General features: G+C 51.4%; 2 protein-coding genes across 2 annotated transcripts in view; one reads left to right on the top strand and one right to left on the bottom strand.

Moving 5' to 3' along the window:
* The first annotated feature begins 788 nt into the window (after window positions 1-788).
* Mmp15 (matrix metallopeptidase 15) lies at window positions 789-22,626 on the top strand. Its single transcript, XM_057754206.1, has 10 exons — window positions 789-1,550; window positions 13,470-13,618; window positions 14,390-14,515; window positions 16,038-16,345; window positions 16,666-16,827; window positions 17,587-17,840; window positions 18,235-18,373; window positions 19,441-19,591; window positions 19,746-19,861; window positions 20,941-22,626. Exons 1-10 carry the CDS (start codon window positions 1,401-1,403, stop codon window positions 21,354-21,356), a joined length of 1,971 nt encoding a protein of 656 aa, XP_057610189.1. The 5' UTR covers window positions 789-1,400; the 3' UTR covers window positions 21,357-22,626.
* Window positions 22,627-54,576: 31,950 nt separating this feature from the next.
* Cfap20 (cilia and flagella associated protein 20) overlaps window positions 54,577-54,800 on the bottom strand; it is a 12,677-nt gene continuing 12,453 nt past the window's right edge. Inside the window, exon 6 of the mRNA XM_057753794.1 lies at window positions 54,577-54,800. This exon is cut by the window's right edge and continues 190 nt beyond it. The gene's annotated coding sequence lies outside the window, so the exon portion shown is untranslated.

Raw genomic sequence — 54,800 nt, 5'->3', positions numbered from 1 at the left:
TTCACATAATAGAGACCAAGTAGAGCCGGGAAACAAAATGTGCAACGTATGAACCCTAACCCTCATCCCACCGTGGAGACTCAGAAAGAACTAGTAATTTGTTCATACTCACAGCAGCAAGGGAATGGGGATGCTGATTCCTTGTAAGCCTGAACTCTCAGTTACGCCCTAACCCAAGACTTGGCGACTTAGAAAATTTACTAAAGAGCCTAAGACACTCTGGGCTTGTGTGTGCGTGTGTGTTCGCACGTGCATCACAGTGACATGGGTTCTATAGGTCCACCAAGCGGGTCCTGGGGATCGAACTCTTGTTGCCACGTTTGACAAACTTGGTGGTGGCCAGAGCCTTTACCCACTAAGCCATTTTACCTATCCCTCCAACTTCTTTGTTTTGGAGTTTTATTGTTATCTCTTAAAGTTTAAAACAGGACTTTAGGTTCTTACTCCAGTCCTGTTCTGGGCCTACCTCTATCTGAATGTCCTTATGCCTTCCTCCAAGCGGCTTGAAGAATCTACGTGCATCCCTCGAAGGGAGACCACGCCTTCCTTGCGCCCTGACTCAGAATGGAGTCAAGTTATGGGGATCACCCCTGCTCACCAGAAGCAGAGATGGGAGCAAAGCAGGCTAGGGGAGGTTTGCTGCCATCAGGAAAGATGAGAAGGGTCACCCACTTGCTGGGCAACACAGCCCGCACCTGCTACTGAGAAGCCTCGGGTTAGGAACTGCCCCCAGCCTCCGCCTAGGTTTGCGCACAGGGAGCGCACTGGCCCTTTAAGAGCGGCGGCTCCCGCCGCGCACTGGGAGTAGGGCTGCGGAGCCAAACTCGCGGGGGACGCGGGGCGCTGGCTAGCCGGCTGGCGGGCTCGTCGCTCCCTCTGGCCGGTTCCCTACGTACCTCGGGGGACTGCTTAGAGATCCAGGCCGCGTTGGGCGCGGAGGCCAGAGGAGTCACCGGCGGGAGGCGCGCGCTCTGGGCAGCGCCGGGGCCCTGGGCATGGACACAGAGAGGAGGGCGCACAGGGGGCGCCGCGGGACCGGGCGGCCGGAGCGCTGAGCCAGACAAAGGCTCTGGAGTTGTGCTTGCTCCCGGGGGCCGGGGCCAGTGCGCACCGCGCCAAGCCTGCGAGACTGCGGCGTGCAGCTCGGCCGGTCCCCCTCTTCTGCGGGCGGGTCTCCCGCGTGCCCCGACCTGCCCTGCCTGCTTCTCCTCGGGTTTGGGAATTTGCAGAAGGGACCTGAGCGACTCCTGCACGCACTGGGAGCCGGAGATCCGCCGCGCGCCCGTGGCGCCGGGAGCCAGGGAGTGTCGCAAGTTTCCCAGCCTCGTGCAAGGACCTGGCGCTGGCCAGAGAGCCAGCCCGGCGTGGAGCGCTCAGGACCCGGCTGGCGGGCGACGAGCATGGGCAGCGACCGGAGCGCGTCTAGACGGCCAGGCTGCACTGGCAGCTGCCTCGGCGATCGAGCTTGGCTGCTCCCGCTGCTTCTGGTGCTTCTGGATTGCCTGGGCCGCGGTACAACGTCTGAAGACGCCGAAGTATACGCCGCTGAGGTAAGAACCTGGAGGGACGTGGTGCGAACCACGCCTGCAACGGGAGCCTGCAGGTGGGGGAGACGCACCCCGCCTTGGGGGTGAGGACTGATCCCGACTGGAGAGCTTGGGCAGAAAGCGGAGCTGGCAGGCTGCCACTCCCTGGCTGGAGCTCTGCAGCGCGCCTCTTCCTAAAGCCCTGTGCGCACAGGGCTGACAACTGCTAGGCATCCTGAAGCCGCTCGGGGCACTGAACCGCCCGAGCTGGAGTCCCTACAGCCGCTTCCGCAGCCCCCAGCCCTCGCCTCTAGTCTTTGCTCGCACCGATTCCTCGAGAGCCAAATCCGCGCACTGTGGGCTTTGCAAGTGGGGAGGGGCGTTGCTGCGGGTGGAAAGAGCCCGCAGCTCGCACTTTGACTGACACTCCCTTGGGTGACATCGTGCGTTTCCCGGTGGGCCAGGATGGGGTTGGGGGATGGGTAAGAACCACCCAGGCAAATGACCGGATTGCAGAAGTGCTTCGGCGACTTTCTTGCGATGAAGCGTTCCCACGCCAGGGTGGGGTCTGAGGAACAGACCCTATCTCCCGAAACACTTTTCCCACCAGTGCCCCTATGCCCAGGCCTGGTTGTGGAACAGGGTAGACTCCACGCCTCTTCTTTGGAAGCCGGACTGACGTCCATATGCTGGCGGCTCTCTGGATTGGTCCGGCGGCGGCGAGTGACCACACGCGGTCCGTCTCCCCGCAGAGTCCCAACCAGTACCTCCCGCTCCAGCGTATCCCTCCAGCGCTAGCTCGGTCACCCCAGGATGTCATCGAACTTTTAAAGATCATTCTTTCCAGCCCTGGGAGAAAGGGAGACTAGGTGTGGAGTCTGGAGAGAGGACAAGAGCCTGGGACTGCATCCTTGTAGGCTTGGGGTCTTGGTGCCCTTGGGCTTCCTGTAGCGACGGCCTAAAGGAGTGCTGTTTGTGTTTGCAGACAGTTCAGTCTGCCATTCCAGCCCTGGAGGCTTCCCCCACTTTTCTGGCCTGCCTGAGAGACTTTTCCAATGGAAGTCTAACCCCTCCCCATCCTGCTTTAATAAAAACCTGCAAAGACCAGTTCTGCCTCACAGCCTTCTTCCCCTATCAGGTCAGAGAGTTTCAGGGAGCCTGGCCCAACCCGATTCACAAGGTCTAGGGGGCAGAGGCTTACAGTGGGCTCCTGCGTGAAGGAATTGTGTTTGCCTGTATCCAAGGTACTGCCGCGGAGCAGATGCCAAAGAATTTCAAGTCACAGATTCGCCTTGGAGAGTTTGTGGCCTACTCAGACCAAGCTGGAATTTGATGATTGTGCATTGTGAATGGGCCTCCCGGATGGCCAGGATCTGGGTGCTGGGACCGAGGTTTGCGGGACTTCATGCCATGCAGTTCTCCCATCCGATCTCCCCCACCCGAGGAAGCCCCGCTAAGTGTGCCCACAGTCCTCCACCTCCACAGAAGAGGGTCCTGGTGATCCTGGCTAGGATTATTGACTCAAGATACAATTTGGGCTTTGGCTGGAAGGGACGCTGAAGTGTTGCATGTTGGGATCCACAGTGGATGGAAGGCTGCAGATAGATGTCTTAACCCCTAGAGTTGGCTTTGAAGTACAGGCTGCTCTGGGAGACCCCCTCAGGACCGGCCATAATTGGGCTCAAAGAGTTTTTTGGTCTGCCTACATAGTGTCCACATACCACTTCCTTTGAGAAGGTTCTAGCTCTCACCTAAGGGAGTCCCCAGCTCCAGATCGCTGGCCACCTTATGGCTCTGAGTACCCTGGTCACTGAGCCAAGGCCAACATCCCCCATCCCCCCTCCCGCACTCTCCCAGGTAGCAGCCACAGGAATTCATTAAACTAAGGAACCAGAAAATGCCCTGTGCTGGGAGCTGCCACATACCTGCAGCTAGCTCCCAGTAGCCTTCTTTCCTTGGAAAAGCTCCTCCTTATCTTCTCTGCCCTAGCTGTCCCATCTTGTCCCAGCTCTAGATCCCCACCTGGATGAGTTGCCAGCTTTGCCGTTAGGATCCCGTCCTGCTCTGTGGCTACAATACCTGGCAACTGAGTACCTACGCTCCTTACTAGAGAAACTCTTCCTCCTGCTCTTTCTCGAAGGTTAGCACCCTCAGCCTGTCCCATGGAAATGACTCAGGCTGTCAGAGTTCCCAGGTGTGGTTCCACGGACGCCAAAACTGGGCATTCCCACCTTCCCTGAAGAGTGCCACAAGTCTTCCTGCCCGCATCTGACCACAGGGGAAGGTGTGCAAAAGGAGGCTGGAGTCAACTTCCCTCTCTCTTGTTTTGTTTTTGTTGTTGTTGTTGTAGTTTTTGGTTTCTTAAGGCAAGGTTTCTCTGTGCAGACCAAACTGGCCTCAAATTCAGAGAACCACTTGCCTCTGCCTCCCTAGTACTGCAATTAAAGTCACTTACCGCCACCACCAGGCCTTAGAATTCTCCTTTTGATCTTCAGGTCTGACTGGAGTCACTGTCTGTGAGGTTATCTCCTCTTATATACCAATGATGGTCCCTCTAGGTCCCCCTTCCCATATTAACTATGGGCAGAAACTGTCGAGGCCCCATGTCTTCCTTAAAGAGGAAGGTGTTCATGTTAGGCTCATAGTGTGGATGACTAGGAGACGGTCGCTCCCGGTTCTCAAGCTGGGAGAACGGGTGTGATGAACTTGGATGTGGACCATCTTTAGCCCTTAGCATGTTGCTGTGTTTATGATGTCCTTGGGCCCACCTGTCAATGACCTTCTTGTGTGTCTTCACTGGAATAGCATATGTCTGGCCTGCCACCATAACCCCTGGACACACACACTTTCCATTGCCCCACCCCAAGGAGGAAGGAGACCTCTAAAAGACACTCGTGAATGTGGACAGGAAACCTCACAGAAACATGCCCATACCCTCACCCCTAAAATTTTTCTTCAGAATTCCAGTAACTCGCCACTCAGATCACTCCTCCCAGCTCAGAATGGCATGCTGTAGGCATGGAAAGCCCCGTCCTACCTCCTGTTTGGTTCTGGCTGTCCCTTTGTGCCCCTTTTGTGGCTGGATGCAGACGGTTCTTGCCATTGTTTCCCTGAGGGTGGCCATGATAATTACTGTTCCCTAGACTCCTAGGTCAAAGGTGGCATCCTCAGTATCACCCCAAAGCTTAGGTGGATGCTGACGCAGGAAAAGAACCCCTTGGCCAGTTTTACTTGAGTACAATGTTCTATGAGTCAACAGAAACAAAGAGGGGTTGGGGACACTCAGCTTGGACACTTCTTCATTGCAAAGAGGATCCTGGGAAATCCACAGATAAATGTGAGGCCCTGAGACCCTAAGCATAGCTGAGCATCCCCACATCTGAGCACAATGGCGCATCCTACTGGAAAAACCCCTTTGGAGGGCTTGAGAATTAGGGCTCTTGAGGACATGTGTTCTGAGAATACCTGGAGACTAACAGTTACAGGGCTAGACCCTCTGAGGGAAGTAATAGGTTGTATAGCCCCAGGAAACCTCACAGAAACATGCCCATACCCTCACCCCTAAAATTTTTCTTTAGAACTTTCCCAGGGGTCTGCCCTGGGAAAGAAGGGGTATCTCCCGCTGAATCCCATCATCTCAAAGGGGCAGGAGGAAATCAAGGGAAGATCTGACTTGATCTCTGCTGTCAGGAGAGGGTGGGATAGACAGATGAGGAGCCAGGTCACAGCCATCAGCCAGCTCTGGGTGTCCCATGTTCCACAGCCACCGATGACTGAACCCCCAAAGCTGTGCAGCCTGGAGCAACTCTCTAACAAGTCTAGATGACCCCTAGACTTGGGTACACCTTGGAGAAGTGAGGACACCAAGCTCCATGTCTAGTGCTTTACAACATCACAACCTTTGGTAAAATTAATAGCTGAGAAGCAAGTGGCATTGGGTGTTGGCAAGTTATTGAATCTGTCTGAACTTTAGTTTTCCTGCCTGTAAAATGGGAAGCAGATACTCCCATAGTATCTGCTTGATGGAATTATAGGGAAATTTATTCTTTCCCCATAATTTATTGTTTATAGGCAACACTGTAAATGCTGTATGCACAGCCTGCCCAAGAGGTTCAGGGATTATTTCAGTACCTTCATCAGACTAATTCTGTCCAGGAACATTCTAGAAGCAGTTTTGTATTTCATGTTTCATTTAACTCTTTATGTGTGGAGGAGGAAATTAATACCTTCAGGTGAGAGAAACTTCAGGTTACACAGCCAGGCACTGAAGAACTGAGGTTTCAACCCAGAACCTTCTCTTTTAGAGCCTCAGGTTGGGTTAAAGGTCAAATCCCAAGGTGGAACCCTGTGAGTTTCCACTTTCTGCTATCAGAACTTGCTGAGACTGACCCAGATGGGAAGTCTCAGGGATTCTGCCAAAGCTGCCCGGTTCCCTCTCCACTCCCATCCGCACCCTGCCCTGGGCAGACCTATCTAGGAGCCATCCCTTGCAATGGAAGGTCCAGGTGATACTCAAGGTCTGGTCTCTGGCCAACCTCTAACACTCCTGGCAAACAAAGGCCCCTTCCGCCCCACCCCTCCCTGCCCACAGGCCAAAGGACCCGTTTGTTTTTCCTTCAGGTTAAGGCTTGTGGGGGCGGGTTGGGCGGCTGCCTCCTTCCTGCTTCCCTGGCTTGGAAGTCCCCCAGAGTTATCACCTACAACTTTCTTTAAGAGCCAAAGTGCAGTGGGGGCCTGGTGGTACTGACCTGAAGTCTCAGCTCTTTGGAAAGCTGAAGCAGGAGGATTCCAAGTTTAAGGGCTGCCTGGGCTATAGAGTCAATCCAGGACCAGCCTTGGCAACTTAAGGAAATCCTGTTTCAAAATAAAAAGTAAAAAAAAACCGCCAGAGGTAGAGTACTTGCCTAGCATGTTCTAGGCGTGCAGTCAATTAATCTCAAGTGCTGGGGGCAGGGAGCCTCAAGGGCCAGGAAAGACAAGATGAAGTCTCAGTGAGTGGATAAGTGTGCAAACGCAGAACACCCAGAGTCCAGTTCCCAGCATCCACATCAGGCTGCTCACAACTGCCTCTAAGGCCTCTGGCCTCCAAAACCACCTGAACTCATGTTCACATGCACAGGAACACATATGTGTGTGTGTACATTTTTTTTTTTAAAGACTCATGGTGGCCCAGGTATGATGGTACATGTTTGTAGCCCCAGGATTTGGGAGGCTGAAACAGAGGGATCTCAATTCATAGTGAGAAATACTTTAGGCTCCCTTAATGCACATGTCCTATTACTATTTAAGTGGACCATGGAAGTATCAATTAACAAGAATTGGATAGTCTAGTCAGTCCCTTGTTTGTTTATGAGGTCTCTTAAAGGACCCTCAAAGTCAGCACAGGACCCCCCCAAGACCAAGTTCTCAGCACAAGGATTTGTTTGCCCCAGAGGGATAAAGGGTAGGGAATAAGAGACAGAGACAGGAGATGGAGGGTGAAGGAGAAGGAAGAAGGGGGGTGGTATTTGCTCCAGAGCGACAAAGGGATGCTTCTGGATAGAGGAGACAGATGCACCTACGTTAGGATTTGTTGGCTAATTTTGATTGGGCACGTTTGATTGGGGCTTTCGATTGCTGGACTTAAACATTTTACTAGCTGGACCTTTGCAGTCAGCCTCAGGAGGAGGAAGTGGCCAAATAAGGGACTGGGCCTCGGTGGTCAGCTTTAGGAATGCAATCTAGTGAGTTAGCAAGATAGAGGGGCTGGGGGAGAAGGCCAAAAAGGCAAAACCTGTCAGGTGACTTGTTTGCCATGATCGGGCCTGGGAGAGCCCTTCAACTCTCTGTGTAGGCCTGACTAGCCTAGAATTTACACTGTCGTCCAGGCTGGTCTTGAACTCGGCCTCCCAGGTGCCAGGAGTAAAGGCATGTACCATCATGGCCTGCTAGTTCTCTGTTTCTTTGCTGGCCTGGTGTCTAGTCATTCAAGCTCCTAGCCCTGTTCTGCATGACCCCATTTTGCAGAGGCAGGAACTGAGGTTCAGAGTTATGTTAGCCTTAGTCAGGCTCTCACAGGCCTTTAGTATGGACAAGCAACCAGATCCTGAGCAGAGATGTCACCACAAGGCAAAGGCTAGTTTCTCCTCAGCCTTGAGGGAGCTTCCTAAGGCTCCTTGCTAGCACAAATGGAATGAGCTGCCTAGGGCAGCTCTGAGTTCTCTGTCTGCAGGGGTGCCTGCTGGATCAATCTGCGGCCCTGCCTCAAGGAGGTGGTTGAACTTTTGGTGGCTTTGGAAAGCACCTCCACCATCCCACCACTCCCAATGAGCTAGTAGAGAGTGCGCCCTAGCCTTTGCGAGGTCTCCATCCCGGACCTCATTACTCAGTGCCTGTTCCTTCTGGTATGACAGAGACAGACAGAGCCCTGGTTTGTTCCCAAGAATCCTCAGAGGCGGAGTGTGGAAGAGAGGGAACCTCACCAGATCTGGGAAGGTCTGAGGGCTGAACCATCTTTGATGGTCCTGACAAGCTTCCCTTTGTACCTGGCCGGGCAGAAACAGCCTGGGACTGCTCAGATTACAGAGGGGGCTGAGCTGAGAGTCAAAGCAGAACCCTTGAGATTGCCTTTATCACCTGGGGCCTGATAAGGGCCCTGGGGAGGGAGGGGCTGCCGAGCTCCTGGTCTATCTGCTGGTGTAAACCCCAGGAGCAGGCTATGGTGACAGCAACGACTCTGGCCCCAGCCCCCTCTCCAATAGCTGTTCTAGGCACAGCGTGGACCTGGAATCTGGGGGCTCCCTATCAGACAAGCCCTCCCTCCCTGCAGGCTTGCGCCCCTCCATATTGCTTCAACAGGCTTGGGGGAGGGCGAGTGGCTCAGTGCCCAGACCCAGCTAGAGATGTTGGGTGTGAAGAGGATCAGGTGCCCCGCCCCAGAGCTGTGCTGATCCTGAGAAGGGCCAGAGCTCAGCATACTAGGCTGAGGGACTGGGAACACCACTACAGAAGCCTCCTGTGCCCATCACATATCAGCTTTGTCATTTTGAGCAGGCGACTCACAGGGCACAATGAGGATAGATATTTATCTTCCAGGAGTGGTCGTGAGCATTAAATGGCCCACAGCAGGTTCGTCGAACTCTCCTGAGGATCAGGAATTCCCCTTATGACTGGTCCCTTGTCTTCTTGTCTGAGATCAAGTCACTCACCTGCCACATCAGTAAATACTTAGAGGATGGAGGCTGAAGATCAAAACAATGACAAGGACAGCTGTGACAGTGGGTTTCCAACCTCCCTTAGTGCTCAGGGACACCCCACAAACACACTCCGGTCTAAAGATGGGAGAGGCCTCCTCTGGCCCAGAATTGGCGAGCCTTCATGGAAAGGGTAACAAGCCCTGGGTTAGCGTCCTTCCTTTGCTATACCCAGTACTGACTTCTGTGCCTCAGTTTCCCCATCAGAGAAGCACAGCTTCACCTGCTTGGTTCACCTATGAAACTCTAGGTGACAAAGAAGATTAGGAGGCACCATGTACAGGGGACAGACACCATCAATAAGAACAGTGAGAGCCAGCCGGGCGGTGGTGGCACACACCTTTAATCCCAGCACTCGGGAGGCAGAGGCAGGCGGATCTCTGTGAGTTCGAGACCAGCCTGGTCTACAGAGCTAGATCCAGGACAGGCTCCAAAGCCACAGAGAAACCCTGCCTCGAAAAAAAAAAAAAAGAACAGTGAGAGCCATCTCTCACTTTGGGACCTTGGGCACTGTTTCTACCATTTGTCTGAAAGTGGCAAGTCACCTTAGCTATTCGAGGCTCAGTGGCCTGAGCTGCCTGTCACTCTAAGGCGGGGGTGGCTGCTGTCTTCCCACCTGTGTGGCTAGAATTTGTCATAGTCACTACTGTGCCGGCGTGAAGGTGCACTTACTCCCTCCACTACGGAGGACACAGCCCCATGGCAGTGACTGCTGCCACTTGGCAGTTTTGTGGACACTTGGTGTTCAGCCACCCTGAGCATGCATTTGCCAGAGGCAGGCCGGCCATCAGCTTCACCTCCTAATGGGAGGCTGCAGCTCTGCCCACCAGGCCCTGTCCAGGGGTGTCATCCGTTACCTTTACCCCAGCAGTGGCTGCTGCGAGGCACAGCTGATAAAGCACAGCTGATAAAGAGATGGGAACTCTGCTGCCAGGGCACTTAAAGGCATTTAACTACGTGAAGGAGGGTCACCAGGCTCCCTTGGGACCTGCCTGGCAGCTCCTGAGCTGGCTCTGGGATGAAGCAGGTCTTCTGCCAGACCTCTGCAGATCTCTGGAGCTCTTTGCTGCCGGCAGGCCGGCTGCCCTCCCCTCCATGCTCAGGGCCCCTCCTGAGCCTCTGTTCCTCTTATAGGCTCTGCAGACAGCCTAATCAGCCCCTCTGTGGCTCTGATTGCCTGCACTGGAGATATTTTTATCTTATGCAAATAGGTGTTATGAAGGTGCCCTCACCTGTTAGCAGCCACCCCCGCCACACAATAAACACACACACACACACACACCAGCCCTGTGTCTTTGCCATTAACCTGGTGGCCTTGCCCTTTGGATCTGTCCATGAGGCTCAGGAGAGCTGTGGAAAAGGGAAGTGGAGCTGCCTTAGAAGCTTTGAGGGCAGTGTCAGTGTCTGGGAAGAGCTGAGCCATTGCTGCGGCCTTACTACCATGTGGCTCAGAATCCTGAAGAGAGTTAGTGGGGACACCATGGGTTTGCTCCCTCTTCTCCCAACTGCCCTGTGCCCTGAGCCTGCTGGTACCAGGCCAGTCTCACCAGGAGCCTGGACTCCTCAGCCCTGTTGGCAGAAAAAAAGATTGCCGGCCAGAGCCCCTGGTCTCTTCATCCACAACACCACAGGGCACTTGACTGCTCCATCCTTGCCGAACCCCACAGATGAAACAGACTCCCATCCGGTCCCTTTTTATTGAGCGTACACTTGGCCCTGCTCTGTCTACACAGAGCTGGCACTTGTTTCTCAGCTCCGGGTTTCTGCTCACTGCTCTGCCACCCTCCAAGGCCCTGGGGCCTCTGAGTGGAGCTGCACAGCCACAAAGGCTGGGACTTTGCTCAGCAGCTCTCTGTCCATCCAACCTGGGCACCACTGCCTTGGGCCGAGTGAGCCAGTATGTGGGTGTCAGCCTAAAGCATCTACTATGTCCAGCTACTCTGTCTTGCCTTGGGGTCCCTCAGCATATAGCTTTCCCCTTCTAGAACAAGGTAAAAAGTGGGTCTTCCATGTGACCAAGTACATGTGGGAAGGACAAGGAAGATGTCTGTCTCCTTCCTTCTCCCTAGGTCCCATCCCTTCACCACCTTGAGGGCATGAGGCAGGCTGATCTTTCCTAGCATTTCTCAGAATCCTTCATCAGAGTTGTAACTTCAGGCTTCCAGTTCATTCATGGACTTGAAGCCCTCCTCTCCAAGTACACAGTCTCCTGGGAGCCTATAAGCTCAAGATGGCCATGTCTCCCACAGCCTCCAGCTGGCATGCTATCTGGCACGGTCAGAGAGCACAGGAACATTGGGGGAGTGGGTGACGGGTGGATAGATGGTCAGATGGATGGATGCGTAGATGGGATTTGCCTGGTTAGTTCCAGAAGGCAACCAAACACACACATTGTGCACTGAGTGCTTTCCCTGGGTCTGTGCCCCTCAAATCTTACCATAGTTTATGTCAACTTAATACAAGCTATCGTTATCTGAAAGGAGGGAACCTCAATTGAGAAGACACCTCCATAAGATGTGCCTTAGGGTATTTTCTTAATTAGTAATTGATGGGGAGGGGCCAACCCACTGTGGGTGGTGCCGTCCTTTCTGTAAGAAAGCAAGCTGAGCAAGGGAAGAAGCCAGTAAGAAGTACCTTCCATGGCCTCTGCATCAGGTCCTGCCTCCGGGTTCCTACCCTGTTTGAGTTCCTGTCCTGACTTCCTTCAGGGACGAACTGGAAGCCAAGTAAACCCTTCCTTCCCCAAGTCGCTTAGGTCGTGATGCTTCATCTCAGCCATAGTCAGTCTCTGAATCAGCCCATAACAGCACATCGGGCTTCATTTTGCAGATGAAGAAACAGATCCAACCCAGACAGGAGGAGCCAGAGATGTAGATCTGTTAGGAGAATGGTTGCCTAGCATGCGCGAAGCCCTGAGTTTGCGCCCGCCCCCAGCACTGCCTGGAACCGGGCACCGGTAGTGCATACCTGTGATCCAGGGAAATGGAGGCAGGAAGACATGGAGTTCAGGGTTATCCTTGGTTACAGAGCCTGACTAGAGACTCTGTTTCAAAATAAACAAAACAGTTCACAGCCGAGCAGGGAAAAGGTTCACGACTGGGAAAATCATAGGCATGAGGGCTAAACCTACCGCTGCTATGTTAAACAGTCGCGCTGCTGGACTGCCTTCTAAATATTTATATTTAAACCCATAGATTTGTGTTGCTCTTAACTTGGGTCAGAGAAGTCTCTTTGCACAGTGGGCAGTGGTCAATGCAGAGACTCAGAACTGGTCAAAGTGCCAAGTGTAAGTAACTGTGGGTGTTCAGCTGTGGCTGAATCATCTCTGTTAACAGATCAGGGATCAGTGGGAGAGCGTGCAGGAAGACTTAGGAGCTGGTGGATGGGGGAAGAGTCGTGAAAAGCTGGCTTTCAGATATGATATGTTTGTTGAAGATCAAGCCAGTCAAAATTCCAACATGAATGGGAATATATCCAAAATGCATTGGATAAATGTAAGAATTTTTCAAAAAATAATTTTTTAAAAAAAAATCACTTTTTCAGTGGTGCCAGGGAAATAGCTCGGCAGTTAAGAGCATGTACTACTCTTGCAGAGGACCCAAGCTCAGTTCCCAGCACCCATGTCAGGTGGTTCCAGCTCCAGGGGATCCGACACCCTCTTCTGGACTTCATGGGCACCAACATATACACACACACACATAACTAAAAATTTTTTAATTGAAACAAGGGTTTGGAGAGATGACTCAGCAGTTAAGGGCATTTGCTGCTGATGCAGAGGACCAGAATTTGGTCCTCAGCACCTGTATCCAGTGGCTAACAGCTGCCTTTAATTACAGTTCCCAGGGATCCAGTGCCATCTTCTGGTATATCCAGGCACCGGTGTACACATGTACAGACACAGACACACATACACATGCACACACACACGCGCACACACACATACACAGCGAGGGAGAGAGAGAGAGAAATAAGAATAAAATCTTGACAAAGAGATTCTGAATACTTGAGTGTTGTTGGCATTTCCTTTGGACCTTCAACCAGCTCCCAAATAAAGACCCGGAGACTTATTATTATTAATGCTCGACCTTAGCTTAGGCTTGTCCCATTGGCTCTTTTAACTTAAATTAACTGTTTCTATTCATCGATGTTTTGCCTTGTTTTTTTCCCCCTTTCATTCTGTATGTCCTCCTTTTCTGCTTCCTCCACATCTGTCTGGGTGGCCCCCCTGCGTCCTGTCCCTTTCTTCCCCAGCCTAAATTCCTCCTCCTCCTTACTCTCCCTGCCCTAAAGTCACATTTATACCTCCTCCCTTGTTAGCCATTCAGCTTTTTATTAGATCAATCAGGTGCTTTAGGTAGGCAAAGTAAAACAGCAACACTTCTTTACATAATTAAACAAATGCAACACATCTTTGCATAGTTTAAAAAAGTATTCTGCAGCACTTGAGGGTCCCCAGCAGTCTTCCTGGAGCAGAAGGGTCCCACCCTGGAGGGGTAGGGAAGTCTGTGCCAGGCAGCAGGCACAATAGGCAGGCAACAAACCAAGCAAGCGCAATGACCCTGAGGCTAGTGGGTTATAGGAGAGAGGCCTGAGGGCTTGGGTTTGGTGGTGCGGTTTATAGGCCCTGGAAGAACTGGGTTTTCCTTTGACTTGAGAGATCTTGGAGGATCCTGAGCAGTGACTGAGGAGACCCTGTTTGGTTTCTTTGCAGAACTGGCTGCGGCTCTACGGCTACCTACCCCAGCCTAGTCGCCACATGTCCACCATGCGCTCTGCCCAGATCCTGGCTTCCGCCCTTGCGGAGATGCAGAATTTCTATGGGATCCCTGTCACGGGTGTGCTTGATGAAGAGACAAAGGCGTGAGTCCCTCCTTGTGACCCCTCCCAGACCCCACAGGCCTCCTGCCCTCCAGCCTGCTCTGAGGAGTCTTTGGTAAATGGAGTTTCCAGGGGAGCATAGCCTGGATAAGGAATGATTCGACCTTCATGCTAATGCTTATTGTTTAGAACAACTGCCTGAAGCCTGTTGTTAGGAAAGATAAGACAGAAACTGGGGAGTTAAGATCATTGACTGCTCATGCGGATGACCCAGATTTGGCTCCCAGCGCCCACATCAGACAGATCTGAGAGGGTCTGGATGTACACGGTGCACATAAATCCATTCAGGCACACATACGTACACATAAAGAGAGATGAAGTAGATATAACCCAGCTTTGGCAGGAAAGGCATAATGTTTGATTAGTGATGTCTGCTACAGGCATGGGAATGGAAAGATTCAGTACAGAAGCCCTGGATGGGACTACCTAGCTAGGCCTTGTTCTGCTCTTAGAAGTGATAGGACCTACAGAGACATTGAGAAGCACAGAGCTTGAGATACCTGGGACCCTCAAGAGCACCCATCCCACGCTTGGGTTATACTCAGAGAGAGCACACCTCCTTAGTCACTGCTGAGCGCTCAACCTTCTTAAAAGGGAATCTCTTTGCCCACTCTTCTGGGAGCCAAATAGAGAGTCTCCCACCCCCAGTACATCCCTGGGGGGGGGGGACTGGGAAGCAAGAGGGAGTTGGAAGGAGGTAGACTGCCTGGAAGAAATGACCCACAGCTGACCCCTCTATATATCTTGGTCCAGGTGGATGAAGCGGCCCCGCTGTGGGGTGCCTGATCAGTTTGGGGTACGCGTGAAAGCCAACCTGCGTCGGAGGAAGCGTTATACCCTGACGGGAAAGACGTGGAACAGTCACCACCTAACCTTCAGGTATGGGTCCAGCTGGGAAGAGAGCTACCCTGTCCCTCTCCGGGAGACTCAGAATGCCTTTCCCAGAAGGGGTCTGGCTAGCTGTGCTGATGGTCCCAGCTCACAGTCTAGGAAGCCTCCCTCCAGGGAAAGCCAGGTCTCTTCCAAGCATCTCCTGCTGGGTCCTTTCCTGGCCCCAGCTAACTGCAGACTAGACTGGCTTGATGTGGCCCTATAGACTTTTGATTCAGTATAGTCAGGAGGTGTGGGGGTGGGGTCAGGTGTTCAGCTTTCATTCAGGCCTCAGATCCTAGAGAGATCCTTTGGTCCACCCAGTCAAATCCCCCTTTGTAGTTGATGGACATCTGTCTGCACCAGCAGCTTAGTCTAAGCCACAGGGAGGATGTGGACTTTGTTCTTCTTCATGTGCAGGCCCTGGGGCCAGTGGTTCTCAATGTGTGGGTCACAGCCCCTTTGGGGATTTCACAAGAGTTGCGGATCAGATATCCTACATAACAGATATTTGCATCTGATTCATAACAGCAGCAAAGTTGGTACAGTTGTGAAGTAGCAATGAAATAATTTTCTGGTTGCGGGTCACCACACCATGAGGAACTGTATTGAAGGGTTACAGAATTAGGACCACTGCCCTACGCTGCTTATCCTTCCTGCGGTGTTTTACTTAATCCTCTCAAGGACCCCAGAAAGGAAGTGTTACTCCCTCCCCTTTTTCTATCTTTCACATGAAGAAACTGAAACTGTCTAGTCAAATGTCCAAGGTCACACAGCTAAAGTAAGGGTCTGCCTGGCCCTGGGTCAGCATTCAGAGTGGCAGAGTGATTGGGCCAGTTTTCCAGATCTCATCTACCCCCATCCCATGGCCACCAAGCACCTGTACTTTTATTTACTTACTATTTTTACTACCTTTTGGTTTGGGATTTGGAGTTGGGGGGTTATTTATTAAGACAAGGTAAAGTTCTTATGTTATACCCAAAATTCCATTAAGCTTGCTGTGTAGCTGAACTTGAACTCCCAGTCCTCCTATCCCCACTTCCCAAGTGATGGGATTGCAGACATGCTCCTACATGGTGGGATTGCAGACATGCACTTACAATGGTGGGATTGCAGACATGCTCCTACATGGTGGGATTGCAGACATGCGCTACCTTTTTTTTTTTTTTTTGGCTTTTTGGCTTTTTGAGACAGGGTCTCAATATGTAACCCTGACTGTCCTGGAACTCACTCTGTAGACCAGACAGGCCTTAAACTCAGACTCACTTGCCCTGTCTCCCATGTGCTGGGATTAAAGGCACACAGCACCACTGCCTCACTTTTTTAATTTAAATCTGTTTATCTTCTACCATGAAAACTCGGGGTCATATTTTAATGAATTACTGGGTGTGAGAAGTTCTAACTCATATCCAAACAAACTCACAGTGAGTAGTGTAACAGCTTCGTGTGCTCTTGGGGAGGTGGCAGCAATGGACAGGATCCCACAGGGCCCCGTCCATTCTGTGACCCCGTCCTCCCTGCCCACCTGCAGCATCCAGAACTACACGGAGAAACTAGGCTGGCACAACTCAATGGAAGCAGTACGCAGGGCTTTCCACGTGTGGGAGCAGGTCACGCCCCTGGTCTTCCAGGAAGTATCCTACGATGACATTCGGCTGCGAAGGCGTGAGGAGGCTGACATCATGGTACTCTTTGCCTCTGGCTTCCATGGCGACAGCTCACCGTTTGATGGCGTGGGTGGCTTTCTGGCCCACGCTTATTTCCCTGGCCCTGGTCTGGGTGGAGACACCCATTTCGACGCAGATGAGCCTTGGACCTTCTCCAGCACTGACCTGCATGGTGAGGACAGCTGGCCAGGGTGGGAACAGGCCAGGCCATGCCCAAGCTAGGCTGCCTCTCTCCAGCCCAGTGGCTTCAGGCTCGGGAGGGGAGACCGTCCCCTATTCACGTCTCTGGAACGTTGCACTTAGTCCCAATCTATTGTCCCACCAAGAGAAGGCGGGAAGAGAAGGATATGTTGGGCCCATTTTTCAGACGGGAAAATTAGAGGCCAGAAGTCGAAGCAGCTCAGCCCCATCCAAAAGAGAAGCAAGAGTAGGGGTCCATGGCAGTCAGAGGCCTAGGATGAACCAGAGTGACCGTACGTACCTCCACTACAGGAATCAGCCTCTTTCTGGTGGCAGTGCACGAGCTGGGCCATGCACTAGGACTGGAGCACTCGAGCAACCCCAATGCCATCATGGCACCTTTCTACCAATGGATGGACACTGACCACTTCCAGCTGCCCGAGGACGACCTTCGGGGCATCCAGCAGCTGTATGGTGAGGCGGCTATAACCTACTAGACCCATTCTATAGACAAGAAAACTGAGGCCCAGTCACTTAGCCAGAGGCCACACTGTGTGGCTCCAGACCGGAGCTGCAAGGGGATGCAGATGGTCCACTCTATCTCCCTCCTATCCTTGGCAGTATTCCTACTAGTTGAAGGGTGTTCCAGGGTCCCCAGGACCCATAGTCTGAATCTGTCCCCGGCACTCTCCAGACTTCCCAGGGGATTTGAGACAGCTGCCTCCCCAGCCCAGACTCCACCCAGCAAATCTACAGTAGCCAGGTCTCCCCAAGGCCAGCTCTTCTGGTCAGTCCCTGTGCCTCCATGTGCACACCGAACCCTCCTCCAGTGGTGCCTGACCCCATCCTCCATCTGAGCTATGATCAGGTAGAGTTCAAGTTGCTACAGCCTGGGCCAGAGCCATGCTCCTGTCTCAGCGGGTGTCTCGCTTCCAAGGGCCCCACTGAGGAGGCCAGCACTATGAGGGGAATGGCCTCAGGGAAAGCAGAGGCAGGTAGCCTCTCACCCATCTGAGAGGTTAAGGATCATGTGGAGGAGGCCGCCCTCACCCCCACACCCCCTTCCACCACCGCGTGCCAAGGATGGTGATGGGGTAGCAGAGGAAGGGGTTTGCTGTGGGTAGACAGGACCTTGTACCCTGGAGGGCATGCACGCAGTACTTTAGCACCGTGTGTAGGAGAACCTGGCATTCAGGTCTGCCCTCTCACTTCTTAATCCTTCCCTCTCTGTAGGCTCCCCAGATGGTAAGCCACAGCCCACCCGGCCTCTCCCCACTGTGAGGCCCCGACGGCCAGGACGGCCAGATCACCAGCCCCCTCGGCCTCCCCAGCCACCACATCCAGGTGGGAAGCCAGAGAGGCCCCCCAAGCCAGGGCCCCCACCCCAGCCCCGAGCCACAGAGAGGCCTGACCAGTATGGCCCCAACATCTGCGATGGCAACTTCGACACAGTGGCCGTGCTTCGTGGAGAGATGTTTGTGTTTAAGGTCTGGTCCCATCCTTCCGGTGCCTCCTCCAGCCAACCCAGAGCCCAGTCCTGCCCCTCCCTCACATTACCTCTTTGAACCCACCAGAGCCTTGCCTAGCTCCTCCCTTGCTAACATCTTCTGGGTCCCTACCAAACCCCAGAACAGGAAGAAACCAGCCCAAGAAAACAAGGGATTTGTCCAGGGTTACACGGCAGTCAGGTGCCTGCTCCTCAGCCCAGAGCTCTCTCCTTGGAGCTGCTTTGGCCCTCCAGGTACTGCCTGGCTCCTCAGGGCCCAGTGGCCTCTCTTGATAGGTTGTCCCTGATCTGGGAAGAGCAGTGTGAGCACAGCTCCCACCCTTAGCCAAAGCATCTTGCAAGTGCTGCCCGTCAATACCCACCCCCTTCCACAGGGCCGTTGGTTCTGGCGAGTCCGGCACAACCGTGTTCTGGACAACTATCCTATGCCGATCGGCCACTTCTGGCGTGGTCTGCCGGGGAACATCAGTGCTGCCTACGAACGCCAGGACGGACACTTTGTCTTTTTCAAAGGTAAGCCAGGATGGTGTGAGGGGCCCAGGCAGCTGTCATGCTCTATTGTGGCTCAGCTGGATCCAGGGAAGGAGAGAGTCCTGCAGCCCCTCAGGGCAGCAAGGTGGGAGTGGAGAGGCAGACAGAGGCTGCGGGATTAGGCAGGCCTGGACCCTGGAGGCCAGAGCTGCCTGGATGAGAGATGTATCTCTGCCATTTTCTGCAGCCTAGGAGCCCCATGTCACTGCCCCACCCCTGTGAAGGGGTCCGCATAAGAACAGACTGTCCTCTTTAAGAACAGCTACCCATGGGAGATGACTCAAGAGACAGCTCAGAGGTTAAGAGCACAAACTGCTCTTCCAGAGGACTCGGGATCAATTCCCAGCACCCACGTGACTGGTCATAACTGTCTAAAGCTCCAGTTCCAGGAGATCCTGCACCCTCACACATGTAGGGAGAACACCAAATTATTATAAATTATTGCCAAGGGATGATGGTGTACACCTTCAATCCCAGTACTTGGGAAGCAGAGGCAATGGATCTCTGTGAGTTTGAGGCCAGCCTGGTCTACAGAGCGAGTTCCAGGAGAGCCAGAGCTGTCCCCAAACCCACTTGGCCAGGATCTCTGCAGTCTGTTTGCAGGAAAAAAAGTTCTTGTGGGGGAGGCAGTACCCCTTGATAGATCAGCTGTATCTCTGACCCCACAGGCAGGAACCCTCTGAATACAGGACTGAACTCCTACTGAAGTGGGGGGTTCCAGGCCAGCCACCAAAGGGCCATTTGAATATCCAGGAGCATAGCTCCCAGGCCTTGCAGAGGTGTCCTGTGGAATGAAGGGCCATGTATAGTGTGTGGATGGACTGGGTGGGAGCAGCTAACTTGTACACAGAGAAGTGAGTATATCACAGGTTTCCATGAGCATAGACACCTCTGTGAATACCATGCTGAGTGTGTGTGGTTCTGTGTATACGTGTGTTGGGATGGGCGGTGATGGTCTGAATGGATTGTGGACCCGGAAAAGCGTGGCTTCTACCATCTCCATCCCCAACCCAGTCCCATCCTTATACAACCCACCGCTCCCCTCCCAGGTAACCGCTACTGGCTTTTCCGGGAAGCCAACCTGGAGCCTGGCTACCCACAGCCACTGAGCAGCTATGGTACAGACATCCCCTATGACCGCATCGACACAGCCATCTGGTGGGAGCCCACAGGCCACACCTTCTTCTTCCAAGCAGACAGGTAAGTGTTTCCTTATGCCCTTTTCCCTGAAGGAGGAGGCTCTAACCAGGCCCCCTCATCCTCAGATCTGCCCAAAGAGAGCCAATGGGGAAAAGGACCAAGGCCCAAGTAGGGCTCCAGGTTTGTAGCCTGAAACTTCTGGTCATTGTCACAGGTACTGGCGCTTCAATGAGGAGACGCAGCATGGAGACCCTGGCTACCCCAAGCCCATCAGTGTCTGGCAGGGCATCCCCAACTCTCCCAAAGGAGCCTTCCTCAGCAATGATGCAGGTACTGGGCCCACCCCTCCCAGAGGACCCCGCACTTGCCCAAGATCCCGTGGCACTGTTATGACGTGGAAGGGGGATCTAGCTGTGCCATGCTGCAGCCTGGGTTCTTCTCCAATGTGACATCCTGCCTTACCTGCTTCGGCCCGGTCCTCTAGCCCCACACCTGGAGAGGCCACTATTTAGGTACCTCCCATGCCTGTGTGTGTCTAGAGCTGGAGCTCAGGAACTCGAAGCCTTAGGGCAGTGGACCTGGTTCAATGTAGAGCAGGGATGGAAGGACCAAAAGGGGTGAAAAATGCCCCCAGAAACAGATTACATAATGCTTTATTAATCTTGAATTTTCTCAACGCTAATGAGAAAGGGACAACAGCAGCAGAGAGACATTGGATAATAGAAAAGTCTTCTGAATTAAATCAACTGAGTAGTGCTTACAGATCTGCACCAGGAGCCTAGTGTCCGTTACTGTAACTGAGTGACAGGGGTTGTGAGGCTGTTAGTTCTCCAGCAGGGCCCCTGTGTGTCTGATTCTTCACTGGGATGCTCATGTTCAGGGCAGACTTGCCAGCTCTACCAGTGCTCGGCCTGATCACCAGACACTGTGCCCGGGCATGTCACTGCAGCTGTTTTGAGCTCACCGTGCTCAGTAAAGCCCAGATGCGCCCCTTGCTTCAAGCCTGGCCCTTCCTGCTGTCCGTGGGATGCAGACAAGATGCCTAAGGCCAGGAGCTAGTCTAGAGCAGCGCTGGGTTTCACCCTGGGCCATGAAGGTCCAGGGGCCAACACGGTCCTGCTGGCTCCTGTAGCTGGGAATAACAGCAGGGTTCTTTGATACCTAGACCCTGGCAGGCTGTGGAGTCCCTTCTTTGCCCTCTTACCCTGGCCAGGAAGCTGGGGACCCAACACTTTCCCCACCCACCCCAGGCCACAGCAGGATAGCAGATTTGAGAAGACAAGCGAATGAGGGAAACATGTTCTGCTTGTTTTCTGCTTTAGTTTTGGTGCTGGGAGACCACTTAGCATGCTCTACAAGTTAGCAACCATCCCCAGCCTGAAGCCAACCTGACCTCTCTGTTCCTATAGCCTACACCTACTTCTACAAGGGCACCAAATACTGGAAATTCAACAATGAGCGCCTGCGGATGGAACCCGGCCACCCCAAATCCATCCTGCGGGACTTCATGGGCTGCCAGGAGCACGTGGAGCCCCGACCGCGATGGCCTGACGTGGCTCGTCCACCCTTCAACCCCAACGGGGGCGCCGAGCCTGAGGCCAATGACGATGGCAAGGAAGAGGATGCGGGTGACAAGGACGAGGGCAGCCGCGTGGTGGTGCAGATGGAGGAGGTGGTTCGGACGGTGAACGTGGTGATGGTGCTGGTCCCCTTGCTGCTGCTGCTCTGCATCCTGGGCCTGGCCTTTGCCCTGGTGCAGATGCAGCGCAAGGGCACACCCCGCATGCTGCTCTACTGCAAGCGCTCACTGCAGGAGTGGGTGTAGTCGCCTGGCCGCCACCCCCGCAGCACCCGGTGCTCAGGTCCGCAGGGGCAGGCGTGTGGCTCTGAGATGCTTCCCGAGCCCAGTGGGGTCCCCTCCTAGCCACACACATCCCCTGCCAGTCCTGCCCCCGCCCTCCTTTATTTATGCCCAGGTGTCTTTTTTTCTTTGGCACCTTCTCTCAGCAATTGTTTCTGCTTTCCTGACTGGGACCAGGTGATGCCTGGAGTTCTCTGGGCTTACCGCTCCAGTCAGGCTTACCTCTGGAAGGTGGCAGAAGGTTGGGAAGCTTCTACAGCTCTGGCTCTCCTCAGCCTGAACCTCTCCTCCCATGACAAGAGTTGTGTTTGCCTTGAAGGAGCCCAGCTAGGGCTCTACCCTCCTGATTTTGCCTTAGGAAGAGCATCTGGCCCAGGGGCCATCCTGATTGCCTTGCGGCTTGGCTCCTTCTTAGCCTACTTCTGAGAAGCCTGAAGCTCTCCCCCATCCTGGCCATCAGCAGCTCCCATACACCCCTGGGCCTGCAGCTCCTTTCCTCTGGGAAGGGCCCTGGACCTGTCTCGCCAAGGACCAAAGGGAGCCTGCCGAGCTCCCCTCTCGATGCTAGGGACTAGCCTCTCCTTCCTTAGGCTGCCCACGTCCTCTTCCAAGTCCCAGGATGCTGGGTACTCCCTTACCCTCTGGCTTCTGCTGTCCTCATCCCCACCCTTGGAGAGATGGTGTTGGCAGGCACACAGGCTAGGGTACTGGAGGTCCCCAGACAGTGCCTGATGGTATGGATGCCCACGATGTCATAGACCAGGCTGTGGGCCTCCTTCCCTCCGGATCTCTCTCCCCACATGACACTACTAGGCACCAGCCAGCAGCTCACCCCCACACAGAGACTGTAGAACCCCCAAAGGAATCCAATGTGGCCTGGGAAGTCTGTCCTAAGGGTGAAAGGAGGCCCCCCTTCCTCTTTTCGTTCCCGAATCAGCAGGAGACTTCTGTGGGAAATGGTACTGTACAGCTGGCTCTGGTCCCCTCTGCTTCCCGAAAGCCTTGAGCAGTGAAGGGCTGCCACCACCCAGATCCTCTGGGCCATCACCTCTCTCCGAGTGGTGGATTCTCATAACCTGGCACTGGAGGCGGAGACTAGGGGCGGGGGAGGGGGGCTCCAGTAGCACTTTCTGGACGTCACTTCTGCGGAACCCCGAGAGCCAGCAAGGGGTGGGGATGGCATCCACCCCCATTGTTTCGTTCTGTAAATAATCTGCACTGATTAAATGGACAGCCGGCAGCGTGGCTGTGTTTGTAAGCTTGGGCTGTAGCATGCAGCAAGGAAGACCTGCTTGACAGGGTCGGGGCCAAGCTGGGATGCCGAAGAAGACCCCACTTCTAGTTTGGTAGGAACTTTGGGATGGAGTTTAGGAGTGGGTGGGTGGGGCACACTGCAGGAGACTGAGGCTGAGAACTGGGTTTATTTGGTATTTGGTGGTGATAAGAGGACAGCCATTTCCCCTATCATGGGGGGGTGGTGGGAGAATGGGGGCGTAGGAGGGTGGAAAGAGCCAGGCAAGGCCACCCAGTCACTACTGGGTTTTAGGCAACTAGGAGGTGTCTTGTTTGGGGATGGGCCTGGAGAGAGCTGGATAATGGGGCCACTTTGCCTCCAAAAGCTTTAAATGTTCAGAGAAAGAAGCATCCTACACCTGCTGCCCTGTCTTTGCATGGGCAGAAAACCCCACCACAGGCCCCAAGGTTTCAGAAACTGGGGTGCAGTGGGCCTGGGTATTATTGGTGAACTGGGGTCCACCTGAAATCCTGTGTCCATGCTTGACCCTAGACCAAGTCAGAGCCCCACTTCATCACCTGGCAGGCTGGGCTGCCACAGCAACACTCCCTCTCCCGACCCTCCAACCCCCACCCCGCCCCACCCCTTCCTCTCTTTGTATAGGAATGGGCTGAAGAGAGTTGGAAGGACTAGCTCTCAAAGCCCAGAGCTTCTGGCTCATTCAGGAAGCAGCACTGAGCTCTGTACCAGGGACTCATACAGCAGCAGTGGGAGGGACCAGGGAGGAGCCATCTTGGCTTTCCTGTATAGAAAAGCCAAGCCTAAGCTGCCTCTGCTTGTGCCCTTAAGGTTATCAGACGCCAGAGGCCAGGTGGAAGGCAGTGTGGGAATGAGCCCAGAGATGAGCAGGGCCCTACTCTGTAGCCCTCTTTGCTCTTCCTTAAAGCCAAAGCCAGAGCAAAGACTTGACAAAGGCCTTGGCACCTCAAGAAACTGTTTGATGAGCCTTCCATTTGTATTTAAATAAGACCTTCAGGAAGATGCACGAGTCACTGTAATCCCCAGCTGGGTGTTTTTAATCTTTACCTGTCTATGACACTTGGAGCTGCGGCCCTGGGTGCCCAGGGCTCCCCCCTGCTCCGAAGAAGAGGCTGCAGAGGAGGAACATGTCATGACTGCTCCATGAGAAAGAGAGGGTGGCAGGGGCCTGGCACTGGTCATGTCTGCGTGTGATTGTGACCCTGGCCAACCAACATGCTGCCTCTCACAAATTACTCCGAAGGAAAAGGGATCTCGGAGGGGAAGTGACCTGGCCAAGGCCAAACAGCTGGGAAGTCACCGTGCTAGGACCAATTTGGCAAACCCCTGCCCCGCCTTTCCCACCTGATGCTCATGAGGAATGAGACAGGGACCGGACACCCACCCACGCCCCAGCCTTCTTCATCCTATGCATCCCATATTCCAGGGCCTAGGACAGAGCCTCCTTTCAGGCTGGGGTTGGCCGGAGCAAGCCTGGCTGCTTCCTCCCCTCCGCTTGGCAGAAAAGCCTTTCTGTTGTGCTGCACACAGAAGCCATTCTCCAGCGCAGAAGGAATGGTAGGCTTCCTGTCCACCCAAAGCTCCGCAGGACCCTCTGTGTGCGTCTGAGAGAAGCAGGCTCTCTGCCAAGCATCCTCCAGTTCAGCCTCTGGAGCCCTGGACCACAGGCTTTGTGTCCCCGTCTAACTCAACCCAAGAAGCCACAGAGGGTAGTGGGGAGCAGTTCTCCAGCCCTGTATGCTCCAGGCATCATGACGCTGTCAGGGTCCAGTTGCCTCAGCCATAAAATAACAGTGACCCCAGATGAGGGTTTGCCCAAGCTGTTCCCTCCCTGAAAAGACCCTTCCCTGTCCACTTCATCCAGTCTTAATTGTACATCTTCAAGACCGAGATTATGTTTCTTGCCTCGATTCCTACCCTCCCACCCTTAAGGCAGCTGAGTGTCCTCCCACCTCTGTTAACCTAGCACTTAGACTTCTTGCTCATGCACAGCCTGCCCTAGATGCTGACCATGGCTCCAGTTTATAAGCTGTGTGGTCACTTTGGCGGGACACTTGGCCTCCCTGAGCCCAAAGTCCTAATCTGTAGAATGGCACCAATAGCCACGTCTAACTCGAATCCTGAGAATTGGAAGATGTTCCTAGTTTGTGATGAGCCCTCTCCTGGGAATGCTGTGTGGAGTTAGGTTAGGCACTGGACACCATGGCTTCTCTGCTGCCTCTCCAAAAGTGCTTATGGGGTGAGGCCAAAGGTCAGAGGAGCCTGAGGACAGGTGCCTGGGAGGAGGGACATTCTGGTCCCCGCTCCCGGCTCCCTCCCAGCTGCCAGGCCCTTCTCTTGCCCCACCTCAGCTCTAGTGCAGCTTCCCCAATGCTAGTCGCCAGCCTCAGCTCAGGTTTCTTCCCTGAGTGCCCAACACCTCCCACACCCACGTGTCTGCCCGGTTCAGGCTTCCAGAAATAGCCTCTAGTCCCCCCACTTTTAAGCCAGCACCCAGGCTGCTCCTGGACATCCGGTGTCTTCCACACCCAGCATACCACAGCAACAGGCTGGATCCACTGAGGAATTATTCCTAGACCCCAGACTGAGAGGGGCAGCTGTGCCCCCACTGTGATCCAAAACCCACCCAGCATAGTCCTAAAACCTATGGTAGCCAGCTACTTGGCTGCTTTGGACCTCCGGACCACAGGTTTGGTTTGTGTTGTATTTGAGGTAGTCTTGCCTGATAACCCAGTCTTGTCTCAAACTTGCCATCCTCTTAGCTCCACCCCCTACCCAAGTGCTGGAATGGCAGGTCTCCAGGTCCTAACCCCTTGTTGATCTTTTAAATTATTTTTTATTTTTATTTTGGATGTGCATGTGTATGCCAGAGGAGGATTTTGAGCATCTTTCCCTATCCTTCACCTTAGTCCTAAGTCTTGCTGAACTAGAAGGCGTTACTGCCTCTGCTTTTCCACTCTCTGTGCACACACTGGAGCTATGGGCACACATAGCCACGCTTGGGTTTTCTTGTGGGTGCTGTGGATTTGAACTCTGGTCCTTGTGCTTGGACAGCAGCCACTCTTACCTACTGAGCCGTCTCCCCAGACCCTTTGCTGATCTTTGAACAGGATCTTCTGCTCTCTAAACAGGACTCTCCCCACACAGGGTTTCCTTAAAGAACTGAGGTTTGTGCACTGGGAATCTAGCTCTCTGGCTGAAAGACACTTCTGTGCCTAAGGGAACAAACACAGCTCCTAGGGCAGGGGACAGAACCCCGCTAGCAATCCCTGCCTCTGCCAATAGCTCCCACTGTATAGGAGAACAACCTCCCTCCCTCTCCAGGCAGAGGTGCCCAGTTCTGCTGGCCTAACCCCTTACTATCCCTTTAAAATCCCTGAGGCCCTGGCCACACTTTTCTAGGTCTTGAAAGTTGTCTTCGGTTCAAACAGTCTAGAGTCTCAGTCTTGACACAGTTGCGAAAAGCCTGAGCTTCCCAGAGCCCCATCTCTGTGTTGTCTGTTTTCTCACACACCCCCAGATTGCCCTTGTGGGCCACCCTGGAGTGGGATCATGGGTCTTAGGTGGTTCCCAGTGAGATGGGAGCTTTGGGCTCCTCCACAGGACATGATCTGGCCCTGATATGCCACCTCTGGCTCTGTGGAAATGACCTGGCCAATCAGCAGTGTGGGGCACACAAGGCTACTCTAGCAGCCAAACCACTGCCAGCCCCTGTCAGCACTGCCAACTGAGACCAGACCGGGCCACCTTCCCAGGTCTTGCTCAGGCAGCACAGAAACCTGACAAGCGTGTTTTCACCAACCTGAGAGTTTCGGCCCCTCTCCGGGAACTGTTTGTGTTTCGGGTCATGTTATTGGCTGGCCCCACCCCTTCTTTTCCTGTGCCAAGCTGACATTCCCTGAACCTCTAAGAAGTGGCAGTTCCGTCCCCGAGCTGCCTGTGAAAATCTTCTGTTCCTGTTCCAGGTACGACCGTGACCTTTGGAACATTTCATCTGCCCCGTGCAGTCTGGCAAATGGGAGGGTTGCCTCCCTTTACTGACAGGCAGTTGAGGCCCAGCAAAGGGTAACAGTTTGCCCAGTGTCACACAGCAAGTGAGGGCTTAAGTGACATAAAAATTGACCTCCACTCAGTAAACACCCTTGTCCCCACCGGATGGGGATCAGGCCCTGCTAACAGCCTACTCTCCAGTGCATTCGTCCACTTAGCAAACACATTGACGTCTGCTGAGAACGGACTGCAGGACCTACAGGCTAAGGCCTTCCAACCTAATCTGGTTCCTATCTGCTTCAACAGTGCTCTGTTGCAGCTTGGCCACACCCCTCCATGTCTGTTGTTCATTGCTCTGTCTCTGCAGAAGGTCTAGTAATGACAGTGACCATGTGGGCCCTGGTCTGAAATGCATGCTGTCTTTCTCTTTCAAGCAGCTTGCTCGGGACGCACAGGGAGACACCCTAGACACCTGCATTCCCAATCCTTTTCATTAGAAAGTACAATATACACAATTTAAAAACTATAAACATGTAACACAGAGACAGACAGACAGACACACACACGCACACGCACACTGTCTTAGGCAGTGTTCTATTGCTGTGAAGAAATGCCGTGACCGTGGCAACCCCTAAAGAAAAATAGTTCATTGGAGCTTGTGGTTTCAGAGGTGAGTCCAGCATCATGGTGGGGAGTCTGGAAGCAGGCAGGCAGACATGGTACCAGAAAAGTAGCTGAGAGTTCTACATCCAGATCTGCAGGCAGCAGGAAGACAAAGACACTGGGCCTGGCTTGAGCATTTGAAACCTCCAAAGCCCACTCCCAGTGACACACTTCCTCCAGCAAGGCCACACCTCCTGATCCCCCTCAAGTAGTGCCACTCCCTAATGACCAAAGCATTTAAATATATGAGCCTGTGTGGGCCACTCTTATTCAAACTACTACACGCACAAAATTTAATCTTACAACTGTGTCGATGTGAAAAGAAATAGAACCCAGTTTGGATTGCATTCTTGTTTCTTTACTGACTATAAAAAATGTGTTGTAGCTTCGAGATGGTGGTGTACATCTTTAATCCCAGCACATGGAGAAAGAGGCAGGCAGAGCTCTTAAATTTGAGGCTACAGAGCTAGTTCTAGGACAGCCAATGCTACTCAAAGAAACTGTCAAAAAAAAAGGGGGGGGCATGTTTTAGGGGCTGGTAAAATGGCTCATCAGATACATGCACTTGCCACCAAGCCTGAAGATCCTAGTTTTATTCTTGGAACTACCTGGAGGAAGCCGAGGGCCAACTTCTGCAGGTTGTCCTCTGGCCTGCCCTCTGCCACCCCGTGCAATAGGTGAAAGGGGAGAGCAGGCTTTCAAATGCTCTGAGGTCTTCTGAAAATGTTACGACCCTTCCAGACGTGCTGTGCCCCACAGAAAGCTCGGCCTAGGGTTTGCCGTATGTACGTCCTTACATACAGTGAAAGAGGAAAGCCCTGAAGGAGACACCCCTGCCCCGTGACTAGCTTTTCACTTTGGGACACCCCAACTGTAGGGAGGCAGGGAGGAGTAGATTTCTTGTTTGGTCTGCTTCGGGGTTCTTTGGAGAGAAGATCTTACTGTGTAGCCCACGCTGGCTTCATACACAGGATCCTCCTGCCTCGTGCCTGGCTCAGAAGTTGGGGTGGTTTTGGAGGGGACAGTGAAGTCCTCGGAGGAAATGACTGCACACGTTTGTTTCTCAGGATGATCGTGTTCTTTTCCATTTCTCTATTTCAATGTTTTCCACTTTTAATTTGTTTTTAGAATAATCAATGTGTGTGGGTTTTTAAGTGATTCGAATGATGTAGATAGTTTGCACTCCACTGTCCTCTCCTGTATGCCCCGCTCCCTTCTCACTTCTGGCTATGGCCGGTTCAAATAGAGCGTGTGTATTACAGGAGAGAGACATATCCACCATGTGGCATTCTGATATGCCCCATCCCTGTTTGGGGATTTTTCTTTCTCCCTCTTCAGTCTGTATTCTACTGCATAAGTTTGCTTTGTCTTATTTTTTCAAATAACCATTTTATGTCTTTATTTAGATTTGTGTGTGTGATGAGTCGTGCTGGCAGAAGTCAGCAGACAGCAAGCAGAGCCTCTGGAACTGGAGTTATGGCTTTTTTTTTTTTTTTTTTTTTTTTGGTTTTTCCGAGACAGGGTTTCTCTGTAGCTTTGGAGCCTGTCCTGGAACTAGCTCCTATAGATCAGGCTGGTCTCGAACTCACAGAGATCCGCCTGCCTCTGCCTCCCAAGTGCTGGGATTAAAGGCATGCGCCACCACAGCCCGGCTGGAGTTATGGCTTCTTGTAAACTATCATGTGCTGGGAACTGAACCTGGGTCCTCTATTAGAGCAGCCAGTGCTCTACTGAGCCATCTCTCTAGCCCCGTGTCTTGTTTTTTAGATGATTCTTCGGTCATCTATTGGATGACCAAATTAGAGTATATAATTACAGCATTTGGTATTTAGGTGTTTCTAGTCTCTCTGCTCCCTCGCCCCTCCCCATGCTGGAATCTTAGGCAAGTTTTTGTTCTTTTTCCTCTCGCAAACAAGTCCTTGGAGAAGAGGGAGTCCTTGTCTGCCCAAGTTCTCATGCGAGCACTGCCTTTACCTGATGTTTCCTGATTCCTTGTTTTAAACAAGGAAATAACTATTTGAAGAAGGCACAATAGCCTGAAATGACCTCAGCAATTTCTAATTCGAGTGCTCATGGCAGTCACCCAGCAGAACTCCGTAGGGGAAAGAAAGGAGATGAAGGTATCTAATTCAGATTTAGTCATTTTTCCCCCGGGGTTGTGATTTATCAAGTGAGCAAACCTTCAAAGACTACTTTAGAAAGCACCTAGTGGTGATCACATCCACTCATCAGGGACACCTGCAACAAGGAAGGGCAAGGCTCCTGGAGAAAATGCTAGTCTAGCAAAACCCTTATATCTGCATCCATAATTCTGCAAAACAAACAAATAAACAAAGACCCTCAGGAAAACATTCACAGATGACTTGGCAATTACTTTTCTTGAAAACAATAGCAACCAATAAAAAGATGAAAACACATCCAACTTCAAAGACTAGCTGTCAGGCAAAGAGAAATTAAGATGCCAGTACCATAGCACCCAATCTGCCAGTTTGGCTAAAGTGCAAATGATGACAGTAGTAAGTGTTGACATGGATGTAGGGCAAACTGAATACAGTGGTGGTGAAGACTTTGAAAAGCTGGGATCATCACTCAGTGGTAGAGCACTCACTTAACACATATAAGGCCCCGCTTTCTATCTTCTGCATGGAAACAGAGCAAAATAAATCAATATAAACCAAAAAGAAACTTTATAACATCAGAAAAACATTTGGTATCATTTGTCCAAACTAAACATGTGAGGTACCACATGCCCAGCAGCTTTATTCAACAAAATACATGCATATATCCGTGAAGAGCCAGGTCCTGGATTCCCATAACAGTACTGACTGGGAAAATTAAACACTGCAAACAAACCAACTGTCCATCAATTGGGGAACTAATACACAATGGCATTTATATATACAAAGGCGTACTTTACAGTACTGAAAATGAACAAACTTGAGAGCCAGAGGACTCTCAAACGCATGAACAAAGGAAACGAGAGGGAAAGGGATCCAAAGCTCCGCTATTTATAAAGCTAGTCCAGTTGTTCCTCGGGCCACATAAGCAGTCCCTGAACGACTTCCAAGCATGGGGAACCAGAGGAAGGAGAAGGGGACTCATGGCTGAGTCGTGAGGCGGCCAGGGAACATCCACAACCCCCTACTTGGGCTGCACGCGAGGCAAGATTGCCACCGAGGCTCCAGGTTTCAACCATGACGCCCTCTATGCTACTCCATTCTGGTGGAAATGTGTTCATGGCAGGCAGCAAGCCACGAAAGAAGGGATGAAGGTGACCTCCTAAAGGCTCTGCAGCCAGTTGATGCACACCTCTCCACCCTACCAACGCCCGTGCAGATCTGCAAAAGTTTCCTCCGCTTTTCCTCAGCAGCTGGCCTCAGGTTTGGAATGTTTCTGGCTCACACAGCTGCTCTGTATCTCAACATGGGTCGCGCCATGAGTCACCTTCGGGGAATCCATAGAGCAGCTGCGGGTCCCTCCCACAGTGCAGTTTGGTCGTCCCCAGAGGAAAGCCTGAGGTGAGAATTCCAACGAAGCTGCCATAGGTCACTGCTGATGATCCGAGACAGGAGTGGGGAATGGGAAGAGAAGAGCAGACAGATGATGAATGGCCTATTACCTGGCTATTTACTACTGGCAAAAAAGGGAGATTCATGGCATTGATGCTCCCTGGGAGATGACCTGACGGGGACCACCACTTCCAGTCATCCTATTTGTTACCAAACTTGGTAGTCTCCGACTGAAGGCTGTTCTAGGGATTATGTCTGCTTCTCCTGGCTATGGCATGGACAGAGTCTCCCTGAAGGCTATAGGAAGCTGGACAGAATGTTTGACAGGCAGGTGGGAAGCCTGGACAGCTCTGCCACACCCAGTGGCCCTGTCTTCCAGAGTGAATAGCTCACCTCACGTTAGCCTCGGGACAGGTGACTTGTGTGGTGGACTCTCGCTGAGTCCTCTCACCTGGTTGTCTTTTCTCTCCTGGCCCTGATAACACAGGCACTGCTGGACTCTCAGTATCCCCACTGATGTGTGGATGGCTCAGGGTCAGGGCTGGGGGAGAGGACCAGTGTGATTGGTTCACAGATCAGCATTTGATCCAAGCTTGAATCTCAGAACACAGCTGCTGCTACTGGACAAGGACAGCTCCCTTTCTGGTGGTCTTGAGCTAACTACTGGCTGCCATGTCATCATTCTGGGATCCCACAAGAGCCATTGCTGGGAAAGACCAGCAGAGGCATAACCCAGTTACTGATGTCTCAAAGTCCTTCATGAGATGGGCCCTGACGGCCCAGGACAGCAACGTGCCCTTCTAGTTTAAGCTAGTTTGGGCTGAACCTTTGGTGCTTGCAACCAATAGATCCAGGACCAGTCCACTAAGGCCCCTTGGCAGACATAGCCACTGAGAGTGAGTGGGGGGCCCCTCGCACCACAGTTTTTGGAGGGAGTCATCAAACTGGATCCTAGTAGAAGCTCAGACAGGATGTCTTCCTCCATATTATGGTGAGAGCAGGAGTGTCCCAGCGCAAGCTGGAATTGACCCACCCACAAGTTAAGGAAGCGCTTGCCCCTCTGCTTCATACTCCCCCATCTCTTCCCCCTTCCAGTCTCTGTCCTTCCCAACAGCGATCCCTCCCTTTCTGGTCCTGCTCTGGGAATCCCACACCTCTCCTCCACACCTGGCCCAGCTCAAATAGCTGCTTTATGGAGGTTCCCAGGGACAAGGTCCTGAACAGAGCGTCTCATCCCCTTTCTCTGGGCTCCTACACTGCCTGCATGCATAGCCTCCAGCTGAGTACTGAGTGTAGCATGTGGACCACATGCTCCCTCATCTTTCTCTGCTGTAGAATTATCTCCTCAGGTCTCCCATGTATCTAGCACTGTTTTGTGCATGGGGACTCCAACATAGTTTAAAAATATATCTGTCGGGGCTGGAGAGATGGCTCAGAGGTTAAGAGCATTGCCTGCTCTTCCAAAGGTCCTGAGTTCAATTCCCAGCAACCACATGGTGGTACACAACCATCTGTAATGAGGTCTGGTGCCCACTTCTGGCCTGCAGGCATACACACAGACAGAATATTGTATACATAATAAATGAATAAATATTTAAAAATATATCTGTCTTCATGCCAGGGATGATGGTACAAGCCTTTAACCCCAGCACCCAGTGGGGCAGAAATGGGCAGATCCCTGAGTTCAAGGCCAGCCTGGTCTACAGAACAAGTTCCAGGACAGCTGGGGCTACATGGAGAAACCCTGTGCTAAAATAAAATAAAATAAAATGTAAAAAATTAAAATAAAAAGTTGTCTTCATGAAGCTTATGTTCTGATAAATATCCATAAATCAGCCAACCACAGATTGTGTGCACCTGAGAGTTCGGGCGGCTGTGTGTGTGTGTGCACTTTACAAGATGAGACCAGGGAACACTTGAGAGAAGGCCTGAAGGACATTAGGGAGTATGGAGGACTGAATGATGTCCCCAGAAAAATAAATCCAATTCCTGATGCCCCAAACTTTATTTGGAGAAGGGCTTGGCAGGCATAGCATCTCAGCGGGAAAGTGTCCTGGCTCGTGCAAGTTGCCCCAGATCTGATGACAAGTGTTTTCATGAGAAACACCCAGAGTGATGAGATGCTGGGTATTTATTGGCCTTTCTGGTTTCCTAGCTTACAGAAAGAGGCTGTGAATGAACAGATCTATGTTTGATGGTCCTTAAGGGGAAGCGAAACTTCCTCCGTTGTTCAGACAGAGAGGGGTGTGTGCTGCTTGATGCAGGTGTGGGTCCTGGGTTGCTCTTAGGTTGCCAGGTGCTTTGTTCTGGGAAGAGTCTGTGTACAGTATGAACAGGCAAGGCTTCCAGTCACTAGTATTAGGAAAGGGGTATGTCCAGCCCAAAGCAACCAGATCTTAGGTTACCAAACTGTTCCTTATGCTTGTCCTCCTAACAGGGCTGCGTGAAAAGCATACTCAAGTGTGTGATGAACTTGAACGCTCATTGGAACAGTTCCCGGTACAGTGTAATCTGCCTGGCCTGACTCCCCTGGCTGCTTAGAATAAAATGTAAACTGAGGAAGGGCCTGAGAAGTGACTGGGGACCAGGGGAAACTCATGGCATGTCTGTCTTGCATAGGAAGAAATTGCCTATTGGGAACCCAAGTGTTGCAGAGATTAGGATAGAACTCAAGTCTACTCAAACCATGCCAAGGATGAAAGAGAGAAAGAGAGATAGACTTGGGTAGGAGCCACCTGGGGCGGAGCCTTTGCTTAATGGCATCAATCCCTACCACATAGGGAGACCCACAAAGTCTTGAGGTTGTTGTATCAGCACAAACACCATCACCTGGAGCAGCAAGCACGTTTACTGCTAGCTCTGAAAGCCATGTTTACTGCCCCAACTCTAGAAAGTTTCTGGGTCCATGCCACCACCGAGTAGTGCTGCCTGCTGTTCATAAACACCATATAAGTGTTTGGTAGTAGGGCCTCTTAAAAGAACCATTCATGTTTGCCACTAACAGCAAGCCAGGAAGCTGACTCTTAAAGGAGTGGTGCCCTGCTCACCACCAGCAAACACAGCCCAGCAGAGAAAATGCAGCTACAAAGAAGTCATGCTTGACTCAATTCTTGTGTGTCTAGATTCTCTTTTTAAACTTTTGTCAGGTTTTCCACAGAAATTCTGGCCCCACGTTGGATGCTATATGTAGACAGAGTTTTTCTGTTCTAACTGCATGCCCCCAAGTAACCAACACAGAGGCTTAATATTACTTATAAATACTTATCCAATAGCTCAGGCTTGTTACTAGCTAACTCTTACATTTAAATTAACCATCTGCCGTTCATTTATGCCGCGACACCCATGTTTTTTATTTATGCCTCGCATGTGGCTCATGGCTTGTTACCTCATTTTTTACACGTCCTGCTTCCTTGGTAGATGACTGGCACCTCCCTGACTCCACCCTTTTTTATAGCAGTATCCTTAGTTTCCTTGTCCTGCCTAACTTTTTCCTGCTTTGTTATAGGCCAATCAGCTTCTTTAGTAACCAATGAGAATAATACATATCCACAGTATGTTCCACATATTTGCAGGATTGTTCCACAGCACGTATACACATGTACACACGCACACACCATAAATAAAATTGAACTTTTTTTAATATCCCAAGAGAATATCACAAGTTGGGGACTAAGTGCTCAAAACGTATGCTGTTGGGGGAAAGTCCATATTCAAATCTTTTTTTTTTTTTTTTTTTTTTGGTTTTTAGAGACAGGGTTTTTCTGTGGTTTTGGAGCCTGTCCTGGAACTAGCTCTTGTAGACCAGGCTGGTCTCGAACTCATAGAGATCCACCTGCCTCTGCCTCCCGAGTACTGGGATTAAAGGCGTGCGCCACCACCGCCCGGCCATAGGCCATATTCAAATTTTAACAGCTCATGTCTCCTCATTCCTTCTGTTTTTCCTTTGGAATGGAAGCATCTGTCATGTGACTTCCCAGCATGGTATTTTAGAAGAAGGAAACACATCTTCTAGGTTTCTGGGTTCTTGTGTAGAGAGGAATTTGCCTCAAGATGGACTGTACCAAGAGTCTCATTTATGTCTTGGGTGGATAGTGACATCTGAACCTTTTCTGAGAGAGCAATTTCTTCTGTGGTTGGTTGGTTTTGTTTTTGTGGTTCTGATTTTTGGGGTGAAGTCTCATCTGGTAGCTCAGGCTGTCTCGGAGCTCGCTGTGTAGCCTAGGCTGGCCTTGGTCCAGTGATGGTGCTCCTGCCTCAGTCTCCTGAGTACTGGCCAGCACTCATCATGCCTAGTTTTGAGAACATCTTTAAATGAAAATCTGAGTTTGGTTTGATGCTGTAATGGATTAAGATTTGGGAGGAAAGGTGCATGGGATGAGAGTATTTCATTCTGGTGGATTTGTTGTTTGTTTGTTTGTTTGTTTGCGAGACAGGATTTCTCCCTGTAGCTCTGGCTGTCCTGGAATTCACTCTGTAGACCAGGCTGGCCTTGAACTCAGGGAGCCACCTACCACTCTCCCTCTCGCGTCTGCCCCTAGAGCCTCTGTATGCAGTCTTAGGTGGGGAAAAGGTTCTTGAAGATGTCATTAAATATCTGGAATGGGGTCATCCTTGATTATCCAGGTGGGTCCCAGATACAGCAAATGCCTTTATAAGAATACAAAGGAGAGCAGGAGATGTGACCCAGTGGCAGGTAGAGCATGTGCCTAGCACATTCAAGGAAAGAGAAGGATGGAGTCAAATAGGGAGAAAATTATGTGAAGACAAAGGCAGCCATGAGACAAGAAATAACACCTGGAGCCACCAGACTGGAAAAACTGGAGTTTTCTCTCAGAGCCTTTGGACGGTGGCCCCTACACGCTGGAGTTGGGACTTCTGGTCCTAGAACAGATGTCCTATGTTTAAGACTCCGAGTATCTGGTATCATTTGTTACCATAGCCTAGGAAACTAACCTAGGAAGGAAAATTGGGCGAACTCTGGATAATGCTCCAGAAAAGGCGACTCTAAGAGACAAAGACTCCGAGTGTACGATAGCAGGGGACAGAGCAGCGGGAAAATGGTAGACAGGGAGAGAAGCCCTGAATGAGTGACGCAGAGCCTGAAACAGGACAGGAGGGGGCTGGAGGGACCTGGAGGGGAAAGGTGTGCAGACCAGATGCTCGGCCTCAGTAAAGCCTTGCCTTCAGCAAAGCCTGAAGCCACCATCCTGTCAATCTTCTACCTCCCCTCCTAAACCAGCACCAACGTGTATCTGTCTGTCTGTCTGTCTGTCTGTCTGTCTCTGTGTGTGTCTGTCTGTGTCTACGTATCCTAAACCAGCACCAATTTGTGTGTGTGTGTATCTGTCTGTCTCTGTGTCTGTCTGTGTCTGTGTGTCCTAAACCAGCACCAATATGTGTGTGTGTGTGTGTGTGTGTGTGTGTGTGTGTCTGGCTCTGTGTGTGTATGTGTGTGTGATAAGCATCCAACTTTAATAATCAAAGAGCTTCTACAAAATTAACAGGAAAATGAAAAACAAATTAGGTGAGCCAAGAGAAACACAAGTGTTGAGCAGATATGAAGAGAGCCTGGCTCCATTCTCAGGGAGACCTGCAGAGAAGTTTCATGCTTAACAAAGTGGTCAGCAGCCTGGGTGCTCATCAACAAGCGGGCAGATGAACAAGATATCCGTGTTGATACTAGGTAAATAGTCAACAATGAAAACCCGCAGACTAGCCAGGCGGTGGTGGTGCATGCCTTTAACCCCAGCACTCAGGAGGCAGAGGCAGGAGGATCTCTGAGCTCAAGGCCAGCCTGGTCTACAAAATGAGTACCAGGACAGCTTGGGCTACAAAGAGGAACCCTGTCTCGAAAGTCCAAGCAAAAGAAAAAAAAGAAAGAAAACAATCAGCAGACTAGGCAACCACATAGGTAAATGGCACCGACACTGGGGCGAATGGATGAGCCAAGCACAGACATATGCACACTATAGGCTCGCCCTTGTAAGATGTCCCCACAAAGTCAAAGTGAATGCATGGGCAGATGGAAGGACGATAGCCTCTGGGGCTGCTGTGGACTGGCCAGGTGGGAGCAGGTGGGAACTTTCTGAAGTCCCCCTCTCTGTGTTATAGTGACATTTGTTGTAATCTATCAAGCGATACACTTAAGACCACAACATTGCCCTAGGTAAACTTTACTTTAAAAAGCAGTATTGCTCTCAGGTTAATGCTGTGCTAGGTTTACAGGAGAAGTTTGGGCCAGGTGGTGGTGGCGCACGCCTTTAATCCCAGCACTTGGGAGGCAGAGGCAGGCGGATCTCTGTGAGTTCGAGACCAGCCTGGTCTACAAGAGCTAGTTCCAGGACAGGCTCCAAAACCACAGAGAAACCCTGTCTCGAAAAAGAAAAAGAAAAAAAAAAGAAGAAGTTTGCTGGTGGCTGTCACTTGCTTTGAAAGGAATGCGTTCTGAGCAGTAACAGATGCTCACACTAAAGGAAGTCTCGGGAAACCCGTAAGCCAGATGGCGTTCACACCCATCAGACGGTGTTTGCACCTGACCTTTCTACATGACTGGGTGCTGTAAGAAGGCTCAGTCAAGGGTGGCGCGATGACAATAAAATTCTCTTTGGTGTGCATGGAATTGCCAGGACTACTGGGGCTGCCTGTTTTACCCAGAAGGTAGACTGTCCTGTAGGTGACAAGGCCTTTATGACATCAGCATTTCCTTCCGATCCCTGTCTCACAATCTCATCCTTCACATGCGATGTATACAGCCTTGTATCCTGTTTTTCTAACAGCCTTCCATCCACATTTCCCCGTTCATTTAAAAGCCCATCCTGGAGATAGAAAATACCCTCTATTATAGGACGTGTGTATATAGGTGTTTGTTTGTTTGTTTGTTTAATGACTGCAAGTTTACTGCAGAAAAAATACAAAAAGCACAGAGAAGCACAAAGAAAAGTCCCCAGCAGCCCTGACATCCTGATGTTTTGTGGCCCCATCTGACTTTCTGTGCGCATGCGTGCACACACACACACACACACAAATACCACAGCATGAATAAGGAGGTCAGTGGACAATTTGTGAGAGTTGGTTCTCTCTTTTTTCTCTGTGGTTCCTAGATCTCAAACTCAGTCCGTTGGGCTTGACCATAGACACTTTGATCCACTGAGCCATCTCACCTGCCCTGTGTGCGACACTGAGGTCCTATAGGACACTGAGTTTTCTGTCTGCTTTATGATTTTTCCGAAACATCCATTTCCAGACTGCCTGGTTCTCTAATAAGGGGACACATCCCGTGTCTGTTGTTGTGGGCCAGGGACAGCCTGATCTTCCTGCAGCCTTTGGGAAACCTAGGATGATAACGTTGAAGGTGGACAGGTTAGTGTGGCTTGAGGGCCTGGCAGAAGTACCCAGGGCTCATACAGAGGGCCATAGCCCTGTCTGGCTGCCCCATTAGCCCCTATGGCCTGATGCCAGGGCTCATCTGGGAGGTGCCCACTTTCTCCTTGCTATTCCACTGCCTGTCCTAGCTTCTCACAGCCTGTCCTGAGCTGCCCTCAGGGTGAGGTCGAGACTCGAGTGTCCCTGAAGGCTGTATAAGAGCATGTATATGTGACCAGCAATCAGGGAGTCTTAGTTCACGGAGAGAGGCTCTTGGCCCCAGTTACATCCTTAGACCAATCCTGCGCCTAGAGGAAGCCTCTGTGCACTGGGCTTCATTGTGTTTCAGGATTTCCTGTTTCCTGACCGCCTAACCTATTTATGGGCCACAATAGTTCCTTCCCTAGGGAACTCTACTGTACTGGGCCCAATTGATGGAGTCTCTGGACAGGTCCAGCCTGGGCTTGGCCGAGGGAAAGAGCAATAAGTGGGTATAATTTTACATGCTATATTATAGAGCCAGCCAGGGTATAGGGTTGCCGACTCTGATATTCTGTCCGAATACAGCAGTCCATCAGAGACAACATGTGCAGACTCACGGATGCCCAGCCCTTGGCTCAAGACATCGTGACAGGCCCTCTGCTTTGACATCAACTCTTTTCTCTTCTCCTTTCCTACCTCCCTTACCCACCCCTGATCCCCAGCTGAAGGCCCATTCACTTCTTGGGATAGGCCTGTCTTTCCCTGCCCCAGGACGTAAGCTTGTGACATTCTGAGAACGTGTCCTTCTGCCACTCTCAGTAATTAAATCTCGCAAGACTTATTCAATGCAGAGACACAGCTGTAGTGGGACAATTCTTATGTCATTTCTCCTGGGAGCCTTCCTGTGTCTGGATCCTGGTCCACACCCAACCCAGTTCTGATATCATCAAGGGAATATCAAGCCAATGATGTGGGTATTTTAGGTTAAGTTCCCCAGAAGCAGAGCCTGGAATGGGAACTCCTGGACTAGGTGAGAGTCTCGGGATGCCGGTAAGAAAGCAAAGGAGTCTGATGGCCAGAAAAGGGCTAAGCAAACCCACAGCTTCTGCAGAAATCTTGTCGGACCTGGCCTTGGGCTCCAGAGCACAAGAGGCACCAGTAAAGTTGCAGTATGTGGAGGCCAGGGAGCAGGGAAGCTGTCCAGTCCTTCTGCTTCCCCCAGGATCTCCCAGACTTCATCAGGGAACATGGCTTTACTGGGCCAGGGTATCCTTTGTAAACAACAGCAGCTGCTGAGGGAGGGGTGCTAGCCATCTTGGGGACTTGGGGAGATAGGAGCAGAATTTGCCACGAGGAGTCCAAATCCTGCCAAAATATTTGGAACAGGAACAGCCACCCGGGCACCAGGTTGTGGTAGCCACGCTAGCTCATTATGGATTACATCAGGTAGCAGCAGGAAGGAAGGTCCCTCATTCCCCTGGTACACTCTGCATAGTTTGGGTTGCTTGCTAGGGGTTGGAGGGGTAATGACTGGCGAGAAACTGCATGCAGCTAGGCAAACTATTGGCCAAAGCACTGCTTCCTCGGCTCACTTGATGTCAAGGGCTCTAAGGTTCAGAAATGTGAATAGCCACAAAGAGCCTCTGTCTCCTCCTGGGGCAGAAGATTGCAGCAGGTCTCCAGGGACCCAGAGACATGTGCCAGCCCTTTCTTCTCTGTGACATTAACATCAGTCTTCAGGAAGCAGGCAAGTGCTGTCCTCATAGTTCAGATGAAAACCCAGGCTCTAAGCAGAGTTACTGTCCCAGCCACTGGGAGCTCAAGGAAGGAAGGTGGATGAAGCCTGGGGGCTGAAAAGCAGCCTGAACAATGTGACATGACCCTCTCTCAAAAACCCAATAGCTCTAAAAAAATAAATAACCATGACTAAGGCGGGTAGTGGTGGCACACACCTTTAATCCCAGCACTCGGGAGGAAGAGGCAGGAGGATCTTTGTGAGTTCAAGGACAGCCTGGTCTACAAAAGCTAATTCCAGGACAGGTTCCAAAGCTACAGAGAAACCCTGTCTTGAAAAACAAAAACATTCCTGGCCCGAAATAACAAACCCAGAGCCTCAAGTAGTCAATTTAGTCCTGTCCCCACCCCCCAAAAACCTGCTTCTGTCTCAACCATGGCATTGATGACCATGGCCAGGTTGGCTCCATTTCTCACAGCTACGGCAGTGTGTGTGTGCATGTGTGTGTGTGTACATGAGTCCGTGAGTTCACAAGCACACTCACACCAGCATTCACTTGTGTACACACATACCTGTGCTTGCACACTCACGTCTCTATCACATTTGTGTGTGACATGCTCATATACATGCAAATGTATACAGTTTTACGTTCGAATATGAGCGATACTTCTGCACACTCCTGGACACACTGGCATGCCTGCCCCACCTGCTGGTATCCAGGGCCCAGCACTGGGGCAGTTGCCACACTGAGACCAGGGTTCATCCTGATGCTGGCAGGGGAGGGAAGAAGAAAGGGAAGCAGAGGTGGAGATGAGGTAGTGAGGAGGGGGAGGGGCGGGGAAGGGCAGCAGCTAGCTGCCTGTTCCATGAAAGGATCAGATTTTCCCTGGAAACACCCAGAAAGCTCCTGCCCTCCACCCCTCTTCTCCAGTGGCCTTTTCCTGATGTTCCTGGAACAACGGATTGGTAAAGGGTTCACTGGCCTCACCGGTCAGCTTGGGTCAAAGAGCCGCTACCCTGCCTGCCACACTCACTCCACACAATTGCACAGCTCTAACTTGAAGTGAGAACCTGAGTTTACCGAGCCATGTGCTGCTATCCCACGGAAGCGCCCTTCAGAGGGCCACGGTGGCTAGTCTCCTGCCTGGAAGAGAGATAGGCTGTTCCCCTGGGAGGAGGGGACCTTCCCTGTAAGAAGCTCCTGTGTCTAACTGACCCCCCTTGTATGGTTCCTACCCTTGTCCTCCAGAGCCTTACTTTGCGTCTGCTCTGGCCAGCAGGGCTGGCTGGGTCACAACAGGATGGCTGGGAAGAAGTGACTATTGTTATTATTTGACAGTTTCCATATATGTTTGCAATGAATTTTGGCCATTTTTACCCATTACCCTGGCTCACCTTTCTCCCCCTCCTACCGAACCCTTCTTCCCAGTCCCCTCCTGCTTTGATGGCTATTTGTGTGTGTCGACAGCCACTGGATTTAACTGGAGTTGCCTGCATGAACACCCATGGGGGTATTTACTGGAGAATAGGCTAGTTATCAGTGGCTACATCACTAAAGAAAAATGACACCCCTCCCCCAGTCACCACTAACTGCCAATAGTTCCTCAGGAAGGGGTGGGGGCCTCATGAGCCCCTCCCTCACCTTTGATGAAATGTTTCCAGGGCCAGTTAGCAGGAAGAGACTCTCACATTCAGTCATCACCTTGCCCACTGGGCCTTCCCAAAAAGGGTTTTTCACATCCCTTCACGACCGGATTCCGCCCCCCACCCCCGCAGCCATTGGGAGGACCCTCTATGCTCCCTGCCTCCTGCCCACCTCCTCTAAAAGCAGGTCTGCTCAGCCCAGAAGGCAGCAGCTGCAGTGAGAGATTGGCCTTGGTTGAGGTGAGACGTCCTGGCCAGCTATTTAGACAGAACAGCTAACACTCTGTAAGAGGCCAGCCCATGTGGCTGCATGACAACAGAACTGAGGAGGCCTCTGGCATTATGAACCTGACCCCTTTTCTCCAATATGGAGGGTTCCAGTTCCCACTTAGGGGTGTACACTAGACAGGCACCCCACACCCGGGTTTTTCTGTGGGGTTCCCTGGCTGTAGCTGCTGCCAGTGCGCAACCACTCCGCACTACAGGCCATAAATCACTGTTGTCTGGCTTGGCCCCATCTGCACACATTTTGAAAAGGAAGGACAGACTCTTGCTACCCCCAGCTGCTGCCCCCGCCTGCCCAGAAGCTGGCGCAGTGGAAGAGAAAGAAGGTCTTTATGCCCACAGGCAAGAGGGCACTTTGTCCCCTGTCAGTTCCCACACAATGCGCTCTGGTGAAAGGGCTTTTTGTGATTGGCCAGGACAGACTTAGCACCCTTCCCAAATCAGGGGCCCTGCCCTGGGGTCTGGAGATGGTCACAAGCCACAGTCAGGGAAGAAAGCCTTGGACCTAAGAACTCTAGGAAGAGTCTGGAACTATGTAAAGACAAACGGCAGCGGGAGGGGTGGGGATGGGGTCCTGTGTTCCATGTCCACACAGCCTGTGTTCCCACAATTGCGCGAGACCCTTCCTAACGGAACTATCCCTGAGGAGGCCAAGCCCACTCCCAGAGAGATGGCTCCCCTCCCCCATCCAACACATACCATCTCAAGGATACACAAGAGCTGTCCCCTCCACTCAGGATGCTGGTCCCTGAGACACCTAGCTACATGTCACCGCTGTGAAGGAGGGGTCTACAGGGACCTCACACTACACGATATCTGTGTCTGTACGTGTTTGTTTATTGGTCTTCCCAGCTGGGACAGGAATTCTGCAAGGGAATTTACGTTCGCTTACTCCGTGGCCCGCTCCTAACACCAAGCAGGTTCACGGTGGCTATTTGTGTGAACAAACACATGGTTGTCATTGAGTCTTTCTCCCACCCTGAGAGGTGGGCAGAGTGAGCCCATTTACAGATGAAGGCTCTGGGAACCCGGGGGTGGGGTGGGGATGTTTCCCTAGCTATGTGGAAAGGGAGAGGTCAGGGCTGTGTATTCAGACCCATCGCCTTCTCCAGCGTGCTACCTGGGGTTGGCCCCCTGCACATCCCGCCTGGCTGACCTTTTGGACATGTGTTTGAAGATGTCTTACACGGCTGGATCTTAAGTTCAGCTTGACGGATCCACCCCTTGCACCCTGGATGAAACCCCATGCTGAGTCCTTGTGCCCTGTCTCCCCCTCAACCTCTCCTACAAGACACCACTGAACATTGTCAGGCAAGTTTCTTAATACCCCCAACCTCAGCACCCGAATGGTAATGCAGAGCAGTCACTACCACCCAGCAGGTGCATGTGAGGTCGTACACAGAGAAGGGATCCTGGGACCTGAACCACAAAACCACAGGCATCAACCTTGGCCTCTGAAAGAGGACAGGACCACAGAGTCTGACTTAGTCCCCCCACCTCCACTTCCTTCTCCCCAGCTGGAAGAAAGAGACTGAGAGAAGGTGTTGCCAGAGGGGGCCATCCTCCCCAGGGCGTCCTCCTTCCTGGGAGAAGGGTCTCTTCAGAGGAAGCCACCATCCAACCAGGAACCAAGTAGAATCCATCTTTTCTGAGGCTAAAAGGACTTGTCTGTCAGCATCTTCCACAGTGCGAGAGAGTAGAAAAGAGGTGTTCCTATAAAAAACCAAATGCCATCTCCCTCAGTCCCGACACTTCCTTGTCTTGCCCTGATCCATCCGGCCACCCTCACTCCTGGTGACTGGACAGGGTCCTCTATTACAGCAAGCTGGCCCGTCACCGCACAGGTGGGACCATGGAGCACCAGGGCCACTCATCAGCAGAGGCAGAGCTGGGGAGGAAACACGGTGCCCAGGGCCCGTACCTGATCTGAAGACAGATCCTCGGGTGCAGCTGCAGTCTGCCGTGCTGGCTGGAACCTCAGGCCCGTTCTCCCCCACCCCCACTCTCTAGGTGCCCTTACGCCCTGTTCAGGCCCTGTCTAGCCTCCAGGCCTTGTGAATACAGTTCCCCTTGCCTAGAGTCCCTCAGCTCTCCTCTCCCAGGTCAACTTTCATTGCTCCTCAGCTCTCAATGCAGACAGCACACGGGCCACCCCCAAAGAGCGCTTCCTTTTCTTTCTTGGAAGGGCTGATGAGCCTCAACTCTCTGGGTCTGTGTTTCATGAGGTTTCATGAGGTTTCATGAGGCTCCCCAGTTTCCCTCTATTTCCTTTTCAGACTCCAGAGAGGTGCCAGGTGGCAGCATCCTGCTCACTGCCCAGTCTGGGACTTCACCAGGGCCTATGGCAAGTCCACGTTCTGGGGAACCACCATCTATTTCCACTCATTCATTCATTCATTCATTCACTCATCCCGCTAGTTCATCAAATTCACTCTGAGCCAGGCAGTTCAGGAGCTGGCCCTGCCCTCTCAGGGTACACGGTCCAATGTGTTCCTCTTGGTCCCTAATGCCTTTCTTGGGTCCCTAGACTCCCATGTTGCAAGAATATCATCATTCCCCTTACCACAAACCCCTCCAGGTATCTCTATGAGAACAGGCAAGGCCCAAGAGTTACACCAACCACTACAGTGTCCCTTGACAGCTGTGGTTACCATGACAACACATCATGAATGGATCTAAGTCCACCCACTCCCAGGAGGTGCATCTTACTCTCTTAGGACTCCTGTTTCCACAAGGGAAGGCTCGGTGAGAAAGCCCGTGGGTCTTGAGGGAATGCAGCTGTGAGCATGAAGAGTTGGCATTCAAGCCCAGGCTAACTTGTCCTAAGTGACGGCCTTCTCACTGGACCACGTGACTTTTCCAGGCCCAGAGGCTCATGTCCATCCTCCAACAGGCAGGGATGTCAGACAGCCATGAAGGTGTGAGGTCTCCACAGAGAACCTCATAGGTGGCATTGGGAGGTCTTGCCTAGAAGTAACGGGTTGCTTCTCCTGTGGTCCAGACAGCCCAGTCCCCTACAGGAGAGGCACCATCCCTTCCCCAGAAGCACTAGTCTTGGCCACTGGGACGTCCTTTTCTTTTCTACTTTTGCCAGGGTCACAGGGACCAAGACGGTCCATCTTAACCAAGCCATGTCTTGTGTTCCTCCCGCCAACCCTGAAGTCAGTTCAGACTGCACTCAGGACTCCGACCTCTCTTCTGGCCTGCTTCCTCCATGGCCCAACTCTCTCTTTCACAGCCTGGGCCACCTTCTGCTGGACCTGGCTCTGGTCCTGTTTGCCTACCCCATTGCCAGTTCTTGATTCAGCCAGTCATATTTCCTGGTTGGAAGCCAGTGGCCCACTCAAAATAACTAGTCCCTTTCCCTGGGGCCAAGAACAGCTGCAAGGAATTAGAGTAGGGACCGGAACAAGAAAACCCCCACCCACAGTCCACTCCCAGGGCTGCAGCAGGTGGCAGGGGCCTGTGGTAAGGAGGCTGCCCTAGCCCTGAGCCCATCCAGAACAACCATGTTCCTCAAACAAGGCCTTCTCCCATTGGGGTAGAGAAGACGGAAGGAGACTATGAAGGCTGGCCTCCCACCCAGCACCCAAGCCTGTCCACCTGTGGCTGCAACTGGGCTGCTTCCTGCCTGGGGCTTCAGCCCGGAAATGCGAGGTCAAGGGACAGTATGTTTTGCCAAACAAAGATGTCTCTGCATTCTTGGCCTCTCTGTTCTTGCTGCTCCGTCCACTGTTCCCCACAGCCTGGGTTTGCATCGCTGAGCTCCTCAAAGGCCTCCTTCACAAAGCCTTCCTCCTTCCTGTCACCTTTGACCCAACACACGCCATCTCTAGCCATAGTTTGTGAGGAATCAAATGACACTGCTGTCTCTCAGCTCCATCACTGCCTTCTCCTTCCACACAGCAAGAACTCAAGCTGATTTGAGGCAAGTAGCACGTCCACACAGAAACCACACAGCTGGGGTGGCGGGGAGACCTGGCCTTCCCGCCTTTCTTTAGCCTCTCCCCTCCCTCCTCTTCTCTCTGAAGACACTTTGATCATGTGTGTTTTAGCTAATCTACCTCATGTCCTTTTTGGGGACTGAGATGAGCTACCTGCTAATACATAAACATGTCAGGCTTTCTCCTGACCAGGTCCCCTGGTGCTGGCATGACCTGGGAACTTATGGGAAATGCAGACTCTCGTGTTTGAGCCCCTGACCAACCCAATCAACATTTTAAATCCCTGGGTAGCTTATGTGTGTGCACAGTGAGATTCTGGCCAGATGAGTTTACTGAAGACACGGCTGTGCAGTAGTGGACATTTCTTCGGTGGTTTTATTTTGTTCGGCGAGAGTACGAGAGTAGCACTGCCCAGTGGGAAGTGCGGTACGGCTGTCGTGAGCCACACTAGTGACTGGACAGGCCACTTTGCAGGCTGAAAGCCAAACCCAGCAACTAAGAAATTTGCAAAAGTGCATTTATTCATTTATTCGTGAAAGAGCCCTGTGTGCAAATGGAGAGCTCTCTGGACCCCATACCCCAGGACAGCGAGAAATGTGATTGGAGCTTGTGACGCAGCTGATGGTCTGCGTGTACAAAATCAAGCTTTCCGAGTCCCCATCCACAGCTCACGGGTCAAAGGCATTGGTTGGTTCTCTAAGACAAGTGGTTTGATTTGATTTTTAAATTTAATTGTTTATTTATTTAATTTTTGAGAGAGGGCTCACTGTGTAGACTGGGCTGGCCTTGTACTCACAGAGATCTGCCTGCTTCTGCCCCCTGAGTGCTGGGATTAAAGGTGTTGCACCACCACTGCTCAGCTTTTTTTTTCTTTTAAAGACAATTTAAATTGTTTTTTAAAGATAATTTTAAAGGCTTGCTGTGGAGCTGAAGGTGACTTAGAATTCCTGATCATCCTCTCCACTTTCCAGGCCTGGGATTATAGCCTGTGCCACTGTGCTGTGCTGCATAGTTTTATGTCAACTAGACACAGGCCAGGGTCATCAAAGAGGAGTGAGCCTCAGCTGAGACAATGTCTCCATAAAAATGGGCTGCAGGAAAGACTTTAGAGGATTTTCTTCCTTTAGTTTTTCAAGATGGGGTTTCTCTGTGTAACTCTGGCTGTCCTGGAACTTGCTCTGTAGACCAGGCTGGCCTTGAACTCAGAGCAGCACCCACAATGGGCTGCGCCCTTCCACATCAATTACTAATTAAGAAAATGTGCCAGGCTGGGTGTGGTGGCGCACGCCTTTAATCCCAGCACTTGGGAGGCAGAGGCAGGCAGATCTCTGTGAGTTCGAGACCAGCCTGGTCTATAAGAGGTAGTTCCAAGACAGGCTCCAAAACCACAGAGAAACCCTGTCTCGAAAAACCAAAAAAAAAAAAAAAAAAAAAAAAGTGCCAGGCAGAGGTAGCACACGCCTTTAATCCCAGCACTTTGAAGCAGAGACAGGTGGATCTCTGTGAATTTGAGGCCAAGTTGATCTACAAAGTGAGTTCTAGGACAGCCAGGACTGTTTCACTGTCATAAAACCCTGTCTTGAAAAACAAAACAAAACAAAAAAAATTTCACTTTTGGGGCTGGAGAGATGGCTCAGCGGTTAAGAGCATTGCCTGCTCTTCCAAAGGTCCTGAGTTCAATTCCCGGCAACCACATGGTGGCTCACAACCATCTGGATTGAGGTCTGGTGCCCTCTTCTGGCCTGCAGACATCCACACAGACAGAATATTGTATACATAATAAATAAATATTTAAAAAAAAATTTCACTTTTATGATAGATAGGACTTAAAATTTAGTTTTATTTGATTTTATTTGGGGGTGAATTAAAGTAAGCTTTATTAAAATATTAAATACTGACCAAGATGGAATTTGGTCAGGACCTCTCCTGGAAACATTCCAGCTGAGTGGTCTAATTTTATTTTTTCAACCAATATAATTTTAATTTAAATCACCATATAGAATTCCTGTTCAGGGCAAACATGAGGTATCTTTTTTTTTTCCTAATGGCCCACAAACCTAGATGGTTGTTACCAGCCTGGTTCTCTGTCCCCAAGAGGGTCTGTACCGCCCTTGATGTCCTTTTTATGTGCAATTTCCCAGAGAGGCCCATGGATACTTTCATGGGAGGGGATGCTGGTATGGGGTCTCCACAGTGAGCTTCAGCTCCTGGGGAACATCTGGTTGCCCTGGGGTTCACTTTGGCATCAATAGTGGGTGCTGGGGGGCACATCCAGGTACACAACCAGACAATAGGGTCCTGGGCACATCTGGGTGCACGGCCCATCCAGGGCTCGCTGCCTCAGGAAACCCAACTCCTTCACCTCCCTTCCTTGAGGGTGCTGGGGTTTAGCAAGTGGACAGACGGACAGGAGAGAGGTCAGTCACAAGGCACCCCTCTCCTGTCATATGCCTCTTCAATGCCACGACCAGTGACTACAACTTTCTGGACTGAACCCTTACGCCCCTGTAATTAGTACAGGGTCTCAGAAATCCTGCTTATTAACAAAAGGAAGCAAGTTCAAAATAAGTGCCTGGCCAGAGAGGTTTGTGCAGAAGCCTCTCTGTCCCCATTTTACACAGGAGACAACGGCGGAAGGATGGACACGCCCCAGGCCCATACGATGAGCCTCCAAGTGGCGGAAGCAAATTTCAAACTATGTGACATCAGTAGCACCTGAGTCTCTAAGTTTTGGTGTGCTGTATTCTCCTCAACGTTATCCCACTGAGAAAGGAAGAAACAGGAAACCGGGAGAAACAGCATGGATGAAGGATTACGTCACACGTGCTTCCTATGTGCCGTGAAATACTACACAGCGACGCAAAGAAACAGGTGACAGCCAGAACAATGGGGAGCCTCATAACAGAAGCGCGACGTGGAAAGCATAAGCCATGCTATAGCAAGGACAGCCCCATTTACACAATTATAAAGACAGGCAAATAATATGGAGTAGGATGCAGGCAGGGGATGAGGTGTGTTAGAACTCCTAAGTCCTTGGGAGGCAGAGGTAGGAGGAGCTCTGTGAGTTTGAGTCTAGCCTGGTCTACTTAGAGAATTCAACGACAGCCAGGACTGACTATAGAGAGACCCTGTCACAAAAAAAAAAAAAAAAGAAACAAACAAACAAAATCAAAAGAAAGATTCAGAGGCAGGCAGAATGGTGTGTACCTTTAAATCCCAGCACTTGGGAGGCAGAGGCAGGTGGATTTCTGTGAGTTCAAGGCTGTCCTGGTCTACATAGCAAGTTATTGCCCCTCTCTCCTCTACTCCTGTCTCTGCCACATTCCTGGTATCTGGGGTTCTGTCCTATGACTGATCCTGTCTGGAAGGAGCCCGTTGATATGGTTCCTGGGAATGTAGAGAAGCCGCCAAGGCCACTCAGAAAGCAGAGGAGCGTAAAGCGCCTGCTCCGGGGACTTACCCCGTAGGTTTCCTTAACATCTAGCTTACTTTCCAAGCCTCTCCTATGACCTGGAGGCACAGGGCATTGGGAAGCAGCCAGCTTGTGCCTCTGAGCTGTGATGGAGGCTCACAATTACAAGTGCATGAGGCACTGACATCTGGAGGGAGTATGAACCTTGGAAAAACCATGCCTGTTGGTATCCATGGTGTCTGAAGCTAAGCAAAACAGTGCAAGGCGTAGGATATGGAACAGACACCAATCCCTTATGTCATAGTGTTTCACTGCATGAGAGTATGGATGTTAGCAAATGCCTTCATGGACTCCCCCACTCTGGCTTCCACAAAGAGAAGCTGTACAATCACCCTAAGAGAGTGTGAGCCCAGTGTTCAAGAAGCTGTAAAGGAGGATTGCGAGTTGGGCTATAGGACCAGTTTGGGCTACATAGCAAGACCTGGTCTCGAGAGACGGAAGACAGGCCATAAACACAATAGCTTTCAGGTCCCAAGCCTCGCTCCACAGCCTTCTCTTGTCCTCTGAAACTGCCCTATGTTAATTTGAACCCAAAGCATCCTTTCAGCCAGGGACTTTTCTTCTTACAGTTAGAAGCCTCCCTGAGCCTCTGGCCCTGAGCATGGGAGAGTTGGAGTGTTTCCTCGGAAACTGACAGGTGCCAGGCTACACTGGAAGCAAAGCTGAGACCACAGTAGAAATTCCCTGGTGGATGTGCAGACAGCTCTCCCACCAAAGCCCCTAACAGGTCCCCGTGGCTTACTGGGGTGCTTCTGTGCTTTATAGCAACTCTAGGCTGTGGGTGCCCAGGATCCCAGGGAGAAAGCAGGTTGCATGGAAATCCTACAGCCTGAGATATCTATCCCAAACTGGCTGGACTCACCAGATTCCTATTCCTTTCTTAGCTTGACAATGTGGCTACCAACAAAGACTTGGAAAGGCAATGAATGGCTTACAAAGCCTAGGAAGTTCAGAAAGTTCACAAGGCTCCTCCCATACAGGAATGGAGATTGTTCACCCAGGCTAGTGCCCTTTCAACAGCCAGATGTGCCCAGTAGAGAAACCACAATGCCAGCCCAGAGCCTGTCAGACCTGGGGACCTGAGATGGGAGTCTCCCTTGGCTCAGGGCTAGGCTGGGCAGTGCCAACTGACACCAGAGAGCTCACTGGGAACAAGAGAGAGTGACGGTGGCCCAGGATGAGGAAGGAAGGATGGGTTATGGGGAATGGCTGTGGATCCTCGTGGGCCAGTGTCCCGAGCCATGCTGCCGTATCTAACACTGTTCTTCTGACAAACAATTGTTACAGCGATGGGATCTCTCCCTGCCAAATTGGACCCTGCTGATATCTTTATCTATTATTTGTTTATTTTTGAGACAGAATCTCACTATGTAGCCCTGGCTGGCCTGGAATTCACTATGAAGACCAGAGTAATCTTGAACTTGAAGAGATCCACCTGTCTCTACTTCCCAAGTGCTAGGATTTAAAGGTGTGAGCCACCAGACTTGTCCCTGCTCCGTTTTGTTTATCCTCTTCTCTGCTGAATCCAAAGAACAACTGGCATGCGCTTGCATTGGTCAGTGGGGCCTTCAGAGGTCCTGCTCACTTTCCATAGAAAGATTCCATTACATGGATAGTATAACAACAAACCTTGGATGTCTCACAGATTAAAAGAAAAACCAGAGGGCTGGAGAGATGGCTCAGTGGTTAAGAGCACTGTCTGCTCTTCCAGAGGTCCTGAGTTCAATTCCCAGCAACCACATGGTGGCTCCAAACCATCTGTAATGAGATTTGGCGCGCGCCCCCTTCTGGCGTGTGGGTATACATGGAGGCAGAAAGTTGTATACATAATAAATAAAATCTTTAAAAAAAAAAAAACTACTTCACTTTTAAAAGAAAAGAAAAACCAGAAAGAACAGAAAAATGGTGAAAATATTTAAAAGATTGTATACTGGAGGCTGGATGTAGTGGCACACTCATTTAATCCCAGCATTCAGGAGGTAGAGGCAGGTGGATCTCTGTGAGTTTGAGGCCAGCCTTGTCTACAAAGTGAGTTCTAAGCCGGGTGGTGGTGGCACACGCCTTTAATCCCAGCACTCGGGAGGCAGAGGCAGGCGGATCTCTGTGAGTTCGAGGCCAGCCTGGTCTACAAGAGCTAGCTCCAGGACAGGCACCAAAGCTACAGAGAAACCCTGTCTCGAAAAACCAAAAAAAAAAAAAAAAAAAAACAAAGTGAGTTCTAGTTCTAGGACAGCCAAGGCTCTGTTACACAGAGAACCTTGTCTCAAAAAAAGATAAAAAGAAATATAGTTGGGGGGAAGGATATATATTGGAACTAGGAAGTCGGTTCAGTGAAATGTTTGCCTTGCAAACACAGGAGCTTCATGCGAGCTAGTCAGACCCTACCAACTGAACTATATTATGTCCAGCCCCCGTTCTTAGAAATGCCCCAGCTCCAGGGAGAAGGAAAGGCAGTGGGAATCTGAGCAGGCCGTGGCCACTATCAGGGCAGGTGTCAGCGGATGTTTACCTCCTGTGTCTGGATATAAGAATCGGGACCAAGTGGCCTCATACTTCTCATTTGAGCTTGTCATGGCAGACACTCCCTTTATGAACCATCTGTGGAGCATGGACCTCTATGCCTCAGCTGTCTACCTTCAGCCTTCACTGCCAATGCCAAGCCAAGCCTAGTCCTGGAGGCAGGGGGATGCCAAGACAAGACAGAGAGGCATAGGACTTCTATTAGGTGAACTGGTCCCCACACCTCACTGTCACTATCAGAGTGGCTTCAGTATTCTCATCAGTAAAACGGGTGGAGAGGTTTTTTTTCTGTGATGCCGAGAGTTTTGGCTAAAGCCACTCATACCGAGGGATATTGTTTGAATCCCTGAAGTGCTTCATGAAGTCTGGGCTGGTGCCCGCCAGCTTGTCGGGTGGCTACAAATGAAGCAGTCATTGAGCTAGTGACTAATACGGGCCATGATAGATCTTCAATGCCCAGGATGGGCCACTGAGACAGCTGCATGCCAATAAACCAACTGCTGTTTAGAAGGCAGCTTCTATTAAAACATGACTTCCTAGGAACTGCACGATGCAGCCCTGCCTGCCCCAGTGACCCCAGACCAGGCCTCCACCCCCAAGGTCTGTCCTTCCCCCAGCCTCTCCACTAGTAATTGCCTGCCTGTCATCTTCCTTCTGCGTTTGAAAACCAAAGCCAAGGGCCACTTTGTGGCTGATGCCACTGTTCCACTGGCCTGGCTCCAGCCTAGATAATATCTGTCTTCCTCGGCACCCCCTCACTTCCTCTCAGATGGATATGGACAGCATCAGAGAAGTCAGCAGCTGCCGCCAGCCACCCTTTAGAGGCTGGTGAGGTAATCCCAGAGGCCGGCTGACGAGAGCCTCAGGGTGAAAGGGCTCTGTGTGGAGGAGAGAGTCTTACTGTGTCTCTCAGTCTCCAGGAGCGCTTCGCTGGTGTCCTGGCACCGAGAGCAGAAGAAAAGCTACCCCGGACGTCCTTGCCTCCACAAAGGCGTCATTCTCCACAGCAGACACAGACTGCAGAGAAGACCTCAGCACAGGGGCGGCAGGAAGCCCTGTTGAGGTCACTGACCACTCCACTCCCATCTTATTTCAGGGATTCCTTTTGTGGAGGGGCCAGGCACACAGCAACCCAAAGGGGGAAAAAATCCAAAAAAAAATGTGAACGCCGGCTAACTCAGCTGTCACCTGGGCTGAGGGTCGCTCAAGATGCTGAATTGCCAGGGATTCTCGGGACAGGGTGACAGCTATGGAAGGTGGCACTGGTTGGCTTGGTAACCCAAAGAGGGTTGTCAGAAATCAGGTGAGTGAACCTGTAGTGCCTGTGCCTGACAGCTGTGAGGAGAAAAGGGAATGTGACGGTCATGCGAGGCAGCAGAGGCGTGGCAGTGCTCGCTCAGAGCATGCTGGAGGCCAAGGAAGTTGGAGAAGGGCGTTCCCTGCCCTTTAAATTCTCAGAAAGTAGAGACTGTAAAGAGGTATCTCCGAATCTGTGCTCCTCTTCAATCAAAATCAGAATGACTCTGGATGAAACCAAGTCCACCGGGCTCGAGAGCAGTATCTGGGGTGGCTTTCTGTTCTGAGAGGCAGGTGACTCTGCCTCATCCTCCAGGAGGTCGCCGACACATCTGCACATGCTGATGTCGCACACGCCACAGAGTGGAGCGAGTCAGGAGCCAGTGAGAAGGCTCAGCAGCTGACAGCTTAATACAAGCCTGACCACCTGAGTTCCAGTCCCAGAGCTCATGGTGGGAGCAGAACCATCCAGTGGTCTCTGAGGTCCACACACATAGCACATGCAATATTATTATTATTTTTTAAGTTCAGGTTTTGGGAGATGGTTCAACACTAGACACGTGCTGCCAGGTCTGACTACTTGAATTAAATCCCCAAGACCCACATGGAGGAAGGAGAGAACTGACGCCCGAAAGCTGTCCTCTGGCCTCCACACGTCCACCCCTCTCATAAATAATAAATGTAATTTTTTAAAAAGTTATTTTTCAGGGAGTCACTACTCCCTCTAATCCCAGCACTGGGAAGGCAGATTCAGGAGAATCTCTGAGAGTTTCATGGCAAGCAGGGCTATGCAGGGAGATCTTTTCTTAAAAAAAATCTTTTGCAAACAAACAAAGATGTAACCTCAGTGCCACCTCCACTGGTTATAGAAATGCTAAAGGGATCTGGCAAGTCCTTATCTGCTCCAGTGCAGAAGGACCCAACTGAGAATCATGAAGGGCTGGTTCTAAGGGAGCCTTCAAGAGTGTGTAAGAGCGCAATGGGTTCTTGATCCTATTGCACGTAATGGCTTTGTGGGAGCCCAGGTAGTTTGGATGCTCACCTTAATAGACCTGGATGGAGGTGGGTGGTCCTTGGACCTCCCACAGGGCAGAGAAACCTGCTTGCTCTTTGGGCTGAGGAGGAAGAAAGACTTGATTGGGGGAGGGGGAGGGAATGGGAGGTGGTGGCGGGGAAGAGGCAGAAATCTTTAATAATTAAATTAATTAATTAATAAAAAAATCAGCAAGAAAAATAAAAAAAAAAAAAAAAAAAAAGAGTGTGTAAGAGCAACTTACGTTAGATGCCATTTTGTATTAAACTCAATTTACAATCCACCCCGCTTCCCCTACTAAGAGGACTCTCATGGTGACATCCTGGCTGTAGTCTCTGTTATTAGCTCATCTAGAGTTATTGCTTCAGTCAGCACATACAGGCCTGTCTTACACCGCATGCAAATGGCTCTTCTGTCACAGCAAAAAAGAAAACAACCACAAAAAAGTAAAGTAGAAACAAACTTACAAACCAAGAATATAGCATTTTATTCGTTTCCAGATTATGCGCATCACACAACATATACATATATTTAGATAATATATAAAAGAAAGAATAAACTGTAGGAAGAATATTGGTCTGAGTCTGCCTTGTAGGACGTCTTTAACTCCGTGCATTCGTTGTGAGTGTGTCTCTCCCATGCCAGGGCAGGCAGCACAGGAAACCCCAGCAGTGGTGTGTCACTCAAAGCTCTGCCTTCC

The sequence above is a fragment of the Chionomys nivalis genome, chromosome 21 (assembly GCF_950005125.1).
Source record: "Chionomys nivalis chromosome 21, mChiNiv1.1, whole genome shotgun sequence".
NCBI classification, from domain to species: domain Eukaryota; kingdom Metazoa; phylum Chordata; class Mammalia; order Rodentia; family Cricetidae; genus Chionomys; species Chionomys nivalis.
The sequence above is the reverse complement of the archived record's forward strand: the minus strand, read 5'-3'. Positions and strand labels throughout refer to the sequence as shown.

Coding starts and splice junctions, on each gene's coding strand:
- Mmp15 (XM_057754206.1), top strand. CDS start 1,401: ATGGGCAGCGACCGGAGCGCGTCTAGACGGCCAGGCTGCACTGGCAGC. Junction 13,619..14,389: donor CTTGATGAAGAGACAAAGGC/GTGAGTCCCTCC, acceptor ATCTTGGTCCAG/GTGGATGAAGCGGCCCCGCT. Junction 16,828..17,586: donor GGGCATCCAGCAGCTGTATG/GTGAGGCGGCTA, acceptor CCCTCTCTGTAG/GCTCCCCAGATGGTAAGCCA.